The sequence below is a fragment of the Tursiops truncatus genome, chromosome 1 (assembly GCF_011762595.2).
Source record: "Tursiops truncatus isolate mTurTru1 chromosome 1, mTurTru1.mat.Y, whole genome shotgun sequence".
Lineage (NCBI taxonomy): Eukaryota > Metazoa > Chordata > Mammalia > Artiodactyla > Delphinidae > Tursiops > Tursiops truncatus.
In genome coordinates, this window is record NC_047034.1 from 68,097,829 (window position 1) to 68,160,087 (window position 62,259).

Here is a 62,259-nt window from a genome sequence, read left to right on the forward strand (position 1 = left end):
TGCACTGGAAGTGTTGAGTCAGCACAAAGGAAAATTGGTAATTTAATTTCAATTATGACAATGTGACAGGTGTCAGATATGACAACTGCTAGACAGATGAGCTTGTGAGAGCTGAGCATATGCAAACCAGGATGACTGGATCTGGTTTTGAGGGTCAGAGAGAGCTTCCCCTTGGAATCAGAGGCTGAAAAATGAGCAGACATTAGATAGGTCAGGGACGGGTGTGTGGAGGAGCCTTTAAGAAAGAGGAAAGGAGCATGAAGCAGGGATGCGCTGGAAGAAAAAACTAACCTGGCTGCTGGAGAGGTCTGAATTTAAAAGTATCTAAAATAAGCTATTGCCACATTTCTAGGTGGAAAATAGAGAGCTATCTTGGGCGGTGGCTCTTGAAAAATAAACCCGTTCTCAAAGAATCAAATGTTCCTTAGCACAATAATTCTGGGACTTTAATTTCACAAAAGTCAGGGTCAGATCAATAAGAAAAGTCTCATTTTTCTGGGACTTCCCTGGTGGTCCAGAGGTTGGGACTCCACACTTCCAGTGCAGGGGGCACAGGTGTGATCCCTGGCGGGGAACTAAGATTCCATATGCCACACAGCACCCCCCCCCCAAAAAAATCTCATTTTCCTAATGTGACTGATGTCTGCATATTTCTTAGGAATACTAGTGAGAAAATCAGCTTCAAAATTTCACTGACAAGGCGACTCAATGAGAATGCAATGGACCCATTTTCTCCCTCACCCTTTAGACTAGAATTTACCTTTCTCCACTTCAAAATCAACTTTGATTGAGCAAAGGAGAATTTCAAGCAATGTCAGGGCAAAGCCAGGGCATTTGTATTTGCAAAAGATGAGAAAGGACTGAAAGGGCAGAAACTGTGCCTCGTGTATCAGCTGGTTGTATGCAAGACACCCAAACAAAAAAGGTGGGAGAGAATCTCACTGAAGGGTTTTGGAGTAAATTGAAGAATCAAAAGAAAAGCTAAACACTGGCATCTAGGTGGCAAGATTTAATGGGCAAATTTTTAGGGTTCCCCACCAAGGTGAATCAGCTTCGCTTGCAGACTTTGTGACATTCTGCTTTATATGTAAATTCCTATGACTGCTGTTTTTGCTAAAGTTCCTTGGGCTTTTGAGATCCCGTGGACAATTCAGTAAAGAAATTTATATACATCCATAGTAGGCTGGGGTGTTCTTTTTATGAGAAAAACTGGAAAGGCAGGAGGTACTCTGAAAAGAGCCAGTGATCCCTCTCCAATCTCTTGTGAGGGCTCTGGAGAGGTGAGGCTGGAGGAGAATCAGCCCCATCCTCTTATGAATTTCCAAGTAGAGTCAGAGATAGTTATTGGTACCATCGGACAGATCCATAGACCAGCACCTATAGAGACACTGCTCTAATTCCCACCTCCTCCTGCCTTGCATCAGCACCAAAGATACAAAACTGAATTCAGGAAACCATAATTCATGAGAAGCTTGCCACTCCTGAGATTCAGAATGAGAGAAGACCAGTGTGTCTGGGAAAGCTAGAGAAAGTGTAGCAGGAGACAAGACTGATGGGGTAACAGGGACCATATCATGCAGGGTCTTGGGAATTTTATCCTAAAAACATTAGCAAGCCATTGCTTGGCTTTGAGCAGGAAAGTTGCACAGCCAGTTTTGTGCTTTGATAGGTTGTTCTCGCTGATGTATGGGAAATTTCAAGGATGTTACAGGTATTGATAGAAGTGTTTCTATGTGAAATTTCTGCAGGGCGAGTTGGCAAGTTAGAAAATTGTGAAATTTGAAATATTTCATTGAAAAATTCTGAATATTAATTTGGGTTTATTTTATAAATTTTTTCTAGATATGAGATAATTAATGTAATGCAATACCAAGGTTTTATAGGTAGATGTGTGGGCCTCAGAAATGATCCTGATAAATATATATACTTATATAAATTTTATTATGTATTTATATATGATAATAAAATAATATAAATATATTTATATGCTAAATAATAGTATATTTCTATACAAAGGGGAGAGAAAATAGGTTCAAAGTGTTGTGGCTCAAATGGATAAAATTAGGGAAGGATTTGAAACAAAACTTTAAAAGTCAGTATTTTCTCCCAGTCACTATTTCTCATTATCTTTCCTTATTGGAATATTACATATGTTCTGAAAAGTGCTTGGTAAATTTCTACAAAGTAAACATGCCTGTAAAATTAGCACCCAGACCAAGAAACTTGCATTTAACTTTTAATAAATGTGAGGGATAAATTCTATTTTGACACTGTTCTCAGAGAAAATGAGATGAGCACGTAATGTTGGTAGATGTCCTCCCCATTCTCCTTGACTGCCGAGCAAATGTTCATGCAAGCACGTACACCTTCACCTTCTTCCCATACATCTGATTACAAATATGTCCTCTCTTCCATGATCAAACCATTCTCTGGGTGGCAGAGACTCCTAATTGCTTATTAAATAAATATTTATCTTCCTTTTTTTCCTCAAAGTAACAAACCCTGATGTTTAGTTGGATGTGTTCCGTTCATCTAAAGGGTGCATTTCCCAACTCCTTTACACATAGCTAAGTTTTAGCCATTGCTATATAAGCAGAAATTGTGTGGGATTTCTGAGAATGAATGGGAAAGTATTTTTCATTTCTTCCTTCATCCTGCTGCCTGGGACAAAAATGAATGGATGGAGCTTCAATAGCCATCTTGGACTATGAGAACAAGGGTTACAACATAAGGATAGTAGAACCACCATATCCTAGAGCTATCCCAGATATTCTAAAGCTATCCAAAGAATCACCATACTAAAATAAACTGCCTACCTCTTGTCTTCTTTTAGTTTAGTTGAGGAAATAATAAACATGTACCTTGCTTAAAGCACTCTTTTTCAGCCTTCTTCAACTCATCTAATCCTAACGCTAACTGATTTGCCATGTGTAGCCTCAAATGGATGTACCTACTTCCCAAGAGGAACCAACTAAAAGTTACAGCCAACTCTTGTACACGGAAGTCACCTCATGGTTACTGACTTTTCTGAGTTCAGTTGTCCAAATGATAATTATTCTTCTTTTATTTCTCTGTATTATAGACCGAGCTCACCTGTGGATAGAAATTCTAAATAAAATATTAACAAATGGAATTCCTTAACCCAATAAGATATACCATAGGTTTATCCCAGGAATGCAAAGATGGTTTCACTTTGAACAATCTATTTATGCAGTTAATCACAATGGCTCATTAAAGGGGAAAAAGCATACAATCACTTCAATAGACAAAGAAAAGATGTAAAAATTTTATGACAATTAAAAAAATCAACCTAGTAGATGAGAATCCCCTTAATAGAATGAGAATTTTACACCCCCCCAAATAGTAGATGTTAGCAAAAATGGCAGAGTATGGACCTCCGAAAACTCTCTCATCTGTAAAAGCAATGAGAAAACTGGGGGTGGGGTGGGGGTGGGGAATGATCAGAATCAACTTTTTCAGAATTCTAGAAATTAACCAAAGGCTTACAACAATTCAAGGAATGTTTATTCAAGAAAAATGGCTGAATCCCAGTAAGAACAGTGAGCTCTGTGGCATTTTAACCTGCCCCGTTCCCACTCCACTCTAGCCTCTCTCTTGCCTCTAAAACCAAAAGTCCACAATCATGGTGAAAACTAACAAACAGCCTGGAAGCCACTGGAGGGGTAGAAAGGGATTGGAACTCTTTCAAAACTTCATTCCCAGAGAACTGTCATTATTTGACCTGTCTGGTGGTTCCTTGAAAGACCCCATCTGCAAGGCTGTCTTTATTAAACCTGGCTAGAAAATCACACAGTGTGAAAGTCTTTCCCCTGGGGGTGTTTGTCAAAAACAATAGAGGTAATTAATTAATTCTGCAGCTCTATGAGGTGTGGATAACAGTGTTCTTCTTACCATTTTTCTGTCAAATCAATCAAGAAGAGAAGAGGGCTGTCATGAATAACAGATAAGTAGGGGCTACAGGTTGGCTGTGGCTCTGGATGGTCTGTCCCACAAATGTCTTTCCATTCCAGTTCCCAGGCAATAGGAGCAGCTCCTTTCTTTGCTGTGCTATATTCTCTGGTAGAGGGCAGAAATCAGAGCAGAAGGGTCTTTTTAAAACACACGTTTGACTGTGACATCTCCATGCCTACAGTCTTCAAGGATAAACTGTTTAGAGGGCCTCAAGGTTACTAATTAATGTCTACATGACTTGGCTTCTGTGGATGTCTCTTATCTATTTTGTAACCTGGATCCTCCCTTGCAGCAAGTGCTGTAACCTTCCTGAACTACTTGCAGTTCCCAAAACTCACTCAGCACCTTTGCTCAATCTTTTGTACTTCCTGGAATCTCCCCTCCTCCTCCTTGTTTGCCTAACAAACTCCTACTCATTTGTTAAGATTCAAACTAATTGTTGCTTCTCCAAAGCCCCCAAACCACTTCTTAGGGATGAGTTTCTCTCTTTCCCCATACATCACCTCTTTCCATACCCTGTGTGATGGAGATGATTATTACAGAGAAGACTTGGAAATCATCAGCAGGGAAGCCCAGAAAATTTGCATTTCCCCATATTTTCTTCAATTTTAGAAGACCAAGAGAGGGAAGTGATATACCCAAGGCCACGTAACAAGTTACCAGCAGAGCTGAGGCTAGAAGTCAAAAATGTTCTCTCCTTCCTTTGGGATTTCCTGATGCCCACTAGGCACTCCCTTGGGCTCGACCCATTACCTATTTTATGTTCATAAAGGTCTCCTGGATTCTCCCAGACCCCAGAGCACTGAATTCTGCAGGGTCTGCTAAGATGGGAAAATTGAAGGGCCTATTGATACCTAGAGAAAGCACTGGAATGGACATGTTTGCTATCCATGCTTATACTTAAGACCTGGAACCACACACGATGGGAGCCTCTGGAAGGCTGCATGGTATGAGGGAAAGAGCATAACCTTTGGAGCCAGACAGTCTTGGGTTTGAGTTCCAAATCCACCAGTTTTAGAACTTCAGGAAAAGTAAACTTTCTAGTCTCAGTTTCCTCATGTAAAACAAGTGGATGATCTTTTCACCAGGATTAAATAGGATAACCTCAATAAATCATCCAGAACAAGGTCTTAGCCTAAGTTTTTCCAAATGTAGAATAAAAAGGAATTGATTACATGATCTCTGTGCCCCCAAATAATACCTTCTTTCTATTCTTCTTGCTTTTATCAATTTTCCCATTCAGGGTCTGTGGACTCCACAGAAACCCTGCCCATGGGTGTGACCTGCACAACAGAGATCTGGCTCTCAGAGGAAGTGAAGAGGGGTCAGGAGGTACCTGGGGAAATGTAAATTTGGTGGCTTAATAGGACTTCTCTTGGTCTGATGATTTCCAAGATGCCACTGAGGTAAAATTTCAGTGATGTTGTGGAGGGGAGAGGCCAGCCCTACCTCAAAGAATGGTTGCAATTAGTATGTTCATTCCACAAACACTTTTAACACCTACTGTATAGTAGGCATTGTTAAATTGGGGAAACATATATATAAATAGAGCAAAATGAAACTCAGTTAAGGAATGGGTACACTGACCCAAGAGACCTGATTTCTGGTCATGGCTTTAAAAAACTGGCCACGTGGCTTCTGGCAAATCCTTCAGAGGTGGTAACCTCTAAACCTCAGCTTTCTGAGCGTGAGATGAGGAAGTTTGAAAGGTGGCTTCTAAGGTTTACTTGGTTTTGTTGTTTCTGTTTTTCTCCAGATTATACCTCTCCTCTGAAATTCAGCTCTATATATTCAAGTACTCCTTGGAAATCTCCATCTGGGTGAACCAAAACCACTTCAACTGTACCCATCCCAAGCCAACAAAGTAATCTTATGCCGTTGCTCCTAATTTTGATCCAAAGTTATCTCCATCTCCTATACTTCCTATCTTAGAGAATGACATTGCTATATGCCTGGAAACTACACCATAAGTCTAAACGTCACTTTAGAGGTCCTTCTCCTTTAGACCCCATATCCTAACAGTCACCAAACACTACCAAACCCAACTATAAAATGTCTGCAATGGACCTCATTCTCTCCCACCTCACTGCCACTTCTTAGTGGAGACCATTTTTTCTGCTAATCATTTCCCAGCCTCTAGTTTTACCTAAATTTCTCCCACACTATGGCCAAAGTAAGCTTTCTAAACAGAAATATGACCTGGTCACTGGCCAACTTAAAACTTTTGGTGGCTCCCATCAAGAGGATGAAAGCCTTTCCAAAAATGTTTTTAACCCTTTGTATGTTTAAAGGAGCTTTGATCAGGTGGGAAGAGGGACATTGCCTCCTGTTAGAAGGCCTAGGTTCACTACGTCAAGTATCATTAGGAATCAGTGAGAGAAAAGAACAATAGGAAGGGGAGGGAAGTAGCAAATATTGAGTGACCATGCTATATCAAATACTGTGCTTTATATACCCTATGTTGTTTTAACATTCAAAAAATATATGCTATATCTTAGGTCAGTTCTTCCCAACATAGACTGAGATGGAGATGTGTATGCAGGAAGTTTGTTGGGGAGTACTTGTGGAATCAATGCCTGTGGGAAGCAAAGGATGTAGGACTGAGCAGACAAAGGAGTTGAACTCTGAATGCAGTTACAGCAAAAACTTCAGCTGGCTCCATGAGGAACTCTTGACCTGGGATGCTCCTGAAGGGCTGCTCTAAACTGAGGCAGAGGGACTGGTCTTCTCTATCCTTTCATTGACCAACTGACCAGTTGTTAGATGTGGGTGGCCTTCAGGGAAGGGACTGGCTGAGGGCAGCTCCGGAAGTGGGACTCAGCTGAGAGCTGTCAGTCACCAATGCTTCCAGCAACTGGGGAATGATTGCTTTTTTTCGAGGAGGTCTGAGCAGCACATTACAGTATATACTAGGTAACTTGTAGTGCACTATATTATAGGTAGAAAAGCTGTGTTCCATCAGCAAGGTGACTTATCCTAGAGGTTATACAAGTAGTGAGTGAAAACTCTATGGTTCAAATTCATATTTTTCTGATCCCATTCTCCTTTGACTACATACACCTTCACAATTTGGAAAAAAATTTCCACTAGTGTAAAGTCAAACTCGAACCCTCAGGTACTTGGGTGGCAGTATAAGCTGTCACACACATTAATCCTTTGAGGAAGAATTTGAGCAATAGTGAGGTCAAGTATTGAAAGTCCTAGATACAAATACCATACAATATCACTTACATGTGGAATCTAAAAAAATGCTACAAATGAACTTATTTACAAAACAGAAACAGACTCACAGACTTCGAAAACAAATGTATGTTTACCAAAGGGGAAACTTGGGATAGAGGGATAAATTAGGAGTTTGGGATTAACATATATACACTACTATATATAAAATAATCAACAGGCACATACTGTATAGCACAGGGAATTCTACTCAATATTCTGTAAAAACCTACATGGGAAAAGAATCTGAAAAAGAGTGGATATATGTATATGTATAACTGAATCACTTAGCTGTGCACCTGAAACTAACACAACATTGTAAATCAACTATACCCCAATATAAAATAAAAATTCAATTGAAGGAAAAGAAAGTCCTAGATAGAGATTTCTGAGAAAAGACAGAGTAAGAATCAGGACCTATGGAGATTCGATGTGAAACTGAGGACAAGGAAAGCAGAACCATGCTTATGGCATGCCCAGAATGAGTCTTTGTAGAAAACTGGCAGCTGAAAAATGTTAGCAAGGCAGCAATCACAGACCTGGACCAGTGGCCAGAAATGTCCTGGGAGATGGAGAGCTCAAAGGACTAATGGGAGTGGGACAGAGGGAGGGGGAGAAAGAGGGAGCCTAAGGTCAAAATGGAGGCAGTTCCTAAGAAGAGGACAGGAAGTACTAAGGAAGTCAAGAGTCATAGATACTTATGGATAAATATATAGAATACAGGGTACAGAGTCCAGAAAGAATGTGATAGAATGAGGGCATAGGGTCATAGCCGTTCTCTTCCCCTGATCTCTCCTTATGTGGCCTTCTTTTCCCTAGACATTAAGGGCTTTGATAATGGCTTTGCTAGGAAGCATGTATTCCAAGCCAGTGTGGCAGGAGGTGGTAGAACTTATATTCAGGTGCTATACTTGTCACTTATTTACTGTGTGACCTCAAGCAAGTTATTTAACTCTCTAAGCTTCAATTTCCTCATCTGTCAATTGGGGATAATAATTGTAATGTCTAGGCCTGGTGCAGAGCTCTTAGGAGAAATAAGCTGTTTCTATTTTAGAATTCTCATATTCTTCCACGCCCATGACCTAACACACCTGTGTGGACAAACCAAATTTAGAACCCAGGCTCTTAAGTAGATTCTTGTATTTTAAAGAGTTCAGTAAACAACACAGGAAGCAATATGATTGCCTGTCTTTCTCCCAGCCTTCTGTCCCAGTGTGGGTCTCCCCAAGGGGGAAGAGTGGACACTTTGGGATTCAGCGGGGAACATCTGCAGAAGTTCCTGCTGTCGGCTCTAGCTGGTGGGAAATTTGAGAAGGACAGCTGGAGCTCAAGTTGCCATCTGAGCAAGTAGGACTTAATATCTCAGCCACTTGAGGCCCAATGAGACCAAGATTTAGCATTTTAATGTTTGTTTCCCTGCTCTGTCATCAGAACTGGGAGCTATGAGCCATGCTTCCTAAATATAAGACAACATAGATAGAGGCCTCCTCTTTTTTTTTCTTTTTAGAGGCCTCCTCTTAATTGACTTATTCATGCCCAGAAAAATATCATAGGATGGGAACTTCTCCTTACTGTTTTAACTCTGTTATCTTGCTTAACAGCACAAAGTTTAGAAACAGAAAAACTAAAGAAGGCAACCTCTGTCTTCGGGTACAGTCTGTACTTCTTTTACCCCATAGAATGCCTTCCAAAACCTAACAATTTAAACAATCCTTTGCTCTTCCTTTGCTCTCTTTTCAAGGCAAGATAATTAACATGAAATTCTTTAAGAAATCTCTGTTCATAAACTAAACAGCACATATAACAATACATTTTATGTATTATGTTAAATTAAAAAAACACAAAACTGTTTGCACACCAGTCGTTTTAGTTACATATGTGCTTATAGAATAAGTAGTCCACTGAGGCAAGAAAGTACTTAACTTAAGTCACTGCACAGTAAGGAGTATTCCTCCCACTGTCTCCACCCTGTCTTGACTGTAATTATTTGGAAGTAGCCCAACTATCAGACGTTTACTTATGATGATACCCAAAGGCATTTTTGACTTGAAATTGCTTAATACAGCAAAAGAATAAATTAAGTTGACCAACCCACACTACAATGAGAACTCTATAGGTATTTTATACAGTTACAGTTAAAATAAAAAATAAATGCAATTATTATACTGTGTGATTTTGATACGGACTTCAAAACCTCCCACACATGAATTTTGCAAAACTGAATCAGGTGTGGCTATGGGTTCAGTTCATATTTTCATTCTGCTTTACATTTTCAGTTCTGATTCATATTTTATTTTATTGTTCTTATTCTGTTTTATACACTGATATTTCTCTTTATCAAATGTGATGGTCTGTGCTGAGAATTTTCAATTGTTTTATAACAGGGCTTTAAAATACTGATTGCAGAAGATCTACATTTCTGTCTTCAATTGCTAAAAGTTCTTAATGGTCCATGATGTGCTTTGTCTCTAATTTATGCTGCAGATTTACCATTGGTCTTATGAAGAAACCCAGGAATGACATCCCTTTCTGGGGTGCCTGAGGCATTCTGTTCCAGGTGTCTGAGTATTGCCCTTGATCTTGACCACAAGTAGTACTTCCTGTGCATCACCTGCTGCAGCTACATGAGGTTTGTCATTTAATCACTTATGCCTACTTTCCAGAAATAATGAAAATGACAGATGCCAAATGCAGTATGGCCATCATACTCCAGACACTGCACTGAACACCTTACTTGCATTAGTGTCATTTAGTTCTCCCAACAATCCTATGAGATGGTTCATCTTAACTCTGTTACTGCTGAAGAAAGAAAGGCTTAGAGAGATTAAACAGCTTGCCAAGGTCACATGATCTATAACTAACAGACTGGGGACTTAACCCCAGGTCTCCCTAACCACAGAGCCAGAGTTCTGAACCAGTCACTCTAGTACCTTATAAACAAAAATTTACAAACTTGAAAACAGTTGTGACAAGATTGGAAAACTATGGAAGATTTTATTTTCTTTCTTTTAAAATTTTCTTCACTGCTGTATTACATTTGCAATTTTTAAAAGAGGAGACAGAACCCTAATATTTAAAAATCCCATATTCTAAATGTCCTGCTCTTAACTAGAAATGATATCTGATAAAGTAATTTGAGTGGTGGATAATTAAATGTGTTAGTCCTTTTATGATTACATCATTAAAGGATGTTTGGAGTCATTATGTTTTAAGCCAACAGAATGGTTTTCTCAGGGTAGTGTTGGGGCAGACAAGTGGATGGAGAAAAGGAAGTTACTGGACACTTCCTCTACCATGTTTCATCTGGGGCTGTCCCCACAATTCATTGCACTCTCCAGTGATCCCAGCTAGAGTTCTTCACTGAAGCTTATTAGTCTACAGCTTGTTGTTTTGTTTTTGTTTGTTTGTTTTCTTGCCTTTAAGAGCCCTTCTTTTATTGGGAAATAAATACAGAGTCAAATAGGTGGGCCAGGCAACATCTGTATTTCTGGGGGCTAAGAGGAAGGAGTCTGACTTTCTCAGAACTCAGTATCCTAGTTTCCCTATCCCTCTTCCCTGGACTCACTTCAAGTCAGCCCACTTCTTTGGCATGACAGCACAGGAATCCCTGTTCTGGGCTGCATACATGACCCATGAGCATCTCAGAGGATCATTGAATGACTTCGTGGAGCATGCAGTCCTCATTCCCCAGCTGTCTCTGTCTCCCAGGGAAGGCTTGGTTGGTTGGGGACTGGAACTATTCAGAGACAAAGGAGAATCCAGCTCTGTGCCAGCCTTTTCAGGAAGAGTGTTCAGTGGATATACCAAAGAGTCTTCTAGAATGGCCAAAGATGCAGCCTTGGTTTGAGCTTTGTACAGAGGGAAGAACAAGGCTGAATGTGGTTAGTCAGGGTTTCTAGGGTACTTCGCAAATTATTGTCATATTTACCACTCTTGTCTAAGAAGATAGATCAGAGTTATGGGAGGTAGTTTTTGGTGCACAGAAATGGTTTGAGGTTGGTGGCTCAACAGTCATGGTTACTGGTCCCTAAATGCTGTTCCTTCCTAGAAGGTGTGGAATGGTAAGGACACTTCCCTCTCTCAAGTAGCTTATGGCAGCAGAAAGCAAGCTAGCAAACTACGTGGCTTGCCGTGCAGGGTAATTTGAGGGACATTAAAAAGTACCCCCAACCCTACCAAGAATGTTTCTCAAAGAGCTGTGGAGACTGCGGGGACATGAGAAGTTCAGGGTCAAGTCCCAGGAAGGCCCCAGAAGGGGAGAGATTCCACATATTGTCTCTGGGGTCTGGAAGGATGGCAGGAGCATCAGGAAAGTGACAAGGGTTCGGGGAGAAAATCCTCAGATTACAGATGCTCATGAATCTCTCTCCTTAACCTCCAAACTCCAGTGTTCTGAACCAGATCTGAACCCTGGAGGAGGCACTGATGTGGGAAACCTGGTAAAAGCCTTGGAGTGGGCTTTCTGAGTAGTACAGATTGGGTAAGGTCCGGAAAGCACTGCCAGTGGGCATCATCACAGGCCATACTGGGCTATGTCCCCAGCTCCCCTCCTTGAACCTGGGCACAGCTATCTGCTCAGGAAGGTGACTTCCTGAATTCTCAGGGGAAAGATGCTGGATAAAACCTGGGCCTAGATCTGAGAGAGAGCCACCTCATAGTCTCATTTTCGCCCCCATCTCCGCTCAACCTTACAACCCCAGCCCACGGCAGGGCTGTTTGGTACACTGGTCTGCTCAGCCTCCATATCAGACACCTGTCCCCATGGGCTTCCTCATCTCACCCAGCAGGGCTGACCCCAGGGTATTTTTCCCAGTGCTTTCCCCAGGCCAGTTTTAGACTCTGCAATCAGATCTCCTAGGAGATGTTTCAGAGTTTGGGGGAATTTTATACTTTCATTTTGTTTTTGTGGGGTTTTTGTTTTTTGATTTTCTTTTACTTATCCAGATAAGTGTACTCATCATGGGCTCCAAGTGGCCAGGTGGTCTGGACTGCTTCTCAGTGACCCTTCACTGTGGGGCTGGCCTATATTATAGGGACCTTTGGTCAGAGACCGTGATGAGAACCGTCATTGGCTGGGAAGATGGGATGCTCAGGGGCAGCCCAGACCCAGGCACCTTCAGGCAGGTCACTTTGCCATCCTAGGCCTTAAAATGTCAGAAGAGAGAGCAGAAAGTCTCAGGGGAATATTTAGACTCTCTTGTTTAGGAATAGGAGAGGACCTCATTGTGCAGCCCACCTGAGATTGTTTAGGGAGGGGTTTTTCCCACAGACACACGTCCTCTTTGCTCTCAAGGAGAGGTTCCACATAGCCAAAGGGAAGGAAGTGGTGCTTTGTCACAAGTGATGAAGATGTGGGTCAGGAAATGGTGCTCACCCGGGATGCTCTTGTTGCCTATACATTTCTCTGTGCCAGATGGAATGTTCCACGGATAATGGGTTGTTGACTAACACAAGTTTGAAGATTGGTTAAGGTTCTTGCCAGTGTAATAAGTGGTATGGTGAGTGGATAGAGCACAAACTCTGGAGTCAAATTAGGATTGAATCCAATCCTCCCATTTTTTTGGCTATGAGCCATTAGACAAGTTATTTAGCAGCTCTGTTCCTCAATCTGTAAAATAGTGATAAATATGCCTGCTTTTTACTATCACAAAGATTAATGGAATAATGTATGTGGAGGCCCTGGACATTTAGGAAGTTGAGTTAGCAGAAGTTTCCTCTTCCTACCCTCTTGAATATTCATGGGGGAAATTAGTACACTCCAGGGGAAGAGAAAGATATCTTGACCCAGAGTCAGGATTCCCAAGTTTGGTTCAGACTGTGCCTTACACCACCACCAGCACTGCCTCCTTCATAGGGCTGCTGTAAAGATCAAATAAGCCTTTGAAAATGGCTTTGTAAATTCAAGGCATTGTCACCTGTGTATCTTTTGTTGTTTGGCTGCCAAAGTCTGTTCTTTATAGCTGATGAAGCAGCTTGATGTACCAAGTATAATAACCGCAAACCTCAGGTTAGTCACCTTGCCTCTTAGGTCCTGTAACTGTTCCCTGTGGCTGCTATAACAAATTACCACAAACTTGATGGCTTAACAGTAGGATTTTGTGGATATTCTTTATCAAATTGAGAAGTTCCCCACTGTTTCTAGCTGGTCAAGAGTTTTTATCAAGAAAAACTGTTCAGTTGGTAAATGATCTACCTGGGTGCTCTGGAACTTTAATCTTCTGTGATCTCTAAGAGGAAAGGAGAAAAAAGAGCTTTTAGATTTGTGCAGGAGGACCTTCAAGATGGTGGAGGAGTAAGACAAGGAGATCACTTCCTCCCCACAAATACATCAAAAATACATCTACATGTGGAACAGCTCCTACAGAACACCTACTGAACGCTGGCAGAAGACCTCAGACTTCCCAAAAGTCAAGAAACGGCCCACGTACCTGGCCATGTGGCTGACAGGGTCTTGGTGCTCCAGCCAGGTGTGAGGTCTGAGCCTCAGAGGTGGGAAAGCTGATATAAGGACATTGGTTCACCAGAGACCTCCCGGCCCCATGTAATATCAATCGGTGAGAGGTCTCCCGGAGGTCTCCGTCTCAATGCTAAGACCCAGCTCAACTCAATGACCAGCAAGTTACAGTGCTGGACACCCCATGCCAAACGACTAGCAAGACAGGAACACAACCACACCATTAGCAGAGAGGCTGCCTAAAATCATAACAAGGTCACAGGCACCCCAAAACACACCACCGGATGCAGTCCGGTCCACCAGAAAGACAAGATCCAGACTCATCCACCAGAACACAGGTACCAGTCCCCTCAACCAGGAAGCCTATACAATCCACTGAACCAATCTTAGCCATTGGGGGCAGACACAAAAAACAATGGGAACTATGAACCTGCAGCCTGCGAAAAGGAGACCCCAAACACAGTAAGTTAAGCAAAATGAGAAGACAGAAAAATGCAGCAGGTGAAGGAGCAAAGCAAAAGCCCACCAGACCAAACAAATGAAGAGGAAGTAGGAAGTCTACCTGAAAAAGAATTCAGAGTAATGATAGTAAACGTGATCCAAAATCTTGGAAATAGAATGCAGAAAATACAAGAAACCTTTAACAAGGACCTAGAAGAACTAAAGAGCAAACAAACAACGATGAACAGCACAGTAAATGAAATTAAAAATTCTCTAGAACGAAAAAATAGCAGAAAAATTGAGGCAGAAGAATGGAGAAGCAACCTGGAAGATAAAATAGTGGAAATAACTACCAAAGAGCAGAAAAAAGAATGAAAAGAATTGAGAACAGTCTCAGAGGCTTCTGGGACAACATTAAATGCATCAACTATGAATTATAGGGGGACCAGAAGAAGAAGAGAAAAAGAAAGGGATTGAGAAAATATTTGAAGAGTATATAGTTGAAAACTTCCCTATTATGGGAAAGGAAATAGTCAGTCAAGTCCAGAAAGCACAGAGAGTCCCATACAAGATAAATCCAAGGAGAAACATGCCAACGCACAAATTAATCAAACTATCAAAAATTAAATACAAAGAAAAAATATTAAAAGCAGCAAGGGAAAAGCAACAAATAATATGCAAGGGAATATCCATAAGGTTAACAGCTGATCTTTCAGCAGAAACTCTGCAAGCCAGAAGGGACTGGCAGGACATATTTAAACTGATGAAAGGGAAAAACCTACAACCAAGATTACTCTACCCAGGAAGGATCTCATTCAGATTTGACAGATACATTAAAATCTTTACAGAGAAGCAAAAGCTAAGAGAATTCAGCACCACCAAACCAGCTTTACAACAAATGCTAAAGGAACTTCTCTAGGCAGGGAACACAAGAGAAGGAAAAGACCTACAAAAACAAACCCAAAACAAGAAACTGATAATAGGAACATACATATCAATAATTACCTTAAATGTAAATGAATTAAATGCTCCAACCAAGACATAGAATGGCTGAATGGTACAAAAACAAGACCCGTATATATGCTGTCTACAAGAGACCCACTCCAGACCTAGGGACACATACACACTGAAAGTGAGGGGATGGAAAAAGATATTCCATGTAAATGGTAATCAAAGAAAGCTGGAGTAGCAATTCTCATATCAGAAAAATAGACTTTAAAATAAAGACTATTACAAGAGATAAAGAAGGACACTACATAATGATCAAGGGATCAATCCAAGAAGAAGATATAACAATTGTAAATATTTATTCACCCAACACAGGGGCACCTCAATACATAAGGCAACTGCTAACAGCCATAAGAGGGGAAATCAACAGTAACACAATCATAGTAGGGAACTTTAACACCCCACTTTTACCAATGGACAGATCAACCAAAATGAAAATAAATAAGGAACCACAAGCTTTAAATGACACATTAAACAAGAAGGACTTAATTGATATTTATAGGACATGCCATACAAAAACAACAGAATACACTTTCTTCTCAAGTGCTCATGGAACATTCTCCAGGATAGATCATATCTTGGGTCACAAATCAAGCGTTGGTAAATTTAAGAAAATTGAAAGTATATCAGGTATCTTTCAGACCACAATGTTATGAGACTAGATATCAATTACAGGAAAAGAAAACTGTAAAAAATACAAACGCATGGAGGCTAAACAATAGCTAAAAATAACCAAGACATCACTGAAGAAATCAAGAGGAAATCAAAAAATACCTAGAAACAAATGACAATGAAAACATGATGGCCCAAAACCTATGGAATGCAGCAAAAATGGTTATAAGAGGGAAGTTTATAGCAATAATATCCTACCTCAAGAAACATCTCAAACAAACAACCTAACCTTACACCTAAAGCAATTAGAGAAAGAAGAACAAAAAACCCCAAAGTTAGCAGAGGAAATAAATCATAAAGATCAGATCAGAAATAAATGAAAAAGAAATGAAGGAAACAGTAGTGAAGATCAATAAAACTAAAAGCTGTTTCTTTGAAAGATAAACAAAATTGATAAACCGTTAGCCAGACTCATCTGGAAAAAAGGGAGAATACTCAAATGAACAGAGTTAGAAATGAAAAAGAAGTAACAACTGACACTGTAGAAATACAAAGGATCATGAGAGATTACTACAAGCAACTATATGCCAATAATATGGACACCCTGGAAGAAATGGACAAATTTTTAGAAAAGCACAACCTTCAGGCACTGAACCAGGAAGAAATAGAAAATATAAACAGACCAATCACAATCATTGAAATTGAAACTGTGATTAAAAATCTTCCAACAAACAAAAGCCCACGACCAGATGACTTCACAGGCAAATTCTATCAAACATTTAGAGAAGAGCTAACACCTATCTTCTCAAACTTTTCCAAAACACAGCAGAGGGAGGAACACTCCCAAACTCATTCTACGAGGCCACCATCATCCTGATACCAAAACCAGACAAAGAGGCCACAAAGAAAGAAAACTACAGTCCAATATCACTGATGAACATAGATGCAAAAATCCTCAACAAAATACTAGCAAACAGAATCCAGCAGCACATTAAAAGGATCATACACCATGATCACGGGGGGTTTATTCCAGGAATACAAGGATTCTTCAATATACGCAAATCAATCAATGTGATACACTATATTAACAAATTGAAAGAAAAGACCATATGATAATCTCAGTAGATGCAGAAAAAGCTTCAGACAGAATTCAACACCCATTTATGATAAAAATGCTCCAGAAAGTAGGCATAGAGGGAACTTACCTCAACATAATAAAGGCCATATATGACAAACCCACAGCCAACATCATTTTCAATGGTGAAAAACTGAAACCATTTCCACTAAGATCAGGAACAAGACAAGGATGTCCACTCCCACCAATATTATTCAACATAGTTTTGGAAGGTTTAGCCACAGCAATCAGAGATAAAAAAGAAATAAAAGGAGTCCAAATCAGAAAAGAAGTAAAGCTGTCGCTGTTTGCAGATGACATGATACTATACATAGAGAATCCTAAAGGTGTTACCAGAAAACTACTAGAGCTAATCAATGAATTTGGTAAAGTGACAGGATACAAAATTAATGCACAGAAATCTCTTGCATTCCTATACACTAATGATGAAAGATCTGAAAAAGAAATTAAGGAAACACTCCTATTTACCATTGCAACACAAAGAATACCTAGGCATAAACCTACCTAAGGAGACAAAAGACCTGTATGCAGAAAACTATAAGACACTGATGAAAGAAATTAAAGATGATACAAACAGATGTAGAGATATACCATGTTCTTGGATTGGAAGAATCAACATTGTGAAAATGACTACACTACCCAAAGCAATCTACAGATTCAATGCAATCCCTATCAAACTACCAATGACATTTTTCAAAGACCTAGAACAAAGAATTTCACGATTTGTATGGAAACACAAAACACCCCGAATAGCTAACGTTATCTTGAGAAAAGAAAAACGGAGCTAGAGGAATCACGCTCTCTGATTCAGACTATACTACAAAGCTACAGTAATCAAGAAAGTGTGGTACTGGCACAAAAACAGAAATATAGATCAATGGAACAGTATAGAAAGCCCAGAGATAAACCCACACACATATGGTCACCTTATCTTTGATAAAGGAGGCAAGAATATAGAATGAAGCAAAGACAGCCTCTTCAATAAGTGATGCTGGGAAAACTGGACAGCTACATGTAAAAGAATGAAATTAGAACATTTCCTAACACCAAACACAAAAATAAACTCAAAATTGATTAAATACCTAAATGTAAGGCCAGACACTATAAAACTCTTAGAGGAAAACATAGGCAGAACACTCCATGACATAAATCACAGCAAGATCCTTTTTGACCCACCTCCTAGAGAAATGGAAATAAAAACAAAAATAAACAAATGGGACCTAATGAAACTTAAAGGCTTTTACACTGCAAAGGAAACCATAAACAAGACGAAAAGACAATCCTCAGAATGGGAGAAATATTTGCAAATGAAGCAACTGACAAAGTATTAATCTTCAAAATTTACAAGCAGCTCATGCAGCTCAATATCAAAAAAACAAACAACCCAATCCAAAAATGGGCAGAAGACTTAAATAGACATTTCTCCAAAGAAGATATACAGATTGCCAACAAATACATGAAAGGATGCCCAACATCACTAATCATTAGAGAAATGCAAATCAAATCTACATTGAGGTATCATCTCACAGTGGTCAGAATAGCCATCATCAAAAATTACAAACAATAGAGTAAGCTGTGACAAAGTGAGAGAGTGGCATGGACATATATACACTACCAAACGTAAAATAGATAGCTAGTGGGAAGCAGCCACATAGCACAGGGAGATCAACACGGTGCTTTGTGACCACCTAGAGGGGTGGGATAGGGAGGGTGGGAGGGAAGGAGACGCAAGAGGGAAGAGATATGGGAACATATGTATATGTGTAACTGATTCACTTTGTTATAAAGCAGAAACTAACACACCATTGTAAAGCAATTATACTGCAATAAAGATGTAAAAAAAAATTACAAACAATAAATGCTGAAGAGGGTGTGGAGAAAAGGGAACCCTCTTGCACTGTTGGTGGGGATGTAAATTGATACAGCCACTATGGAGAACAATATGGAGGTTCCTTTAAAAAGTAAAGTTAGAACTCCCATATGACCCAGCAATCCCACTACTGGGCATATACCCTGAGAAAACCATAATTCAAAAAGAGTCATGTAACACAATGTTCATTGCAGCACTATTTACAATAGCCAGGACATGGAAGCAACCTAAGTGTCCATTGACAGATGAATGGATAAAGAAGATGTGGCACATATATACAATGGAATGTTACTCAGCCATAAAAGGAAACGAAATTGAGTTATATGTAGTGAGGTTGATGGACCTAGAGACTGTCATACAGAGTGAAGAAAGTCAGAAAGAGAAAAACAAATACTGTATGCTAACACATATATATGGAATAAAAAAAAATGTTTCTGAGGAACCTAGAGGCAGGACAGGAATAAAGACGCAAACATAGAGAATGGACTTGAGGACATGGGGTGGGGGAAGGGTATGCTGGGACGAAGTGAGAGAGTGGAATGGACATATATACACTACCAAATATAAAATAGATAGCTAGTGGGAAGCAGCTGCATAGCACAGGGAGATCAGCTTGGTGCTTTGTGTCCACCTAGAGAGGTGGGATATGGAGAGTGGGAGGGAGACGCAAGAGGGAGGGGATATGAGGATATATGTATTCATATAGCTGATTCATTTTGTTATACCGCAGAAACTAACACAATAATGTAAATCAATTATACTCCAATAAAGATGTTAAAAAAATAAAAGATTTGTGTAGAGGGAAGAAAAAATCTGTTCAGTTTTGTCAAATTATTTTTCTGTGTCTATTAACGTGATCATGTGATTCTTCTTCTTTAGCCTGTTGGTATGATGGATTAATTGTTTTTCAAATGTTAAACCAGTCTTGCATACCTGAGGTAAATCCCACTTTGTTGTAGTATATAATTCTTTTTGTACATTGTTGGATTGGAGTTGCTAATGTTTTGTTGAAGAGTTTTCTGCCTATGCACATGAGAGTTATTTGTCCATGGGGTTTCTTTCCTTGTATAGTCTTTGTCTGGTTTTGTTATTAGAATGAGTTAGAATATGTAAAATAATGAGTTCAGAAGAATTCCCTTTACTTCTATCTTCTGTAAGAGATTCTAGAGAACTGGTATGATTTCTTCCATTAAATATTTGGTAGAATTCACCAGTAAGCCCATCTGGAACTGATGCTCTGCTTTGGAATGTAATTAATTATTGATTCAATATATTTAATAGATGTAGACCTATTCAGATTGTCTATTTCATCCTGTGTGAGTTTTGGCAGGTTGTGTCTTTCAAGGAGTTGGTCCATTTCATTTAGATTTTCAAATTTGTGGGCATAGAGATGTTCATAGCATTTCTTTATTATCCTTTTAATGTTTATGAGGTTGGTAGTGATGTCCCCTCTTTCATTTCTAATATTAGTAATTTGCATCCTCTTTTTTTCCTTATTTAGCCTGGCTACAGATTTATAGATTTTGCTGATCTTTTCAGAGAACCACATTTTGGTTTCATTGATTTTCTCTATTGATTTCCTGTTTTCAATTTCATTTCTTACTGTTCTAATATTATTATTTCTTTTCTTCTGCTAACTTTGGATTTAATATGCTCTTCTTTTTCTAGTTTGATGAAGTGGAAGTTTCAATTACTGACTTTAGTCCTTTATTCTTTTCTAATACATGCATTCAATGCTATAAATTTCTTTCTAAGCTCTACTATTGCTATATCCCACACATTTTGATAAGTAGTGTTTTCATTTTGTTCAAAATATTCAAAAATTTCTCTTGAGATTTCTTCTTTAATCTATCTTATTTAAAAGTGTGTTGTCTAATCTCCACATATATTGAAGTTTTCCATTTTTTTCTGTTGATTTCCAGTTTTATTCCATTGTGGTCTAAGAGCAGACATTGTATGACTTGTATTCTTTTAAATTTGTTAAGGTGTGTTTTACGGCCCAAAAGGTGGTCTATGTTGGTGAATGTTCCATGTGAGCTTGAGAAGAATGTGTGTTCTGCTGTCGTTGGATGAAGTAATCTATAGATGTACATTTATACAGTTGATTGGTGGTGGAATTGAGGTCAATGATGTACTTACTGATTTTCTGCCTGTTGGATTCGTCTGTTTCTGATAGAAGGGTGTTGAAGTCTCCAATTATGAGAGGATTTATCTCTTCCTCCTTGTAGTTCAAACAGCTTTGCCACACATATTTGAAGCTCTGTTGTTAGGCACATACATGTTAAGGCTTGTTATGTCTTCTTGGAGAATTGACCCCTTTGTCATTATGTAACATCCTTCTTTATCCTGATAACTTTCCTTGCTTTGATGTCGGTAGATCCGATTTTCTGACCTTTATTATTTTCCTTCTCTATAAAGAACTTCTTTTAACATTTCTTACAAGTCAGAACTACTGGCAACAAATTCCCTCCATTTTTGTTTGCCTGAAAAAGTCCTTATGTCTCCTTCACTTTTGAAGGGTAATTTCACAGGGTACAGAAAATTATAGGTTGGTGTTTTTTTTCCTCAACACTTTAAATATTTTACTCCACTCTCAATTCTTGCTTGCAGTTCATTTTTTTAAGTTAAATAAATGTGAAGACATTTTGAAGACATATATCATGACCTCACTTGTTCTTCAGCGACACTACTGACTTTATGCTGAATAAGATCATAGTTTTTAAGTACTAGAAAATATTTCCTCAATTTTTTATGCATTTCACAGTGACCTGATATTTTATTTCCACCACAGAGATACAATAGATGTAAATGTTCTCAAGAGCATAGAGAATAGTAAAATGTAAAATAATTAAGAAGTAATGAGTTTTTATTCCCTTAGTTTTTGATATAATTTATTTAATTGTAAGTTTATGTAATTCAATTTTTAATAATGTAATGTGTATCAATAACCAGCTCATAAGGTTTCTGAAAATTTAACAATTGGCTCTCATGAGTTGGTAGGTGCTGGCTCCAGCACACCACCGGGTAGTGCTGTGGGGAGGATAGTTGGGTGTCAGGTGTTTGAGTGTGTGTGGGGGGGCAATGAGAATAAAGAGCACTTTCGCATATATCACCAGTTCTTATTACCCTTGTCCTCTTAGGGAGGCCCATTGGAAAGTGCCTTTGACCTGTTAAAATGGACCTTCAGTTTCCTTGTGAGCCAATAATAGCACCTTTCCCATGTTTCATATTTATAGCTTAACTTATGGAAAAGCACAAGATCTTTCTTCTGTCAACTCTAGTCCCTTCTCCTCAACAAAAAATTAGTTACAAATTCTAAACTAAGGCAGCCCCTCCAAACACAGCACAGGGCTCACTAAATTCTACCACAATGTACCCAGCAGGGAAATTGGGTTTCTGCCAGCTGACCCACCCTTGCCCACCCCCATCTCTCTGTGACTTTGGCACCAGGACCTGACTGCACGGAGAGGTGTTCTCTGAAATTATGGAACAAATCAGAAGTAAAAGGTCCATCAGCTCATTAAAGGTCAGTCATCCAAGTTCAGCTTTGAACTAACACATCCAAATTTGGGGTGGCCTGACATGACTACATCTTTTTCTTTGTATAATGAGAGTTACCAGACAGAACCACCCAGAGAGTCTTAACATCCCTTTCCAGAAGACAGCTAAGAAAGGGAGTGGGGAGCACATTTCTGCCCAAGGCTGGGGCTTGACCACAGCCTTGGGTGATTACCCAGCTCCCTTCTCGGCTCTTGCAGTCTAAGCACCTGATTTTGACTTCTTGGGAACAGCAGAGTGACTTAAAGCCTGGAAGGAGATGAGCAATCCTCGAGGCACAGGCAGAAAAAGTCCCAGTGAGACAGGAAGCCTACTGGTTCCTGATGCATAAACTAGACAGTAGAGGCAGCACTTGCCTGACAAAGAGCTCACTCTGCCGTGGCGTCTGCAAGCAGCTGCCGGGCTCCTCACCGGGCTCCCTTCCCTCTCCTCACTGGCTGATGGATCCCAAGGGGCTCCTCTCCTTGAACGTCCTGCTGTTTTTCTCCCTAGCTTTTGAGCTGAGCTGCAGAACAGGTGAGTGCTCATCTGTCTGAGGGCTTGGGTCCCATGATTACCTGCCAGGAATCAGCTGTAGCCCATGGATGGAGAGAAGAGGCAGGGGTGGCGGGTTGTTTTTCGGCTGCCTCTTCCTCAGAGACTGACTCTGAGTTCTTCCTGCCTCTTTTAAAGAGGAAGGAACATTGTGAGTTACTGGGGTCCTGGCTTCTGAGGCTAAGCCCCACCAGTCCTAGTTTCCAAGGAAACCAGGAGCTCTAAGCCAAAGGCACTGGTCACATTCTAGACCAGCCTCTCTGGGTGAGAGGCTCCAGTCAAAGTCCTGGCTGAGTGGTTGGTTTTGCATGAGTATCTTTCTGGCAAAGACCCAGGCTAAGGGAATGAGCTGTAGGGATGGAGCTCTGGGAGAATATTACTCCTACAACCCTGTCCTGGATGGGGATCCTCACACACGCAAGCAGACAAACGAAAAACATGATCCACCTACATGAAAAGGCTGTAGTGCGAAGAGAGGGTAGAAGTGAAAACCCCAGGCACTGGTTGAGAACAGATAGTGGCCACAGTGTGGTCATACTGGTGGCTACTTTCCTGGAAGAGAAGGCTCCAAGGCAGCAAGAGGGGGAGAGGCCAGGATTTTTGGAGCCCAGGGCTGGTTACAGTAAGTGAGAAGTGCAAATCGGAAATGCTCAGGGTCAGGGCAGCTCCAGTGTAAGGCCAGACACAAGACAAAGTGTTTGAAGCTGGGCTCTACTCCTGTCTTTCTGGTTTGCTGGTATTCTCTGTTTAGTAATAGCTGAGCTATGAGAAAAGGTGTTTGAGAAAGAAAAAGCCAAGCAAGGGGCAGACTTTGGGCTCACTGTGGAGTGGGTGAGAATCTCCTTTCTGCTTAAATGCCTTGGGACTGTGGGAAGCAGTCTGGAGTGGAAGCGGCATTAAGGAAGGGGGGACGTCCTGAGGCTCCGGATGTTCTGTTCTTGGGGTTTTCAAGACCACAAATCCATTATGGACTTTTCCAGGAGAAGCCCAGAGATATGCTAGGTTTGTCAGAGGGGCTGCACTTGGGATCTGTCTTTTGCCAGATTCCCAGATGAATAGGCCTTCCTTGGCCCCACTTTTCCTCAGAATCAGGCAGACCCATGGCTCTTGCTACCCAAGGTCTCAGAGAGCAATAACTGAACTGAGGGCTCAGAAAGCCAAACGAAACCACTTTAAGCCATCACAGGGAGAGTCAAACTTTCCTGGGTGCACCCCATTTGTGACTCCACCATTTTTGGAATTCTTCTTAGTGACTATCAGGCGTGATGGGTTTGAACAGTGAGCTGGACTTTTCTGTCTCTGTGCTGGCTTGCCTCCTGGCCAGTCTGGCCCTGGCATTTCAGGTTCTGCTGACAGCTGCTGCGCGGAAAGCTTTGGAGGTCACTGGTCAGTGAGAAACAGCCCAGCCCCACAGGCATGGCTACCCAATCGGTAGTGTCTCCCTTCCTTCCTTTGTCTGCTTTGAAATATGTACAAAAATTTTAGTGTTTTTATTTTAAAATATGCACCCTTTTGTGAAACCCCAATAAAACCCAGAAGGAAATGCTTTGCAAATGGGACAGGTCATTCATGACAGATTCACCCAACCAAGAAGCCCCATTCTTGTAAAATCAGTACCTACTCCCTTTCCCATCTCTACTCAGCTCGACTTCCAATTCCCAGTCAAAACTGTAAAAATCAAGAAGTCCACATGTCCCTCCCCCAAGTAAAGTGAATTTTCCATTTCCCCCAATGATACATCTTTTAATAGACTTCATTTTTTTAGAGCTGTTTTGGGTTCACAGCAAAAGTAAGCAGAAGGTACAGAGATTTCCAACTACCTCCACACATGAACAGCCCCCCCGCCATTAACAACATCCCCCATCAGAGTGGTGCATCTCTTACAACTGATGAATCTACCCCAGTGGGATTTTTTATTCCTTCATTCAGGTCCTCCTCACATCCTTCACACACATGAGGGGAGAGGTGAGGGACAAGTGGGGGCATCCTAGACTTGGCCCAACCTTGTTGTTCACTGGCCCATTGTACCCCAAGATGCAGATCTAGGCACTTCCATCTCTCAAAAGCTTTAATACTGTGATATAATGCCACTACCTTCACTGTCTCCAGTGTTGGACTGGAAATCAGAACCTCAATGCTATTTGGTTTTATCCATAGATTGCCTTTGAACGATCCCATTCAGCAACGGTCTACTAAGGACACACGATGTGGCTAGCACTATGTGAGGTGTGGGGGAAGTAAAATGAACAACCACAGCCTCTGTCTAGCACTTGACACAGTATCTGTGAGAGCCCTTCCATGAATGTTTGTTGAATGAATAATAATAGTATGTACAGCATCCTTGCTGTATACCAAACACCGTGGTAAGTGCTTTGTGTGTATTATTCATTTAATTATCATACCAACCCTATGAGATACGTGTAGTTATTGTTACATTATGATTTTATAAAACAGGAAAAAGAGGCACAGAGCAGTTAGCAATTTCTCTTTAATCACCCAGCCTGACTCCAGAGGCCTGAATGAATGAAACTAGATAAGCTTATGTTTAGGGAGGAGGAGAATCCTAAAATTTGTTTCCAGGTACCATGGTAAAAATTAGAATATGCTGTCTATAATTGAAGGATATGAGTTGATTTTAATTGAACTGAAATGAAGTATAGGAATTTTCAAAAGGTGAGAGACGTTGACAAAATCAAAGAAGGAAGTACAAGGCATATGGAGGTATTTGATCTGGAATTTGAAAAGTGGATAGAAACATCTTTCATCATGTAGCTTTCATTTAATTTTTTGTTAACTAGTTTGTTTATTGGAAGAGTATCACATGTATGTCTATAAAACTTCAACAGTGTAAAAGGGTACAGAATGGAGACAAATCTCCCTTCTATACCCCTCCCTACTGTTACCAGTTTCTTGCATGTCCTTTTAAATGTATACATCAGGTAGGTTGGATTCTTATATAACTTGAAAAGAGTACTCTAGATGAAGGCACAGATGCAGAGGTAAAGTGCTGTGAGTTTTCAGGGGGAACTGTAAGTGGCCTGCTGCACCTGAAACAGAGGTTTCATAGCTAAGGCACTTCTAGCTCCTCACCTGGCAAATAGGGATAAGGGTCCCCTTCATCTCCCTACATAAACAACTCTTACGGATGTTATAAAGATAAAGGAGAGTACATTCAGATTTTGGAGAGAGAAGAAATTAGACTCTGTTTTGTCATTTGTTCATTCATTCATTCATCTCATTCAGTTTTTTCATTCTCTCAGGCAAAAAGGATTTATTGAGTTCCTACCATGTCCCAGGTGGGTATTAAGATTACAGCAGTGAACAAAACAGACACAGTCCCTACTCTTGGAAACTTATAACTGAATAAGGATGACAAGCATTGAACGAGAGTTAAAAATGTCTTGAGCGATATGAAAGGAGAGATGCAAAGTGAACTGGAAGCATATGGCAGAGAAACCGAATCTAAGCCAAGGGTCAAGGGCAGAGGCCTGAAGGACAGAAGGAGTTAACCCGGCAAATAAAGAGCAGTGACAGGCTTTCAGGCTGGGGAACAGTGAGTGCAAATATTCTAAGATAGAAAGACCCAGCAGCGTCAAGGAATGGGACTAGGAGGACAGCTGGTAGGACTTCTGTTTAAAAATGAGACTTATTAAAGACACATTATCTTTTCTTTGTAAGCCTAGATTTCGCATAAGAACTGTGAGGGCTCTGAGTCCTACCTGAAAGAAATGTTGTAGCAAGATGCCCAGTAACAGGGCTGGGCCAAAAAATTGTTATCATTAGGTAGAATCCCATTTTGTGAAAAGTTTGGCTAAATGTTACTGATTTCAGGAAAATATCCACGGGCCCATGTGAATCACTCTACTTTCTAAGTTGAATTTTCCTGGAAGGAAAGTGAGTTGGTGTTAACAGCTACAAATGTTTCCTCCAGACTCTCTTAGTAACCAGGGGCTGACTGAATCACAGACCTGCTGGAAAACACTCATCAAGCAGTAGGATGTTTCAGGAGCTGGGACTCTACTTGAAGTGTTTTATGAACCACTTTAAAGTCCCCACTTATTTTTCCACTCTTGCTTAGGTGGCAATGAGTTCACGTACCCCCTGCAGACCTGGCCACTCACATGCTTAGTTGTTACATCATCATTCTTTATGTGGGTTGTAGCGTGTGAGGGTCTCTTCCTGATGAAGTTTTGATTCCACTCCCCATGACTGAGTCTGCCTGAACCACTCAGCCTTTTCTTCTCATCTGCCCTCTCTTTCTTTCCCTCTTTACCCTCTTCTTTTCTTTTTTCAAAACTTTTTTTCTTTGATTTTTTTTTTGACTACTCTCTGCCCCATCCTCTATTTCCTCTTCCCCCTGACTCCCTTCCAATTCCAAGTTCTGAAAACAGCCATGGTGTAAAGAGTTTGTTGAGTTACATGGGCAGAAGGGGCACACAGGAGACATGGCAGGGTGGAGACTTATGGTCTATGAATGGGTATAATTTCCATTTCTTCTTTCTCTATATTAAAATTGATCCAAAAAAATCAACAGTATGATGGCAATTCTCAACCTTGATTTGAAGCCCAGACTCCTTTGAGAGATGACATTTATGGCTATGCTCCTAGAAAAATGTACATATGCTTATTTATACCACTTTTGTACACAATTTCAGGGGGCCTATGTACCACATGATGTTTCTCCTTGCATGGATGGTTCTAGTTTTCTGTCATCCCTTTATTGGTAGAAGTTTAAGTTCAGGATTCAAGAGGTTACTCTCTTGGGTACTGTACCTACCACATTATCTGGACAGTCAGGCATCCATAAGTGTGGCTGGAAGGAATTCCAACATGCCCTGCAGTTTATCTTTATAAAAACAGCAACACCAGCACCATGAACAGCAGTCCTTATTGAATCAATTGAACAACAAGGGAGAGTGCTCTGTTTTAAGAGTTGATGTATTGGCAATATGTAAAAGAGCAAATGCCTAATTGTCTTTCTCACTATTCCTTAATAATTATAAGTGTCAGGAATTCTCTGGCAGTCCAGTGGTTAGAACTCGGGGCTTTCATTACCGGGACCCAGGGTTCAATCCCTGTTTGGGGAACTAAGATCCTGCAAGCTACATAGCATAGCAAAAGAAAAAAAATACTATGTGTCCACCACTCAAATCCTGATTTTTCTTTTTTCCCAACCTCTGAATCTCTAGTCTGATATCAGCTGGGCCCTTTACAGGATCTCAGAGCATGTTGGTATCAAGAACATCTGAATCAGTTTGCCCAAATTTCCAACATCCATCTTAACCACGAGTTATTGTGTCTTTTCTAGATGGCTGCACTACTTAGGCAAACAGTTTTATTGTACTCTTCTGACTTTCTTATCAACTAGAACAATTTGTGCTCTCTCTGACTCATGGGCTCCTTCTTTTACAAACATTAGCTTATGGTTAAGTTCAATTATTAAGTTCAGTCACGTATTGGGCAGAGCTAAATAAGAGAGGTTTTAGTCAGGTAACATGGCTTTCAGCATTCATAAATTGAACAGATATTTATTTAAAGCCTACTATGTGCCAACCACAATTGTGAGTCCTAGGGACAAAACAGTGAACAAGATCAAATTCTTCCTCTTGAGAAGTTGGCATTCTAGTGTTTAACACTAGAATAAAATAAAAATAAAATAAAATAAAATAAAATGAATAATATATACAGTATAACATCAGACAGTGATAAGCACAACAAGAAAGGATAGGATAGGATAGGATAGGCAGGATAGTCAGAGCAGGTCTCTCAGAGAAGATGATTTTTTGAGCAGAAATCTAAAATAAAATGAGGGAATGAGCTCTTTAGATATGTACGGGAAGAGATTGCCAGAAAGAGAGAGAGAGAACAGCAAATGCAAAAGCTCTGAGATGAGAATGTTCTGGATGAGTTACAGACCAGCCGGAGCCAGTGTGGCCATAGTGCAGTGAGGACAGGAGAAGGAGTTGGAGAGGTACCAGGGATTGGGTTATTCAGTCTTTGAAGCAATAACAGGGACTATGGATTTTATTCTATGGGTGCTTAGAAAGCCCTGGAAGATTAAAAGCAGGAGAGAGACAAAATCTGATATAGTTTTAAAAGGTTACACTGTCCATTGCATGGACGCAGGGAGATTAGTTGGAAGACAATGGCAGGGCCAGGCTGGTGATGATGGTGGTTGAAAGTCCTGAGATGCCAGATATATTTTTAGGGCAGAGTCAACAGGATTGCTGATAGATTGAATGTGGAGTATCAGAGGAAGAAAGGAGTCAAAGATGATTCCAGTGTTTTGGCCTAGGAATTGTAATGTTGTTTGCAGAAGGGGCTATAGAATCAAGAGTTCATTTGCTAAGTTTGAGATGCCCTTTAGACCTCCAAATACCAATACCAATCAGTGTAGGCAATTTGGAGTACTGTGAAGGGTTTGGGTAAGAGATATATCTCTGTAAGCATTCCAGAAACATGTCAAACTATGCAACTAGATAAGTGTGGCTGAGAAAGAGAAGAGTTCTGAGTACTGAGTCCTGGGATGCTCCAGTCTTTAAGAGCAGAAAGTTTCAGGCAAGGAGACTGAGAAAGGGCAGCCAGTGAAATAGGAAGAAAACCAGGAGAGTGTGTTGTTCCCCAGGCCAAATGAAGGCAGTGTTTCAAAGGGGGAATGTGAACAATGCCAACTGAAAGCAAGATGAGAAAGCAAGGATGAAGATGGAGAAGTGACATAGTATCATGGAATATACAGTGACCTTGACAAGAGTGGTTCCAATGAGTAGTAAGGAGAAGGCCTGTCTGCAGTGGGTACAAGGAAAAATAAGTCAGGAAATGGGGACAGAAGGTATAAACACACATTAAGGGACTTTGGAATAAAAGAAAACAGAGAAATGGGGAGGTGGCTGGGGATGGACCTGGCACCAGGGGAGGGGTTTTTAAGATTAGGGAAATTACATGTTGGTATGTTGTGTGTTAGTAAAAATAACCCACAACATACCATAACAATAACAAAGTTGATGATGCAAGGGGTGGGGGAAGTTGCAGAAGCAAAGCCTTGAAGTGAGTGAGTGCTCCATGAAGGAAGAGGTTAACCTTATCTGGGAGCAGAGACCATCCATCCAAGTAGGTAGGTTGACTTGGTGGTAGAAACAAATGGAAGTCCTCTTTTATTTCTTCTCCTTTCTCAGTGAAATGAGAAGCAGGGTCATCAACTGAGGTTGTGGGGGTTTTTTTGTTTTTTTTTTTTTGGTTGTTGTTGCCTCAGCTTTTTTGAAAAAGAGAAGTAAAATAATTTTTCACCCTTGACATTGTTAAATATCTTAGCTTTTTGGGGAGTTAGGATTCCACAGTTTGAATATGAGGCTCATCTCCTCCTGGACTCCACATCCCTCAGACTTTTCTCTTTCCTCCTCATCTGAAATGATGTTTCTTAACCTTGGTCTCTTGGGCTCACAAGCTCAGAATTAGTTTCAGTTACTCTCCATTCTTCATGCTATATATCCAATGGTGGTGGGAAGTCTGGCTGAGAAATTAATCCAGTTACTAGTTATATGACTTTAGGCAAGTCATTTAACTTCTCTATGCCTTAGGTGCCTTAACTATAAATCTGAGTTGATAGAATTCCCTCCTGGATCAAAGAAACCCAGAGTCCTAATTAGTCTATACAGCTCTATCATAAATGATTTTAAGATTTCCACTGCAATTTTTGAAAACTGAGAATATAGTGGGAAATACTGAGAATATAGTGGGATCCTCATGACAGTCCTTATAAACTACTAAGGACCTGGCAACCCCAGGGATTGGCCAAGAGGAAGAGGGAGATCATCCAGTCTATTATTCCTGATCCACAGACAGGATGTGAGTCTCAAAGGCTTCCATAATAAGGGACTTCGTTCTCCTTCCTCCTGCAGGTGAGGGCTCAACGAATTGCCCAGTGATGATCCTTGGGCGGCTGGGAAGCAGTGTGCTGCTGCCCCTGACATCTGACGGGATAAGTAAGAGCATGAATAAGAGTATTCACATCCTTGTCACAGTGGCAGGATCACCCATAGACACCGTCAAGAAGAAAATAGTGTCTCTGGATCTGCGGAAAGGTGACTCTCCACACCATCTGGAGAATGGCTATGAGTTTCATCCAGAAAACCTGAGCCTGAGAATCCTGAAAAGCAGGAAGGAGGATGAGGGCTGGTACTTTATGAGCCTGGAGGAAAACATTTCAGTCCAGCACTTTTGCCTGCAGCTGAAGCTCTATGGTAATGATGGTGGCTTCCCCAGTCCCCACTGGAGGGATGAGATAGTTCCTTGCCTAAGAATTTAGGCCTCTCTCAGAAGCAAAGGGTATTCAGAGTTGGAAGCAACTTGAAAGACATCTCAGTCCAGGGGTAAACCGTCCTTCAGGAAGAAGTTTTAGAAGTTCACAAATCTTTTTTTCATCCAAATTGCACGTTAGTGATAGCTGATTAGCACAAGTTACCTTTAACCCCATTTTCTTGGGGCTCCAGGCCCTCTTGCCTACAGCCCCTCTGCCTGTTGACAAGAGGGTCTGGAGCCCCAAGAGTCTCAATTTACAAATAAGATTTTATTTGAAAAAAGGTGTTTTTTTAATAAAAAAAATTTTGAATACCACTGATCAAGCTCAATCTCGCTTTCATAGATGAGGACACTGAAATCTAGAGATAAGTGGTTTGCACGTTCCTACTCACATCTGCGTAGGTGGGTTCACTGCACTAGGAGTCCTGGGAGACGGAGGGCTGAAATTCAGCCCACACATCACTCACCAAGCCCCGCATCCTGGCAGAGGATTGCATCTACCTGGTGGAAGAGGCATATTTTTCTCATTTAAACAAATGCTCTGATTATAAAATTGCTTAGTTGCAGAACTTAAACTAGAACGTAGGTCCACCTAAATCTAAGGCCAGTGCATTTTTGAGCCTCTTTAACTGCCAGCCCCTCTTGAACACACCCAGAGTTTGTCTCTTAAGTCCCAAGGCTCCCTTGAATTCCCAGGGATCCTGGCAGCCATGCGGGCTACCCTGCTTCTTCAACAGTGAGTTTCTTATCTCTGAGGATGGGACAGGAGCCCCAAACAGCCAACATTTCTTTAAAATCCTCAGGTACCAACAAGAGAGACAGAAATACCCTCCCTGCCCTTCCCCTGGCCCTAGCATTCCCTTCCCTCCAAACAGTGTATGCAGAATTCCCACAGCCCTCCACCAGGTATCAGTGTGTCCTGATCATTCCAATAGTGTTCCCGGGGCAAGGCTGCCATGAGCACAAAGATTACACATGCATTTTCTAGAACAGTTCACTGCCTTTGTCACATCTTCTCTTTTATGATCAAATTCTTACCTTAGAAAATATGGTTCCTGCAACCATGGTGTTCTTCTCAAGTCAAAGAAAGAGTCTGGATCTTGGAGTCAGAAAGACGTAGTTTCAGATCTCAGTTTGGCTGTTAGAAGCTGAGTGGCATTATGTAAGACACTCCACCTCTCTGGGTCTCAGTTTCCTCATTTATAAAATGGGAATAATTATAACTAGGTTCATAATTGTTGAGAAAGTTGTTGAAAAGATTAAAAAATATTACAAATGTGAAATTCTAGCATTATGCCTGTCCTATAGTATGTACTGAATAAATAAGACTTTCCCTTTTACTTTGTCTGTTTCACAGCATTAGAGTGAGATAAGTTGGTGAGGCCTGTGGCTATCCCAATTTCAGACACCCTAAAGCACTTGCTATAACACACACACACACACACACAAACACACACACACACACAGAGTATAGATGAAATCTCACCAGTAAAAAGTCATTTTTTTCGATCTGGAAGGTAATAATTTAGCCAAAGACGGTTAAAACCCATGGGGGAGTTAGCTGACAGCAAACTCCACAGGTAGACTACAGGAGAGCAACCTAGATGAGGAACAACAGAAAGGCAAGGGGAGCCCTAACAGTACTGGTTGGGGGGAACTAAAAGACAATGTTTTCTTCTCTATTTTATCCCAAGGTGATCCTGGAAAGAAGTATGGGGGAGGGGCATATGAGAGAGGGATGGTGCGAAGCAGTAGGTCCCCACAGAAATAAATCACACTACAGATCCACGGGCGGGGCGGGGGATTTGCATTTTCTTCTAACAAGAAGGTTAAGTCAGCATTCCAGAGGATTCATTTCAGTGATGGCTCCCTTTCTCCTCCTCCTGACAGAGCAGGTCTCCACTCCGGAAATTAAGGTGTTGAACTCCAGCCAGGAGAACGGGAACTGTAGCCTGATGCTGGCCTGCATGGTGGAGAAGGGGGACCATGTAGCTTACAACTGGAGTGAGGAGGCGGGCACCCCTCTGCTGAGCCCCACCAAGAACTCCCACCTCCTGTATCTCACCCTTGGCCCTCAGGATGCCAACAACATCTACATCTGCACCGTGAGCAACCCCATCAGCAATGGCTCTCAGACCTTCATCCCGTGGTCCAGATGCAGCCTCGGTTCCTCAGGTGAGTGCCCTTGTGGCGGCTAGTGTGCCACATTAACGATATGGGTTCAGTCCCCACCTGGACCAATTGCTCTTCTTCCATAGCCATGGTCTTCACCTTGGGAACAACACTTTATATGTTCTCTATAGTTTGTAAAAGCCTCCCATGTGCATTCAGTGAGTGGTTACTGTTCATAATGACCAGGGTGGCATTATGCTCAATTCAGAGTTGAGGAAACCAATGAGAAACGATGGAGCCAGACCCGGAGCCCAGGTCTCAAGTTATGATCCTTCCTCTCCCCTCCTGCCGTGGCACCAACCTGAAAGGCTGGCCGGGTGAGGGAGTGCAGGTGGCAGGTCCTGACTCCCAAGTCCATGCTCTACCAGTGGTGGGATTGTTCTACACCATCAATAAGAATTTATCAATCACCTATGCTGTAGAAAATTGGGAATAGACATGATAAATGACCTCTGCTCTCCGTCAACATGTTATAAAGATAAGACATGAAACATGTGCTCAATAATGAAAAGCAGGATGTAATAAAGGGCCACATTTCATGAAATGTACTGTGAATCCCATAGCAGGTCAGAGGGCCAGGGTAGTCAGTTCTCTGACTAAGACCTAGACTGTGAAGTCTGGGAAAATGATAAGTCATAGAGCACTTTATTATTGGCAAAGCGCTTTCAACTGTATGATCTCTTTTGATCCTCACAATGGTCTTATCAGATAAATGTTGTCATCATCTTCATTTCACAAATTAGGAAGTTTAAGCTCATAGCATGTAAGTACCCTCCTCAAGTTTCTTCAGCTTATAGATGGTAGAGTCAGCACCTAAACCTAGATCTTCTGACTGATCTTTCTCTGGAAAGATAAAGCATCATTATTCTGTTATCAAAAGGAACGAAGGGCTGATTAAGTAAGCTCAACTAACCACTTGAGATTGGAAACAGGATAGACCACTGAGCTTTTTCATTAATCGATCTTGTGTCTATGCCTCAGGTAGGCTCAGGGACAGAAGAACCAGGGTGCTGGCCCTGCAAGGTATTACCTGTGCTCTGACATTCTTCCCTCTGCAACCACTGGGGGGAAACAAGAGTCATTCCAAGGGGACTCCTGCCCACAGTAGACTTGGTGTATATGTGGAGGGCTTTTCCAGATGACCAAGGATCCAGGGACAGGGGAATGCAGCCAGGTCATGCCCTTCAGCATAGCATGTCCAGTCAGCGACTCCCCTGAGGTATTCCAGAGGGACTACTGGGAAAATCTACCTGGTCTCTTCATCTGAAAGTTCGTTGGTGAGCCTAACCAACTGCCTGTTTCCTCCCCCAGCCATTCATGGCAGAGTTGGCCACCTGTCCACCCACTCAGTGTGTCTGTCTGCTTGCCCACCTTGCACACAAGCCACATTCACAGGCTCCTCCCCCAGTTCAGACCTCTCTCTCTGCCCACAGCTATTCAGAATGTGCCGGTGGGATCAAGAAAGCAGTCTTGCATGAGTGCGGAGTTTAAAGAATGTGGCCCCAGTTGTCCTAGATCCAATATTACCCTTTTTACTCACAAGGATAAGCCACTTAACCTGTCTAAGACTTAGATTCTTTATCTAAAATACTAACAGCTGAAAGGTACTAATTGTTTACTATGTGTCAGTATGTGGCATCTCATTTAATCCTCCCAGCAACCAAATAGTATTAGTATCCCCACCTTACAGATGAGGAAACAAAGATATGGAAAGGTCACACACAGAGCAAGGGGCAGAGCTGAGTTGTCTGATTCTGAAATCCTCATAGGTACTAGTGGAACAGATAATACACTTTCTAAATGCCTTATAAATCATAATAAAAATGTGTGTATTTCCCCCAGGGCTGAGGAAGTAGTAGCCCTTACCCCTGCCCAGCCTTCTCTGGTCATAGCAACCCTCTTAGAGTAAAGACAGGGCACCAAATGTTTTACCCTGACCCACCTCAGAAAAGAGGAATAATTCTCTTCATGCTCCTCAATATAGTTTAATGAGAATTTAATCAATGTTTTCCAAAGTCTTGGCCATAAAGCTTCGCCTAGGGGCATTTAGCTCAGGACATTCTTAAGAAACATATAGGGGCTCCCTGGTGGTGCAGTGGTTAAGAATCTGCCTGCTAACGCAGGTGATACGGGTTCAAGCCCTGGTCTGGGAAGATCCCACATGCTGTGGAGCAACTAAGCCCATGCACCACAACTACTGAAGCCCGCGTGCCTAGAACCCGTGCTCCGCAACAAGAGAAGTCACCGCAATGAGAAGCCCGCGCACCGCAACAAAGAGTAGCCCCCGCTCGCCACAACTAGAGAAAACCTGCGCACAGCAACGAAGACCCAATGCAGTCAAAAATAAATAAATTAATAAATTAATTTTTTTCAAAAAGAAAGAAACACTTAACCACTGGTGGTCCAGTGGTTAAGACTCTGTACTTCCACTGCAGGAGGTGCGAGTTCGATCCCTGATCAGGGAACTAAGATCCTGCATGCCGTGCAGTGCAGCCAAAACTAAAAAAAAAAAAAAATGCTCTTACGCATCTAAGCCACTTTGAGGACCAAGTATGCCCTAGTGTGACCAGATTTACTGGGTATGGAGCAGGCTTTTGTGAGATGGGGAAGGAAAAGAAGAAGCGGAAACATGGCACCATGGGAAAGCCCTGTCAGGACCTCAGCTCAGGCATTAAGACAAATACCCAGCAGCCACTGCACTTTCTTGGGCCTCTGTTTCATTACATGTGAAATGAAAATGGTGAACTAGTGACATCTTTCCAGAGTAAATATTCTATGATTCAGTTTGTATGTACCTGAATAAGAAATGCTAATAAAGCGTTACCAAGGTATATTAGTTTGCTAGGGGTGTTGTAAAAAGATTCCATAAACTGAGTGGCTTATATAACCAAAATTTATTGTCTCACAGTTCTGGAGGCTAGAAGTCCAAAAGTAAGGCGTCGGCAGGGTTGGTTCCTTCTTAGGGCTGTGAGGGAAGGATCTGTTCTAGGCCTCTCTCCTTGGCTTGGAGATAGCTGTCTTCTCCTTATGTCTCTTCACGTTGTCTTCCCTCTATGTGTATATCTGTCCAAATTTCCCCTTATTATAATGACACCAGTCATGTTAGATTAGGACCCACCTGTACTTAGTTTGCTAGGGTTGCCATAACAAAATACCAAAGACAAAGTGGCTTAAATAACAGAAATTTATTTTCGCAAGTTCTGGAGGCTAGAAGTCCAAGATCAAAGTGCCGGCAGGGTTGAGTTTTTCCTGAGGGCTCTCTCCTTGGCTTGTAGATGTCTACCTTCTTGCTGTGTCTTCACACAGTCTTTCCTCTGGGTATGCTCGTCCGTAGTGTCTCTTTGCGTGCCCAGATTTCTTCTTCTTATAAGGACACCAGTAAGACTAAATTTGGGTTCACCCTAATGACCTCATTTTAACTTGATTACCTCTGTAAAGACCCAGTCTCCAAATAAGGTCACATTCTAAGGACTTCAACGTATGAATTTTGGGGAAACACATTCAACCCGTAACACAAGTAAAGATCCCCTCCCCTGCCTCCAGGGATGGGGAACCACAGCATGTCAGAAACAAATCACACAGCTAGTTTGTGGCATGCCGTTCGCAGTAAACCAGGTTGCCTAAATATGGAAAACAGAGTTTTGTTAGTTCATTGATTTGTGTTTGCAAATGAATGTCACTAATTTTTAAAATACTGTGCTTAGTTAGACAAAACATTTACTGAGGTTCTACTATGTTCCAACATTGTGTTAGGTGCTGAGAACACAAAGACCAAAAAAGACACAGTCCTTGCCCTTAAGGAAGGAATAGTTCTAAAAATAACTAATTATCCCAGGTCTGGTAATGCAACAGGTGCAAAACAGAAGTACGTGCAAGTTAAGCAAGAGGAGGGAATGATTGACACTGTCTCAGGGAATCAGAAAGAGCATCACAGAGGATGTGACATAAACAAAGTTTTGAAGAACAAGTAGAAATTACCCAAGCAGATAAAAGAAAGACATTCCAGGAAAAGGAAAAGGCAGATATAACTGGGTCTTGTTCTGTATTATCCTATAGTATCCTGATGGGAACTAATAGATAGTTTTAGGTAGAGGAGTAACACGATCAGCTTTGCATTTCAGAGAGAAAATTCAGTGGTGTGGAGAATAGATTGGGGTGGGGAAGAGGCAGAAGAAAGAGAAACTAGTTATGAGGCGGGCCCATTATTTCAGTCACCCATCAAGGGATGATGAGACCTGAACCAGAGCAGTGGCTGTTTGTTTAACAAAGACTCCATTCAAGGGAAACCCCAGCCTTGGGCTGAAGCGGTGGGGTGTGAGGGTTTATTAGAGGTCACTTCACCATCTATAATGAGGACAGTGATTTTAAGATATTTTTCACTTTCATTAATGAAAAACTCAAAGTGGTTAATGATGTGATGAGAGCAAATGAGACATGATGTCAGCACTGCTTCTCATCAGGACTCAAACTGAAGAGCAAAAGAACATATTTGGGGCTTCCCTGGTGGCACAGTGGTTGAGAGTCCGCCTGCCGATGCAGGGGACACGGGTTTGTGCCCCGGTCTGGGAAGATCCCACATGCCGCAGGAGCGGCTGGGCCCGTAAGCCATGGCAGCTGGGCCTGCGCGTCCGGAGCCTGTACTCTGCAACGGGAGAGGCCACAACAGGGAGAGGCCCGCGTACGGCAAAAAAAAAAAAAAAACATATTTGTTCCTCAAAATCTTTTCTTTCTTTTTAAAGGTAAATCTATTTTTATTTTTTTTATTTATTCATTCATTTTTTGGCCACACTGCATGGCTTGTGGGATCCTAGTTCTCCAACCAGGGATGGAACTAGGGCCCCCTGCAGTGGAAGCGTGGAATCTTAACAACTGGACTGCCAGGGAATTCCTGTTCCTCAAAATCTTTTCTTTCTAACAACTGTCTAGGCTCTCCATCATATATAAATCTTTATTCCAACTGTTATCTCAGTGTTTTACAGCAAGAAACACCTTCATGTCTATTGTTATGATGCCTCTTTACTGCAAAGTCCATTTCCAAGGGTGCTACTAAGCATTCTCCTAGGTCATGCAGCATGTGTCGATGTGGGTCAGCACTGGACAGTGTGTGACATGCTGCTGTCCTTCATGACATGTTCGGAAATAGTTCTCTCTGTGCAAGAATGAGTAATACTAAACCTTAAATAGCCCAACTCAAAGGGAATACCCCTGGAAGCTCATCTTGAAAAGAGGACCCCTTTCTGCAGATTAGCAAAAAGTTGGCTCAGCAAGTCTGGGTTAGCTCAGTGGAAGGAAAGAAAAGCTGACACCTGCCAGTATGTTCTGGAGGCTCCCCCTTTCTAAAAAGGCCATTTCATCAAAAGGGAGCTCCCATTGTTACAGAGTCACCTAGCTGTTCCATGCACAGAGCAGGTCTCTCTCCCTGGTACTCCCAATCCAGGAAGCATGGCAACAATCTTGGAAGGTTGGAACCTGGACACTTCTCATGGACCAGAGCCTTGTCACGTGGCCACACCTGCTACACAGGATGCTGAGAAATGTAATCCTTAGCTGGGCAGCCATGTGACTGGACATTGTCGTGGGAGAATGAAAATGCCCCTGGAGGCACACCTCCTAGCCCCTGCAACACAGTGCTGGGTAGGATAGGCAGTTGTAAGGGATTTTTCTGGAAGCTGTGAACTCTGTAATAATTTTTACCTCGATGGTCCCAGATCTTAAATTAGTGTATGGTATGGTTTAGGACCACCCTTCCCCCACTAACAATTCTGAGAGGAAACTTCCACCAACAAAAAGATGTCTCTTGAAGATGGTTGACTTCTTCAAGTTGATGTGCTCCAGGCAGGCGGCCTTTCTGACAGAACCACATGAAAGGCAGGAAAGAGATCTGGCACTCTCAGACGGTTACGTTAGCATCTCAGTAACTCCTGGGGTGAGCTACATTTGTTTCTCAGATTCTTTTTATTTTCTTCTTTACCTGCCTTAAAGAATAAAGGTTTGGGGACTTGAGAGACAGGAGCTTTTGTGTTTCTGTGGCAGCAGATTTCAGAGATAAAAAAGGCCCTTCAGCATTTTCCTTGGATGCATGTCTATGTGCCAAGTTATCAGGTTTAAACCACAGCCAATCTAATAGAAGACCAGGGGTGGAGACTTGTGCAAAGAACTCTTCATAAAATGTACTGGAGTTCTCAACCAGCCTGCTCAGCTACCTCTAAGAGGCTCCAGGGGAGAAAAAGTCCCAAACCTCCTGTTTAAGAATGTTAAGATAACATTTTTTTGTGGACAAAGAATGGGACCTGTGGACTCCAGAACAATATCGGCCTGATTTTCGAGCATTGCCATCCTGAGGGGCCTCACTACATGACTGAGCAAAAAGCAGGAGAGCTGGAGATTCTGCCACAGGAAATGGTGGTTTGAAATAGGAGCACAGATGGTGCTGAGAGCAGAGAGGCACACCTTCTTCCTGGTTCCATTTTGTTATAATAAAACACATGCCAAATAGGTCATTGCTTGTTCCCTTCTACTCCTGCCTTGGGCCATTCAGAAGGTGACTCTGCATTCCTTCCCAGACTTTCTCATACTTAGTGCTCTGATAATTCTTAACAAAAGGGACATGACAGAATTCTCCAAGCTTCATTCTATTGCCTCTAAGTTAACTTAGTCCACCACAGTTATGTTGAGTGCCCTCCTGCCCTACCCTGTGTCATGTGGAAGGGGTAATGCATATGAAGCGTAAGGTACAGCATCTACCTTCAAGGAGTTTACAATCTAGACAGGACTCAGAAGCTACCAGGTAGAAAAACATCATCATATTAAGGAAACTACTGCTAGAATTCCTCTTTGGAAGGCAACAGAGTTTGTTTAGGATGGTAGCTTCATAAATGCTAGACTGCAGAAGGTGAGACCCCTCCCCCTAAGAATCCAGCTGTAGGTTAGATAGTTCTGTATTATAATGGGGGAAAATGTTGCTTGTGCAGAGATAGGAAGAGAAAGAGAGGGTCTGAGCCTGTCAGAGGGTGGGAAGCTGCCTGGTTCATGATGGAATCTGCTCCTTGTGACCTTTCAAATCTACACTAGAGGATTTGAACCCACAAAATTCTTAGTGTAGGTTTTTTGGTTTTGTTTTGTTTTGTTTTTTGTAGAAACTGATGAAGACACTGTACCTTGCACCCAGGACAGCTGAGACTAGAACAAGTAGAGCTGCAGGAGAGAAAACTCAGAGGACCATGAGGAAGTTATTCCCAGAAATTACAGGAATCATGGGCAGCCTGAACCCACCAAGCTGTAAAAGTAGCATTTTGTCCATATTTACCCAAATTCCTGACAGCCTAGAGTCTCTGACATTTAGTTTCCATTTACATATCATAATTGAATAAGAGCACCAAAAAGATGATCACCAAGTGTAGAAATATTTGGACCTGGTAGACAGATAGAGAAATTAAGTCGTAAGCAAATGACATGATGGTTCTGAAGCATCCATCCTTCACTGATGTTCAGGGACCCCTCTGGACTTGCGATCAAACCTATCTCCTGTCCTTAAAATCAACCAGCAAGAATTTACCAAGGACCTCTATGTGTCAAGTAGTAAGAGAGCTGCAAAAGAAGTAAAGAGGTGGTCTCTGGCCTCCAAGACCCTAGCAGCTAGTTAGAGAATTGAGGCAAGTGGAGTTGACATTTATTCACCACATGCTGGATTGCAGGCATTGCTCTGAGCACTTTCCATACATTATTTCATTGGTTCCTCAGAACAACTCTGTGAACTGAATATTTTTACGTTCATTTTGCAGATGAGGAGACAGGGGCCCCAGAGAGTAGGAGCAGCCTATCTGAGGTCACAGAGCTATCAAGTGGTAGACCCAGAATTGGAATCCATCTGTCTGGCTCCAAATGCTCTCACTGAAAATAGTCTCCACAGCAGACATAATTCTAAGATGTAGGACATAAACCAAAGGTGCTTCAGAGTCCAAGGGGGAGGGAAGAATGGGAGCTGGAATGGTCAGGAAAAGTCACACAGAGGAAGGAAGATTGGCCTGGGGGGTCAGGACTCGGCAGTGGCGGCGGGGGGACCGCTGAAGGTGCAGCGGGAGGGAGAATAGAGGACTGAGCATATGCACAGGTGTTGGATGGAAGATGGTGAAGGGACTAGTTGTCACCTCAGAGGGCCTTTGACTCACGAGGTCTCCCAGGCAACCCAGCCTTCTGCTGCTTTCCATGTGGAGGCCTCACCACCACAGGCTAAAACACAAACTATAAATTCTGTAGGTCTTATGTCACCTGGCTCGACCATCACCTTCTTCTGTGACTCTAAGTACACTCGTCTGAGTCTCAGTTTCCTCAACATAAAATTAGTGAGCTGGGTGAGATAAGCACTACAGTTCCTTTAAGGTTACAAAAGTCTATGGTCCTGTAACTTAAATCCTCCAGTAGATTCATATTAGTTTGTATCCAAAGACTAGGAGAAAACTTGGACTTCTGAAATATCTTTCAGGACTGTGGCCAGGTTGCCTCTCAGATCTGGTTGGACTGGCCGAAGCTGGTCATGTATGTCATAGCTGGTCATGTATGGAACACATAGCTTTCATGTGGTCATGTATGGAACACATAGCTTTCATCCTCCTGAGACCCTTTCAAGCTGGTCATGTATGGAACACATAGCTTTCATCCTCCTGAGACCCTGAAAAGAAAGAGAGGGCTGGTGTCATTGTGTCCCCTGGGCCAGTTATATGTCCCCGTCGTCTTTAGTTTATGTGAGTAGGTGGGCAGCTGAGCTGTCAGCAACAGGAAAAAGTCTCACTTGGCAGAAGTGTTACAGATGCACTTATGTCATCTGCTATTTCCTAACTTTATTTTATGTATGTATCTATGTATTTATTTATTTTGCTATTCTCTAGTTTTAGATGCACCACCTTGTTGGTTTTATTTTATTTTTATCTGAATGAAATTTGAGAGAACTAGCATTTTTTAAAATGACTTAAATAGTCGCAGTGTTTGTTCTTAAATTAACCATTGATTTAGAAGGTCTCAAAATACATGAAGGAAGAAAAAAGAGGAAATAGTCTTGAAATACTAAGTGCTACTATAACTATTTGCTGGGTCAGTTCCATGGGCTGATGAAACCTGGTGGTACTTAGGCTTCTAGCTCTGCTTCTTTATCTTAGGATCTGAAAGCGTTCTCTGTGGGTTTCTGGTGTTGGCAACATCAATCTGAATAAACAGTCTCTCACTGTTTCTTGGACAAAACACACACACACACACACACACACACACACACACACCCCTGTGAAGTGAGTTCTCAGCAACCATAAGCCATTCAGAGTGGTTACTCAGGGTACAGCTGCTCACAGGGCAATTCTAGCCTCAGCAGTGATTTTGTACTCATATTTCATTCTTTATATAAATTCAGGAGTCTTACTACAACTCTCTGCTTGCCCCCTAGCTTTTTTGATCAGGGGTCAAATGACCGCTGAAGTTGGTATCTGGCAGGGTTAAAACATGTTTAATTCTGGGAAGAGACTCTATCATCAAGATCTTTACAAAACCAGTTCAGTGAGATTCCCTGGGATGACGATGTGTGAAAAGCCTAGAAAGAAAAAGAGAATATTTTCAAACCCAGGAGGCAACCTCTGGTTATCCGTCAGGCTGAAGGCCCACTTGGATCTTGGTGGGGTGCGTTTTCATCAACTTGTTGAGACTTCAGTCTGTATCTTTGGTTAACTCTGTAAACATCTGAATTGTGTCTGCAAGCACTCTACCCCTTTGTACCCTACCTATTTCTTCCTTTCAGTTTCTTCCCAACAAATCCATCATAAGTTCAACAACAAGCAGGCTGATTCCACAACCATCCTTATAAGTTACCTTTACACATTAATGTTACCTCCTGGTATTTAGAAGGTACATGCTATTACTTAGAACCCTAGTGGTGCTTCGGGTTGTCCCTCACCGTTAATTATCCTGGTGTATCTTACCCCAAGCCCATAAGTCTCCCTGACTCTCCAAGAAGTCTGTCTTCAGTATTCAGCCGTGTTTCTACTCCTAGAGCAACCTCTAGTTCTTGAGGATCTCTGTGCCAGCTTCCTTATCCATAAAATGGGAGTAAGAAGAATATCTACCTCATAGGATTTTTGTGAGGATTAAATACATTACTAAACAAGATACACTAAAAAAAAAATGCCTGGCCCATTGTAAATGCTCAATAGTTGTCTGTTATTATCTTATTGAGCTAAACGTCTTATTTACTGGGGTAAGAGGTCTCGTCCACTGTTTTCCAAAGTGCTGCTCCTGGTTCAGAAGGATTTGGTAAAGGGAGCAAAGAAGAAAAAATGAAAATTGACTCTCTGATTTTTAGTCTGGGTGATGTACTCTAGTGCTAATATTAAACACAGGACTGATTCACAGTAAAACTACATACCTTTCTTTCAGTTCAGGTCTAGTGGGTTCAATACAGTTATTTGCATGGAAGGACAATAATAGCACTATTATGTTTATTTTTAAAAAAGCATAAGTAGATCCTCCTTCCTCCCAGTGTCTCATGAGAATGGTGTGGGAGTATGGGGACAGCACATGCAGCCATCATGCTCTTTCTACCAAAATGGATACAGGACACATTAGAAATTTAAAAACAGAGAAACTGAGCAGAGAAGTTGACTTAGAAAAAACAAAGATAAGTTTAATTTTAGTCATGTGGTAGACTGTCTAAAGTGAAGTGAAAAATAAAACATTTGAATAGAAGAATCTTTAAAGAAATTAGGAGTATGAAAGTCAAAAGTAGTGAGAGAAATCGGGATAAGAAAACAGATCTGGAACTCTTCAGTAGTCTAAAGCTGATCTCTAAAACCATAAGATCGAATGTCTCCCTTGAGGAAGAATGTAGACAGAAAACATGAGGCTAGGTCTCCCCACTTCTGCGTGGGATGTTTTTAAACTCACAGCACTTTTGAGACTGCCCTTTGACTTTTTTTTCAGAAGCAAGACAATGGGCACTGTATGCTGGGCTCTTCTTAGGGGTCATCGTTGGTGTCATCATGATTCTGCAAGTGGTAATACTACTGTTGAGAAGAAGAGGTAGGTGACAATAGATTCTTATCAGACTCCCTGTGGTAAGCAGGGGACCTCTCCCCACAAGCACTTGCTCTCACCACTGGGGCTTTCTGCAGGCAATGCCTTTGCAAAAACACTACATAAACATATCCTCGGATCTTGTTCAATTCAGTTTCATTCAACACGTCTTGCTTGATCCCGCCACACTAGGCTGTGGGGATAAAAAGATAGATGAACCACAGGTATTTAATATGGGAGACATGACACAGATAATTTAAATTCAGTATATATGACAAACACTGCAGCAGAGGTGTGTACAGGATGCTGAAGGGATCCAGATAAGAAGCTTAAAATATTCACTAGGAGCAGAATACAGAGGACCCTTGAATCTTGTTCAACAGAAAAGTTATAACTACTGACTAATAATAAAAAGGATGCTTTTACCCAAGGGTTGAAACCTTTCTATAATTTCTTCTTTTTTAATTAATTATTTTATTTATTTTTGGCTCCGTTGGGTCTTCGTTGCTGTGCACGGGCTTTCTCTAGTTGTGGTGAGCGAGGGTTACTCTTCGTTGCGATGTGTGGGCTTCTCATTGCGGTGGCTTTTCTTGTTGTGGAGCACAGGCTCTAGGCGTGTGGACTTCAGTAGTTGTGGCTCGCGGGCTGTAGTGTGCAGGCTCAATAGTTGTGGCATGCAGCCTTAGTTGCTCCACGACATGTGGGATCTTCCCAGACCAGGGCTCGAACCCATGTCCCCTGCCTTGGCGGACGGATTCTTAACCACTGTGCCACCAGGGAAGTCCCTATAATTTCTTTTTATGCTTACAATATCCCTCTGAGAAAAGGAGGGTATAGTTGTTTCTATGTGACTTAGCAATGGGGTAACCAAGGCACGGAGAGGCTGACTCCTGCAAAGTCACCCAGCTGATTGGTGAGGGAATCAGAACTGCAACTATGTGTCCCAACTACCGGGGCATGTTCCTCTAGGAAGGCCCACAGCTTATCAGAAGACAGCAGAGAGAACACACTTTACTACCATTTTAGCACAAATTCTGACTCACCTTGGACAAGTGTGCAATTCATGAGGTCACTTAAAGCCAAACTAAATAGTTATGGAAAGTTACCCAGGGTAGACTGAAACCATTAGGGCCCAATTACTCCCTTGCAGTTTCAATGTCTAGAATTAGTATCTCCTGGCCTCCCCTCCAAGTTGTCCTATGATTCAATATCCTGGGCAGTGTGCTCCCCTCAGTGACACTACCCACCACCCACTCACATTAGCATCAGAAGGTCCTGCCCCACGATCAGGACAGATCCCTGGGCTGGTCTTCCCATGGGGAGAATAGAACTTGATCCTCACACCACAGATCTGATGGCCGATCTCATTCTCAAGTAGATCAGTGTTCTCCACATATAACCTTCTTGGAAAAGCCCTGTCTCAGCACTCTGATGTTGGTTTTGCTTATGTAAAAAAATCTAGGTCATAGCAAGCCGCCTACTTTGTCTCATTTCCTCCATTTAAGAGGTAGCTGGGGAGGAATGGGGGGAGTGCGGCAATGCAGACAGAAATCACGATGAGAGTCCATGGGGATGGGCCAGGGCAGCCACATTTGTCTTAGACAATAAGGAAGCAGTGAAATACCAGCGATGAGAAAACTGAGATTAACATACCTGCATTAACCCAGCTGGTGAAGGTCCTGGGATCCTAACCTGCACTCTTTCCTCAACTACATCCTGCTCATCACATGGTTGTCTCTGAAGGGAATAGCGCTCCCCACCCCACTACAATTCTCTACTACTTTTCCCAAACACGTACCCATCCTTGTTTCTAATCACCGTGTATTCCTTGTAAGCCAGGAACATACAAAGCCCTGCCTTAAGTCTGTGGGAAAAGCTTATACTTAATTGCTGTACCCCCATAAGACTTTGCTCAAGAGATTCTGTTGCCAACTTCTATTGGTGTCACCTCCAGAATGCAGCCTGACTCTGAAGGTTTTCAGAAGGACTCTCTGGAAATTTCGTGTCCAGGAGACACACTAGATAAGAACATAGATTTTTAGCATTCAAATGCAGACTTTGCCACTGACAAGCTCTGTGATCAAACGAAAGGCAAACAAATCTGCAAAATGGGGATAATATTATGTACTTCATGGTATTGATGTGGGGATCCATAAGTCAATATACTGAAAGCACTGAACACGATGGCTTCCATGGATAGATGATGGATGAGAGATGGATAAATAGATGGATACACACACACACACACACACACACACACACACACACACACACACAGAAAGACTAATCTCTTAATGTAAGCATCAATAGTTAATCTCTATTGCCAGCAGAGGGCAGCGCTGGAAGGATCTGGGAAGAGCACCTAGAACAGATTTAAAGTACTTGAGGTTAGGGTAACATAAGACAACTTTATGCCTCAGATGAGAGCTGAAAAGGATATTAGACCGACTATGCCTTCATTTTACAGTCATGGTAAGAGAAGAGACCCATTGAGATGACATGTTGTCCAATGACACACAGCTAATGAGGGCTAGAAGGGGGATGCCCCAATGCTAAGGTCAAGACATTTTTCATTAGATCTTAAGGCCTCAGTGACTAGAGTTGAGCTGGCTCCTGAAAACCTGTTTCTGCATTGGGGAAGAAAAGAATTAGACTGAATTATCTTGGTCCAGTGGTCTTTTTGAGAAGCAACATTCAGCCTTGCCTTTTCCATCTCTCTGACCCTTTGGGACTTTCCCCTCAATTGTAATTTTCAGCTTGAGCTGACCTGAAAGACTGAAAGTCCTTAAGGACCGAGGTCTGTTCTCTACACTATTTGTTCCCCTACAACACCTAGGACAGTGCTGAGTGGGGGCTTCTAACTGTGCAAACATTCATGGTTTTGAACCGAAGGATGTATTTCACAGAACTAACTTGTGCCCCCTCTGTTATCTCCTCTGATCACCCCAAACCCTATCCTCCCTCCCTATCCCCCCGCAACACGCATCTTCAGCCAGTTATCAACCCTGACCAAAAAAGTGAAGTTGGAACCACCAGGCAGGTACTCCCTGCCCACACATGCACAGGAAAACCATACGTTGGCTTCTTTGAATTCTTTGAGCTTCCCAGCAGCTGCCCATCACTTCCTTCCCAAGTGTCACACCCTCATGCAGCACCTTCCACCACTTTCATCACGTACATACATACAAGGCCTTTCCCTTCCAAATAAAAATATACCTCTCCTAAGTGCTATTCCCTCAGAGACATACTCCTAGATTTTTAAAAGAATAAATTAATTGGTGTTAAAATAAGTCTACCCTAAAGACTTCACGTGATTTCCTCTGAATCAAGTCTCCATTGTTTTTGCCTGGACTTTGCAATAGTCTCAAAACAGGCCTCCCTGTTCCCATCTGTTTTTTACCCTCCATCCTTCTCACTGCTACATGATATATCCAAAGAATACCACAAAACATTAGAAAGAATGAGATAGGTCTACTGCACTAGCATGGAAAATGTCCTCAACACATTTTAGCTGAAAGGGTCAAGTTACAGAGAAGTGTATGGAATGACTGTATTTGCAGAAGAAATATCTGTATAAGTATAGCAAGTGTCCAGAGCTGTACCGTCTAATACGGTAGTCATCAGCCACGTGTGGCTGTTTAAATTTAAATTAATTAGAATTAAACACAATTTTAAATAATTTTATTGAAGTATAGTTGATTTACCATGTTGTGTTAATTTCTGCTGTACAGCAAAGTGATTCAGTTATACATATATATACATTCTTCTTCATAGAATTAAAAACAATTTAAAATTCAGTTTCTCGGTTGCATTAGTCACAGTTCAAGTGCTCAGTAGTGACTTGTGGCTTGCAGCTACCATAGTAGACTGCAAATATGGAACATTTCCATCATCGAAGATGATGTTGTATTGTACAGAGCTGATCTGGAAGGATATACATCAAACTGTTAAAAGCAATTACTTCTGAGAATGAAATTGTACTGGTTAATGGGGGAAAGAGGACATACTTTTTACTCTCTATTATTTAAATTTTTGTAACAAGAATGAATTATTCCTACAATTTAAAAAGAAAAAATTTAAAAACTGGTTAAAAATTTAAATGTTCTGCAACATATTAATTTCCAGAGATCCTAGGCTCTGAGCAAAAAAAGATGGTAGGCATTAGAATGACATTGCAGCTTTATTCCAAATAGTCCCAGGCAGATCATCCCTCTTGCATCCCTTCCACCTACACATACACCGTCCCCCAGAAACAGGGAGGTGAGAAAGCTGTGAATGAAACAACATGCTATGAGCTGAAGAATTCGAAAGAGGTATAAATAACTTGCCCTGCCCCTAAAGAACTTAGAATTCTATTAGGAGATCAGATATATACATCAAACAATAGAGATCAAAATAATTGAATGGCATATCAATTACACCTAACAATTGCACCTAACACTATGTGCCAGGCACTGTTCTATACACTTTACAAGTAATATCTCATGTAATCATCACAACAGCCCTGTGAGGCAGGTATTTCAATCCCATTTTACAGATAGGGGAATAGGCCAAGAGAGATCAAGTAACTAACCTAATGTCATATGACAAATGTACACGGGGTTTGGGACTCAGTGCTTTGTTCCTGTGGTACTTCTGGGGAAGGTGGGTGTGCAATGGGGGGTAAAGACCAGACAGGTCTGAGCAGAGAGTTCATGCTGGGGACCAGAGGGAGATAACCACTATGGTTTCTTTTCCCCAGGTAAAACAGACAATTACCAGCCAACAATGGAAGCAAAAAGCCTTACTATCTATGCCCAAGTCCAGAAATCAGGTGTAAGTCCTATACTGTCTTTGTCTGGGGTGGACCTGTCATGTTTCCCATGGAATCCCTGGCCATTCAGTTCACTTTGCATGTCTGACATTCATGGTTCTACGTGGGTTCTGAAGCAGAGGAAATTAAGAAAGCAGAAGTCAAGAACAAGAGCTCTCTAAAAGGACATTAACTTCGGTGTTAGATGGGACTATTTATTATTTGAAATAACGGGAAACACTGGGTAATTTTCTGGTCATCTGTTTCTTCGTAGGAAAAATTGAGGAAGCTAGAAACACGTGATGTATGACTCCTTCCAGCTCTGGCATTCTAGGAGTCTACGGTTCTCTGTTATCAAACTCTTTCCTTCTCTATGGAAGAGGGTGCCAGCTTGAGGAGAGAGGGGAAGATTGAGAAAGGCTATTGTGTGACATGTTGGTCTGATCCAAGCTTACGAGTTTGCAAACATCAAAGAGACAAGGAAGGAAGATCTTGAGGATTCTGCCTAGAGAGTGGTTGGTGAGATGGAAGATGATATGTAGGCAGCAGATGAAAGCAAAACTGTGACAGAGTGATGGTTGGGCTGAAACAGAAGAGATGGATTTAAAAAACTAGAGTCATGATGAAGTTGAGCATCAGATAAGTTAGAAGTAAGAGGGAGGTTAAAGAATGATGGCTAGATATGAAGATATTATAGTTTTTCTGACATGAAGGCAATTCTAGGTGATGTATAGGCCAGAATACGGCCATTCAGGATGTAGGGGAAGGCAAATTCTTGAGTAAAAGATGTGAAGGTAAAGACAGCTTTGATTAGCACCTTGGAAAATTGCATCAGATGACAGTAAATGCATTTCTGATAACCAGAGACAAACTCTTGGACAAAGCCCTTCTTTCTGCTGTCCCCTAGTGGTCTGGAGGGTGTATTACACAGGCCATGACCACCGTTGAGAACCAAACTCCGTTTAAATATATGAGTCCCAAGAGCAACCTCTTTTGCATATACATATTTAGGTAATCAGGTTCAACTTAACCATGGTGCCTTCCCTATCTATTCTATCCCATGTTGCTAGCACCCCTCTTTTTACTGTAAAGTATGACATCCATACCAAAAAGTGCACCACGTATAAATGTCAGCTCAATGAATTACCCCATCTTGATACCTAGTAAAGCAAGTCTCTCCAGCTTGTTTTTCTTCAAGAGTTTTGGCTATTATGTCCCTTTGTACTTGCATATGTATTTTCGAATCAGCTTCTCAAGTATCACAGAAAGGGGAAAAATCCTATTAGGATTACATTGAATCTGCAGATCTATTTGAGGAGAAATCATATCTTTCAGTATTGAGTCTTCTAGGACCATAAAACTACCACCCAGATCAAGGAACAGAACATTGTCCCCACCCCCAGAAGACCTCCTTGTGTGCCTCATAATCACTATCTTCTCTCTCCTCCCCAAAGATTCCCTATCCTTACTTTCTGAAAATATAGTTTACTCTTTTTTTTTTCCCTTTGGACTTTATAAAAATGGAATCTTATAGCATTTTTCCTCCTGTGTACAGTTTATTTTGCTCGATATTACCTTTTATGAGATTCAAGCATGTCTTTGAGCTTAGATATAATGCATTCATATTCATTGATTTATGGAATATCAATGTATACATATACAAGAGTTTATTCTTCCAGTTGACTACTGATGGACATTTGTGTTATTTCCAGTCTGAAGCTATTATGAAAATTGCAGCCATTCATATTCATATGTGTGCTTCTTGGTAGATATGTGCACATATTTTTGTTGGGGATATATCTAAATGTAGAATTGCTAAGTCACAGAGTATGCATATCCTCAAATTGATTAGATAAGGCCAAACAGTTTTTCAAAGTGGGTGTACCAATTTACTTTTTTGCAACTACATACAAGAGTTTCAGTTGCTACACATTCTAATCGAAATTTGGTGTTATTGGTCTTTTAAGTTTTAGTCATTCTTTTGGATGTGTCTTTTTATAGTTCTATTTTGCATTCCTCTAATTATTAAGAAAGTTGAACAATTTTTCATGTGTTTATTGGCTGTATAAATATCCTCTTTCTTAAAGTGACTGTTAAATCTCTTGCCAATTTTCCCTTGCATTTCAGTCTGTTTTGGGTGGGATTATTATAAGGCTTTTAAACATTTTTAGCAGTTATATTTTAGCACATACCTTCACCCATCTTGTGGCTTGCCTCTGCAATTTCTCAAAGATACATTTTGATAAAGGAAAGTTCTCAATTTTAGTGTAGAACAATTTCATCATCTCTTCCTTTGTGTTATAAAAAGATAACACTTTTTGTATTCCAGTTAAGAAAACTTTCTTTACTCCCAGGTATGAAGATATTCTTCTATCATCTTCTAAAAACTGTATGGTTTATCTTTTCAACTTATATCTGCTATGCACCTGAAAATGATTTTTTGAGTGTGGTGTGAGATGGGTCAAGTTTTATTTTTTTCCATATGGATATCCTATTGACTATATTTAAAAACTGTCCTTGCCTCACTGCAGTGCCACCTCATTATAAATCAAGCGTCCATCTGTGTGTGGATCTATTTTGAAGTTCTCTGTTCTGCTCCATTGGTTTATTTCTTTACAATTGCACCAGAACCATACTGTCTTAACAAATCTGTGATTGCAGATTTATCACAAGTTTGATATCTGGTAAAACAAATCTTTTTACTTGTTCTTGTTCTTCAAGTTCTTGGCCATTTTTGGTCCTTTGCATTTTCATCTATATATTTTAGATTCAGTTTGTAAAAATCCTCCTTAAAATCCTGCTGGAATTTTAATTAGAACTGCATTGATCAATTTCAGAAGATCATATATGTTTTCCTATTGAGTCTTTCAATTCATAAAATGATATATCCTTTATTTAGATCTTCTTTAATTTTACCCTATCACTCCTTGAATTATCTTCTGCAACATTACTTCCAAAGTGCTGGCTAGCTCCTTTTTACTAAAACGACATTTTTACTAAAAGGACCTTTTATTAAAAGCATTACCTGGGACCTAATTAGAAATGCAAAAAGTCAGGTCCCACCCCAGATCTTCTGAAATAGAACCAGACTTCTAACAAGATTTCCAGGTAATTCATATGCACATTAAAGTGTGAGAAGCCCTGCTCTACCCCAAGCACTTCCAGTAATGGGAAATTCACTGCCTCTCAAGGTAATTCACCCCACATTTGAGCACTTCCTACTATTAGAAAGATCTTATTATATTGAACCAAAATATTACCCTAAACATTCCAACCTTGGTTTAAAGCTGACAGACTGTACAGAACAAATGTAATTCCTCTTCTACATGGCAACCCATCAGATATATGAAGAGAAAGATCATGTCCCACCTTGAATCTTCTTTCCTCCAGTAAAGTTTTCCAATTCCTTATCTCTTCCACCAGATGACAAGATTCCAAGTTCTCTCCCATTATAACCCATGTGCTTCCGTTTTAAGGCTTGTTCTATGTCCAGGAAAGGCAGAGAATAGCATTATCCTACACCAGTGCCCCCAAGTATGTTGAAAAGATGACTTTCCCGGCATAAGATATGTCGTCTCCCTCTTAGAGGGACGGGGTCTCAATTTATGCCTACACTGACTTCGTCCTGGTATTGTGGATTTTAATTCATTCTAAGTAATATTAACAAACAACAGCTGAAGGTTTTTATGTGCCTAGCACTGTTACATGGGGAATGCAAAGAAAAAATAGGCTATTTCTCAAGGAATTGATGGTCTGTTTGGAGAAGCGATGTGTAAATACATCAGAGTGTCTTAAATACAGTGTACAGTTAAGTGCCGTAATGTGTGAATTAAACTTTAGGTACCTGAGGAATTTAGGTGAAGGAGAGGTCATTATAAGTTGGGGTAACCAAAGAAGAACAGTATAATGGAAAATACATGCGCTTTAAGTTAAAAGATATTTTAAGTTAAAATCCTGGCTTTGATACTTCTTGCATGTTCACATTAAGAAAGTACTAAATCTTTCTGGGCTTTAGCCTCTTCATCTGTAAAATGTGAGTAACAGTCTTTAACATAAAGAGTGGTTGTGAGACAAATGGGAAGATATATGTGAAGAACTTGGTAAACTTTAACACACTCGCACATGTGTGGTTATTATGAAGTTCAATGTTTGGACAGGAAAGAGAATTGATGAGAAACCATATTAGAGTGAGTAATAGCAGGACTTCATGTTGTGGGTGATATGAGTGAGACTAAAATACTATAAAAATCGCGTTCCCTTCAGCTGCCTATGTAAGAACCACACCAATTTCAGTTCACTGTGAGCAAGATGTTTAAAACATCTGGGAAGTGATGATGATGAATCAGGCTGCCTCACAAGGCTGTAAGCTCCATGTCACTCGGGGAGTCTGAGCAAAGCCCAGAGAATTGAGTTCCAGGGAATTTGGGGGAGAATTTTCACCTGGGAAGGAGGCTGGACCAAATGACTCCAAGGAGCTTTCTAACTCAAAACTTCTTGATGCTACGCTTCTCCGTGGGGAAAGTTGAATGGGAAATAACTTGCTGCTCAGCTAATCTCCTGCTGTCTTTGCTTCCCTTGTAGTCTGTTCAGAAGAAACCTGACTCTCTGCCAGCTCAGGACCCCTGCACCACCATTTACGTTGCTGCCACAGAGCCTGTGCCAGAGCCCGTCCAGGTGAGGCATTGCTCTGTGCCTCCTCTCTGTAGAGAGGGAATAGGTGGAGGAGGGGAAAGGGTGGAACCTGTGTAGAGCTGAAATGGAGGACGTCGGCCCTTGCAAGCAGGTAGCAAGGAGCATCTGCAGCCTCAGTTGCAGGGCTTCCGGGAAACCCCTCGTGGCTGCTTACATGGGGTCTCTGCTCACTCTCTGCTCACCAGGCTTTCTCTGAGAGCTGTCACGTCAGAATCAACTGGCATATTTGTTAAAAATAAAGGCTCCCGGGACCTTCTACCTAGGATTCTGTTCAATCAGAATGTCTATGGTGGGTAACCAGGCATCTACACGTTAAAAAACAACATCCTCCTGGTGATTCTGGTGCACATTTAAGTTCAGGAATCGCACCTTGAGTCCAGGAGTTCTCCAGTCCAGCTGCATAACAGAGTTGCCAGGGGAGCTTTGTAAAAATGCTCATGCCTAGTCTCCATTCATCCCTGTTTAATCAGAACATTTAGGAGTAGAACTCTGCATAGGTGTAAAGCCTAGAAGACAGTATGACACATGGCCCGCCTGTTCTACCCCATTGCAAGATCAGCATGGATTAAGTTTACTTGACAGGAATCTTTCCTTTTACTAAACGAACAGAAGTAAATTCTGGGCTAAAATCTTGGCTTTAGTTGGACCCTATTAAATAAAGCATTTTAGGAGACAATGGAGGATCAAAAGGCCACAGAAATGCCTACATTTACCCATTTTCCTCAAAGCTCCTACTGTACACATACTCAGCAATGCTTGGGAGGATGCCTCATCTTCATCTTGAGGTGTATTCACAGACCACTCTCCTATCCAAAGGGAAGTAAAAACATAAATCTAACTTTAAAAGCTTTAAATAATGTAGATTTTTAATGATGTTTTCTTGGGGAAGAAACACAGCACTCGGTATATTTCACATTTTACAGCAAAACCACCTGAATTCCCTCATTCCTGTCTCTTTCTGTCTCAGACTCTTGAATCTCCTCTCCCCGCGAGAAGTCTTTGCCCACAATCTTCACCTCTTCCCCATCCCTCTCTTGCAGGAACCACTTCTTTCTTCTCCCTTTGGGTCTCATTAATCCCCCCCTTTTTAGAGCTCAGTAATTTAGAACTCTTTTGGCTTCTCTAAACTGAGTGCAGGTCCTCAGATGACTGGGACAGGTCTCTCAGTCTCCCTGATGACATGCATATGCTTGAAGGGAGCTGTAACCCATCTTGTGGGCGAGCAGGCAGTCTGGGAAGCTGAGTGCTACCTCTAGCAATACCCAGCTGTGGCAGACCCTGAGCAAGCTGCAATGCTACATGATTCTTGAGACGCTTTCCTTTTTCTAAGCATCACTGCTTCCATTTGTAGCCTGTGAACCTAGTGCTGGTCCCTCCACCCACAGACTTGTTCTCTTTTGCCCCCAGCAATCAAGCTCCATCACAGTATATGCCAGCGTGACACTTCCAGAGAGCTGACACCACAGATCCAGTGAAGGGACTTTCTGAAGGAATACGGAGGAGCCAAAATAAACACTGAACTTGGTCCCAAGTCCCAAGTTTCTTGTGACATCTACACGTCTGTACTCTTCTTGGATCGACTCCCTGGTGATGCTTCTCCCACATCTACCCGCGAAATAGATAAGGAAGCGAGGTTTCCCAAGCACTTAGCCTGCTCTGTGGGAGGCACAGGCTCAGAACAGAGATCTGCTTGGAATAGCTTTCCATCTCTGTGGTGTAGCAGATGAAATGGATAATGCCGGTCCAGTGAGGTGTCTCGCTCTTTGCTGCAATTGGGTAATAAAAGCCAAAGGCAGAAAGTCAGGACAGGACATCTAGTACCTATCTCAGACAGCTGACCACCAGCCACAAAGTCTGGAACAGCATACCCTTGGGCTGCCTGTCCTTGGTCTGGGAGCTGCTCCTGATCACCATGCAGACTTGATCAAGGCTCTGGGCCTCAGTTTCTCTCTCTGGATAGACAATGAGATTATTGTCTCAATGAGATTAATAAACACTCTGAGATTATTCCATAAAAGAAGCTAATAAAGTATTTTATTTGTAAAACCTGGAAGCTAAGAGTCAATAAACTGAAAATATGACTTTGAGGTCTCTGAGCTTTGAGTAATGGAATGAAAAAAAATCTAAGATTCTTAAAAGTACAGTTTTGTGCAAATGATGTTCAGATTTAAAGAAAAGGCTTCCCTGGTGGCGCAGTGGTTGGGAGTCCGCCTGCCGATGCAGGGGACACGGGTTCGTGCCCCGGTCCGGGAAGATCCCACATGCCGCGGAGCGGCTGGGCCCGTGAGCCATGGCCGCTGAGCCTGCGCGTCCGGAGCCTGTGCTCCACAGTGGGAGAGGCCATAGCAGTGAGAGGCCTGCGTACCACCAAAAAAAAAAAAAAAAAAGAAAAGTGGTAAGTGTTTTGTGATACTGTTACAAAGGAACTTGGGATAATCAGAACTTGTCCCAGAGTGACTTTTCACTTCCCCAAATGATTTTTAAATCCTAGTTCTCTGCTTACTCTGTTGAACAACAAACCTGGAACCTCAACTAAGACTCTTCAAACTGATTCTGAGTCCATTTTACATCCATGGCTTCACATCCCCAGGGTCTCTACCAGACACTTCTTAATCCTTGCATACCTCTCCCCGTCACTAAATGTATCTTGAAGTAGACAATAACATATATTGGCCCAACAGTTTCAAGTAATTGAATGCTTAATAACTTAAATTATTGGCTGCAGACAGAAAGAGCCTCTTCTATTAAAGTCCTATTTCCCTTCTATTCTCGCTTTCATATAGGCCTTCTTCAATTTAAGCACTTCTGTCTGATAGGGTCTTGTGTGACCCTAGTGAGCACTTTTAGAAATCACCATAAAGAAGATGTGGCACATATATACAATGGAATATTACTCAGCCATAAAAAGAAACGAAATTGAGCTATTTGTAATGAGGTGGATAGACCTAGAGTCTGTCATACAGAGTGAAGTAAGTCAGAAAGAAAAAGACAAATATCGTATGCTAACACATATATATGGAATTTAAGGAAAAAAATGTCATGAAAAACCTAGGGGTAAGACAGGAATAAAGACACAGACCTACTGGAGAATGGACTTGAGGATATGGGGAGGGGGAAGGGTGAGCTGTGACAGGGCGAGAGAGAGTCATGGACATATATACACTACCAAACGTAAGGTAGATAGCTAATGGGAAGCAGCCGCATGGCACAGGGATATCGGCTTGGTGCTTTGTGACCGCCTGGAGGGGTGGGATAGGGAGGGTGGGAGGGAGGGAGACGTAAGAGGGAAGAGACATGGGAACATATGTATATGTATAACTGATTCACTTTGTTATAAAGCAGAAACTAACACACCATTGTAAAGCAATTATACCCCAATAAAGATGTTAAAAAAAAAAAAAGAAATCACCAACTGTCTTACACCCATATAATAAGGGTCACCAAATTTCCAGCTCAAAACTCTGAGCTCCTTATAGCCTTGTACTTTATCCCCTCTTTTCAATCAGTTCACATTTTAGCTCTGTTGTTTGGAGCATCCCACTTCCTGGAACCAATGCATTAGTATTCTTTTTTGTGAAGATAGAAACTGACTCTGCATTTTTCTATGTAGAAAAGGAATCTACGGAAAAGATACTGGTTGGTTCAGATAACTGCTAGGAGGTTCTGTAAAATGATGGTTTGAAAATGAGCAAGCAAGGGGAGACTTGGACTGTGACTAGGGCCACAGCCCAAATCACAAACCCAGCCCAGGGATGACAATGCTGGGCACCAGCTGTTTTGCTATTGTCCTCCCAGCACTAGACCCAGACTCCATCATTCCCTCCCTGCCTCAGCTGGACTTGAAAACTCCAAATTGCTGTTGTACTATCTGTACCAAAGTGACATCTCCAGGGTCCATTCTTCAGCTTTTCATCTCTAGTTTCTAAATCAGAGTCCAGGACCAAGCGGCCAATCCTAGGTCACACATCCATGTTCTACCTCCAAGGGAGGCTGGGAATTGAATACATGGCATTTTCCATGTTCATAGTGGTGGTGGTGGTGAGGTCTGTCTCTTATGAATTAATTAGGGAATTCCCCAAACACAAGCAGTGAGATTCCATGCTGGACAGGCACACACACACACACATACACACACACACATACACAATGTCCACTATACCACCCTTGTATAATCTTAGGCTCATTAGCTGTCTATACTAAAAAACCAAGGAGCTACTAACCAGGATTTGTAAATCCTGGGGTTATGAGCAATCATTCTTTTACTATAACTCAGATTGTTTTAACAGCTCAGTTCCCAACATTTGGGTTTTTCCTGTGGCTGAATTCTACCTGATGGAAGGGCAGAAACAAAGGGGGAAAGAAGAGGCTATCCCCTCAAAATTCCCTGACAAGACTCAATAGCTCACTGCGAGGATGGCTGTGATTAGGAGTCTTTGGAGCCATTCTTCAAACAACATTTGATGTATGTCCTGCATAACCAGGTCCCAGGTTCAAGTGGGAAAGCAGAGAACCCCTCAGATTATTCTCTTACCATTCTCCAATTTTCCCCTAAGGCACTGTGCATGAGCTGAAGTTTTCTTCTTCCTCAGGCTTAAAATAAAACTGATACTTCAATTTCTGGTTTCCCCGTGTTTCTTCTCTGATGTTTTCTTTTGACTGAGCATATCTGAATTCTGGAGAACTCAGGAGGAACAGGCCCATTCTCAGTATTAATGGGTTGGGGTTCTGAAATACAGCTGGGCATAACCTTGAGCTTCCTTAGGACACTAACTCTAGTCACACGACCAGGATGTGATTGGTAAAGGGTCCATAAGCTGACTAAGAAACCACTGATTACAGTAAGTTACTTCTCTTCCTGAAGATTTTCTTTCTACCTCCTGGAAATGAGTAAAATATGGACAGTCCATCCAAGAAATTGCCCTTTTGTTTTTGTGTTGCCCAGAGAACGCGTAACATAGCAGTGTGGCAAAACATGTTTCATGACCTTGTGTCTCTATAGCTATGGTGTGAAGCACTGAAAGTGGCTGATTTGATTTGATGAAGTATGAGGTTGTCCTTATCCTAGGCGGAAGGTCAGAAGTCATACTCCACATGGAGAGGATAACTTGTGTTTAAAGGATTGTTTAATTTTTGTCACTGCCAAGGTAATTGCCTTCCCTGAATTTCTCCAAATTCCCCTTGTGGAGCAAATCTAGACTGGGTTTCTCAACTGCAGCACTATTGACATTTTGGTCCAGATAATTGCTTGACATGGGGGGTGTTCTGTACATCATATGATGTTTATCAGCATCCCTGGCCTCTGCCCACTAGATGCCAGTAGCACATCCCCTGTCCCTGGTCAGTACAATCAAAAATGCTTCCTGACATTGACAGATATTCCTTACTGGGCAAAATCTTCCCACTGATTGAGAACCCCTAAATTGAGAGCTGATGATCTAGAAACATACTGGCTCCCTAGTCATCTTTGCATAGACTAAATATCCATCAATATACCAAGTAGTAGATCTATCAAAAATCATATTTTGAAAGTGGCCACCTAGTCACTTAAGCATGACCCACATCTGCCAATATTACCAAGGTTATCTAAATATTAGAGCTCCCTGCCCAAACCCTACCTCAAACACAAATAAAATCTGGGTGAAGATCTATAGCAGAAGTCCCCAACATTTTTGGCACCAGGGACCAGTTTTGTGGTCCTGGGATGGGAGGGGTGGGAGGTGGGTGGGGGGGAGGGGTTCAGGCGGTAATGCGAGCGATGGGGAGCGGCAGATGAAGCTTCGCTCACTCACCTGCTGCTCACCGCCTGTTGTGCGACCCAGTTCCTAACAGGCTGCGGACCAGAGCCGGTAGGTGGACCGGGGGTTGTGGACCCCGATCTATAGAACCACCAACTTAGAGGCTATGGTTATAACCAGAGGATTTTGTGAAGAGTTCCACACAACAACCACAAGAGGGAGATGTAGCAATATAGTCCATCCCACACCAGCATCTCCAACACCACTTCGCTTGCATCTAAAGGATGTGGACTTAGTCATAGACTTGCTGAAATGGTGGCTGGATTCTCATCAGTTCACAGCACTTACAGGCTGGAAGGAGAGTTGACCCCTCCGCCTAGAGATAAGGAGGCCCAATGTGAGTTGATAACAGACTGTAATCAAAGTTAACTGCAATAAGTTTCTTTCACAGAAGACTCCTAATTCTACTCAGTGCTTCACTCATTTAACAAATAGTTATTAAGCTCCCACTAAGCATTAGGGGTTGTCATCCAGTAGGAGATACAAAAAATACAGGCAATTAAAATACTACAATATCCGATAGCTGGAGAACACCATAATCCAAAAAGATACATGCATCCCAATGTTCATTGCAGCACTATTTACAATAGCCAGGACACGGAAGCAACTAAATGTCCATCAACAGAGGAATGGATAAAGAAGATGCGGTACATATATACAATGGAATACTACTCAACCATAAAAATGAACAAAATAATGTCATTTACAGAAACATGGATGGACCTAGAGATTATCATACTAAGTGAAGTAAGTCAGACAGAGAAAGACAAATGTCATATGATATCATTCATATGTAGAATCTAATTTTTAAAAAAGATACAAATGAACTTATTTACAAAATAGAAACAGACTTAAAGATATCAAAAACAAACTTATGGTTACCAAAGGGGAAATGTGGGGGGAGGGATAAATCGAAAGCTTGGGATGAACACACACAAACTACTATATATAAGATAGATAACCAACAAGGACCTACTGTATAGCACAGTGAGCTCTACTCAGTATTCTCTGATAACCTATATAAGAAAAGAATCTAAAAAAAGAATGAATATATATATAACTGAATCACTTTGCTGTACACCTGAAACTAACACAACATTGTAAATCAACTATACTCCAGTAAAATTAAAATAAATAAATAAATAAATAAAATACTACAGTAGGTAGACAACCATATGCTCTACTGGGACTGCTTGAAAGTAAAAGGAGGTGCTGTTAATAATTATACTGTGGCAATGGCTGGGCAAGTCAGAATGTGTAGTCCCCCTAATGACAGAGAGGGTAAGGGATATTCAGTAAGCACAGAGGAGGTGCACAAAACTCAGACTTCAGGAGTGAGGAGAGTAAGCTTATTTAAGTTAAAATGTTTTAAGTAACAATGGAAACGAAGACCTCCTTCTCCTAAGATTCTATTGTGTCTAAGTCTCCTTTTTTTCAATTCTGCTACATGACACACGCCCCTTACATGTCCCTCCCACTGTCCTGACTGCTCTCCTCTGAACACAGTCCAGTTCGTCAATGCCTCTTAAAATTTACTGCTCAAGATTGAACTCTGCTTCAGATGTACCAATGCAGACAAGAATGGAACTGTTATCTTCCATGATATGAGCAATATACAGTCATTTTGGTTTTTAAGTTGGACTCAGGTCTACAGAAATGGATGAATACATTTAAGCATATTCCTCAATTCATGGCATATGATCATCACTGGCCCATGTACCACACCTCTTTTATCTCATTTTAATTTTATTCTTATTTTTCCCCCTTCATACCACATCCCTGTTCTCTTTCCCACCTCCATGTCCCTGAATAGAATTTATCTAATGTGTGCTCTTTTAGTTCATTATCTATATATTTATTTATGTGTGTGTTTATAAGTATACATGAATATCTATAATTGTTTTCAAGTTACGTATATAGACATCTCATTCTGCTTCTCAGCTTCATTTTGGTTTTGTTGCTCAATGTTGTGATTTTTAGATCTTTCTAGGCTGAAACATGTAGCTTTAGGTCAACCTTTTTCAATGCTGTATAGTATTACATCCTCCAGACATGCTACATTTTCATCTATCCATTTCCCTATTGAGAGACATTGAAGTTTTTCTAACTCTCTGTTATTTCAAACAATGCTATTATGAATGACCGTATATCCATCATTTTATATCTCTTTTGCCACCCATATAAGTGATTTTCTGGGTAGTGACAGGGGTAGAATTGCTGGGTAGTAAATTATGCAAATACTCAGCTCTCTAGATATGTGCAATTGTTCTGAAAAATTTATACTCTCGCTGAGAGTACATTAGAGTTTCTCCTTTCCCCCTTCCTCAACAGCACTTGATATTATCTGTTTTGTTTGTTTTGGCCACTCAAGTATGTGATATAGCATAGTTGTTTTAACTTTCACTCCTCTGATCCCTATTCAGGGGTACTGCATCTCTCCATATGCTTGTTTGCTGATCTAGTTTCCACTTTTATGAATTGCCTATGCATACTATGGACTCAGTATCATGAGATATTCTGTTCTGTTCTTGATAATATGCAGGTTATTCCTATATGTTTGGAATATTAAGTCTCAGTTCGTTATGTATACCTCTCTTTTAACACTGTGCATAGTGTCTTTCTCTAACTATAAAACTTAAATGGATGTAGTTATAAATTTTC

The 62,259-nt window shown here is 41.4% G+C and overlaps 1 protein-coding gene across 3 annotated transcripts; it reads left to right on the forward strand.

The window, feature by feature from the left end:
- Positions 1 to 22,671: 22,671 nt before the first annotated feature.
- Positions 22,672 to 55,884, forward strand: SLAMF1 (signaling lymphocytic activation molecule family member 1). Of its 3 annotated transcripts, XM_004327846.2 has the most exons (7): positions 22,672 to 22,785; positions 30,699 to 31,040; positions 32,989 to 33,273; positions 44,227 to 44,325; positions 49,061 to 49,134; positions 53,693 to 53,785; positions 55,211 to 55,884. In XM_004327846.2, exons 1-7 carry the CDS (start codon positions 22,710 to 22,712, stop codon positions 55,259 to 55,261), a joined length of 1,020 nt encoding a protein of 339 aa, XP_004327894.1. In that variant the 5' UTR covers positions 22,672 to 22,709; the 3' UTR covers positions 55,262 to 55,884. The 3 variants fall into 3 exon arrangements, 2 of the variants coding, with proteins under 2 accessions (XP_004327894.1, XP_073661648.1); XR_004526510.2 differs by lacking the exon at positions 49,061 to 49,134; XM_073805547.1 differs by lacking the exon at positions 44,227 to 44,325.
- The last annotated feature ends 6,375 nt before the right edge of the window (positions 55,885 to 62,259 follow it).

What these genes read in the sequence shown, in the direction of transcription:
- SLAMF1 (XM_004327846.2), top strand. Translation starts at nt 22,710, where the DNA reads ATGGATCCCAAGGGGCTCCTCTCCTTGAACGTCCTGCTGTTTTTCTCC. An exon ending in TGAGCTGAGCTGCAGAACAG is followed by an intron (nt 22,786 to 30,698) that starts GTGAGTGCTCAT and finishes TTCCTCCTGCAG; the next exon opens with GTGAGGGCTCAACGAATTGC. An exon ending in CCCAAGTCCAGAAATCAGGT is followed by an intron (nt 49,135 to 53,692) that starts GTAAGTCCTATA and finishes CTTCCCTTGTAG; the next exon opens with TCTGTTCAGAAGAAACCTGA.